Below are 72,089 nucleotides of genomic sequence, written 5' to 3'. Positions count from 1 at the left end.
GATCCTGCACCGCTGCCCGGGAGGGGGGCGGGAGAGGAGGAGGGCGGCGGTCCGTGCTAAGTTGCAATATGGGTCGTAACTAAGATTCGATAATGTTTTTCTAATAAAAAATAAGTTAACTCTCAATAGATCGAAATAGATCGAGATCTAGTTACATCCAATGTATATGCTCCTAAAGATTGTGCATTCGAGTTATCCGTTTCACTTTGCACTGTAGACTTACATATGATGTGGGTGTTTCTCGAAAATCCCTCCATGTGGTTAAAGTCAGGCAAAGTGCTTATCCCTGCCTTTCACATGCATCGAGATGTCCATCAATAGGGTCTGTCAGCCTGCCCACTCAATTTAAAAGATTCCCCTTTTCAAATACACTAATAATTTTAACACAAGTATAACTTCCGCATAATAAATGCAACCTAAGTTTTTGTTTGCATATTTGACTTCCTCACGACGAACTCTTCAAAATGAGTTGAATATTGGATATTTTAAAATTTATTTCAAAAAAATTAGTAAACTGTATATATAGAGTTCTTTATTGTTTGAGTATGTAGCCCTGCAATATATGGTACTAGAATTATAAAATTTTCTAAATTTTTTTAAATAGTACATGTAGTACTATCAAAAATATTGTTGCTTTTACACACATGACAGTTATAGATTTTCTTTTGACGTGGGGTACCACTGGACAAAATCTTGAGGAACGTGGATGGCAAGCAACAGATGTAATATCAATTATGGTGCTCCGGTGATGGCGCCAGACAATCTTGGTGGCGGTTGTTGTGAAAGCGGTTGGGAAACCCCAAGAGGAAGGTGTGATGAGCACAGCAGCAAGTTTTCTCTCAGTAAGAAACCAAGGTTTAATCGACCAGTAGGAGAAGGCGTGACTTTTGAAGGTGTTGCTAGCTGACTAGTGGCAGGACGCACTACCGACGTCAGCAACAATGTGGAACCTGCACACAACATAACCACAATACTTTGCCCCAACTTACGGTGAGGTTGTCAATCTCACCGGTTTGCTGAACACAAATGATTAGACGTATTGAGTGGAAAGAGATGTTTGCTGTAATTAAAGAGAACAGAGCTTACAGTAAGTAAACAGAACATGATTGCAGTGTTTGAATTTATCAGTGTAAAGGAAAGGACCGGAGTCCACAGTTCACTAGAGGTGTCTCTCCATAAAGATAAATAGCATGTTGGGTGAATAAATTACAGCTGGGCAATTGATAGATTATCGACCATACATGACAAGATGATTACTATGAGATTCGTTTGGATATTACAACATAATACATAGACTGTAATCCAACTGCGTCTATGACTAATAATCCACCTTCCGGTTATCGTCCGAACCCCTTCCAGTATTAAGTTGCAAGCAACAGATTATCGCATTAAGTAATGTGTGTAAAGTAAACAATAGAATTAACCTCGGATAAAATATTGTTCTTTCTCCCTAGTAGCAATAGCACATCTACAATCTTAGAAGTTACTGCCACTCTCCCAGATTATCGCATTAAGCAATGTGTTTAATGTAAACAATATAATTACCCTCGGATAAAACATTTTTGTTTTTTCTCTAGTAGCAACAGCACATCTACAATCTTAGAAGTTATTGTCACTCTCCTAGATTACTAGAGGCATGAACCTACTATCGAGCATAAATACCTGATACGTCTCAAACGTATCTATAATTTCTTATGTTCCATGCTACTTTTATGATGATACTCACATGTTTTATACATACTTTACATCATTTATATGCATTTTCCGGCACTAACCTATTAACGAGATGCCGAAGAGCCAGTTGCTGTTTTCTGCTGTTTTTGGTTTCAGAAATCCTACAAAGGAAATATTCTCGGAATCTGTCGTGGATATGACCACAGCAGATGCTACAGGGGGTAGCACTTCGTTGATGCGAGGGCAAGGGAACATCGCCATCTACGGGTCGAGGTGCAAGGGACGCAAGGGTTTTACCCAGGTTCAGCCCCTCCGGAGAGTAAAAGGCCTACGTCCTGCTAGATCTTATTGCTCAGTGGAGAATTACAATGGGGGGGGGGGGCTCAGTCGGCGAGAAGCCAAGAGCTTACAATGAGGAGATTGGATCTCAGATGGTGTGTCCTCTAAGGGTTAGCCCGGGGGTTTATATATCCACCCCCGGCCTAGGGTTACAAGGGGATAACTCCGAATCATATTAGTTACTATTAATCCGGGATACCACACCTTTCTTCAAGTAATCTCTATCCTGAACCGAGTAGATCATCTCCTCGAAACTTTGACCCAGTCGCCTTCGGGCCCAGTCGGCTAGGCGACTGGCGGCCCTTCCTGGACCTCCATCCTCGTGGCGAGTGGGACTGGCCACCCACCCCCTATGGGCATATCCCCATCAGAATCGGACGAAATAAAAGCCGTACTTCCTATTTTCCACGGAAGGTTCCAGAGCACCGAAGAGGGACCAGAGGGGAGCCAAGGGGGCCCCACCCCACATGGCGGCGCGGCCAAGGGGCGGGGCGCCCTCCTATGGTGTGGGTCCCCCAGGACCCCTCCGAGGCTGCCCTTCCGCCTATAAAGTCTCTCCGTCGCGAAAACCCTAAAAAGATAAGCCACGATACGGAAAACCTTCCAGAGCCGCCGTCATCGCGAAACTCCAATTCGGGGGACAGAAGTCTCTATTCCGGCACGCCGCCGGGACGGGGAATTGCCCCCGGAAGCCATCACCACCGCCATCTTCATCGCCGTTGCTGTCTCCCATGATGAGGAGGGAGTAGTTCTCCCCCGAGGCTGAGGGCTCTACCGGTAGCTATGTGGCTCATCTCTCTCTCCCATGTGATCTTTATGTGATCATGAGCTTTGTATCACTATTAATCTATGTGCTACTCTAGTGATGTTATTAAAGTAGTCTATTCCTCCTCCATGTCGTAATGTTGACAGTGTGTGCATCATGTAGTACTTGGCGTAGGTTATGATTGTAATCTCTTGTAGATTATGAAGTTAACTAGTACTATGATAGTATTGATGCGATCTATTCCCCCTTTCATAGCTATTGTTGACAGTGTGTATGCTATGTTAGTACTCGGTCTAAATTGCAACGGTCTATTATGCACTCTAGAGGTTACTTAAATATGAACTCCGAATGTTGTGGAGCTTGTTTACTCCGGCTTGAGGTGTGCTTTTATAGCCCTACACAATGAATGGTGTTTGTTATCCAACAAGAGAGTGTAGAGTAGTTTTATTATGTGATCATTGTTGAGAGTGTCCACTAGTGAAAGTAGGATCCCTAGGCCTTGTTTCCAAATATCGAATCACCGTTTATTTACTGTTCTACTGCATGTTACTTGTTGTCATATTTATTTCAGATTGTTATTACTACTCATATTCATCCATATCACTTGCATCTTACTATCTCTTCGCCGAACTAGTGCACCTATACATCTGACAAGTGTATTAGGTGTGTTGGGGACACAAGAGACTTCTTGTATTGTAATTGCAGGATTGCTTGAGAGGGATATCTTTGACCTCTACCTCCCTGAGTTCGATAAACCTTGAGTGATTCACTTAAGGGAAACTTGCTGCTGTTCTACAAACCTCTGCTCTTGGAGACCCAACACTGTCTACAGAAATAGAAGCGTGCGTAGACATCAATACCCCCTCTTGGAGTCACAAGCATCTACTTGGCCAGAGTATCTACTAGCAACGGATAGCATAAAAGATCACAAATAACATATGACATGAATATATAATCGACCTCAACATAGTATAAAATATTCACTGGATCCCAGAAAACACAACATGTAGAATTACATAAGGATGATTGTGATCATGTAGGGCAGCTCACAAGATCTAAACATGAGGCACAAATTGGAGAAGACAACCATCTAGATACTGCTATGGACCCATAGTCCAGGGATGAACTACTCACGCATCACTTCGGAGACGGGCATGGCGATGTAGATGCCTCCGGCGATGATTTCCTCCTCCGGCAGGGTGTCGGGAAGAGCTTCAGAACCCCCCGAGATGGGTTCTGCAATGGCGGCCGCGACAGAACTTTTTGTGTATGGAGGCTCGGGTATTCAGGGTTTTCCCGAGATCGTGATTAAATAGGCAGAGGGGCGATGTCGGTGGCCACCTAGGTGGGCCACACCATGCCTTGGCTCGGGCCTAGGCCTTGCCGCACCAAGGGGTGGTTTGACCCATAGTCCAGGGATGAACTACTCTTCGTCTCCGCTTTGGATATCGTCTTCTAAAGTAAAATATTGACTTCGGCGTTTATTTCATCCAATTCCAAAAATATTTCATGTACAACTTTTCTGAAATATAAACAACAGAAAACAGGGAATTGGCACTATAGCATCTTATTAATAGGTTAGTGCAAAAAAATGTATAAAAGTGCAACGAAGTATTAGCAAAACATATATGAATTGGTGTAAAACAAGCATGGAGCATCAAAAATTATAGATACGTTTGAGACATATCAAGCATCCCCAAGCTTAACTCCTGCTCATCCTCGAGTAGGTAAGTGATAACAAAATAATTTTTGAGGTGACATGCAACCAACACAATCTTAATCAAGCATTGTAAAGCATTGTGAGCTGGGATGAAAGTACTCTAAACATAGACATGATAGATATAATTCAATAGAATTTAGAAAGTATGTTATAACATGAAGAGTAACTCAAACAAAGGATCATGAATAATATTGCATTGAAATCAACTGTTTGTTTATGAGCATAGAGTAAACATAACAAAGTGGTACTCAACATGTCCTTTATGGAGTAGCCAAACATAAATGCTAGACACCTTTAAAGTTGAAAGGGTGACTAGATACAAGTAATTTAAGAACAAGCAATAGTCATAATCATGACTCAATTAATAATAATTTTCAGCTATGCACATTGAACTAAGAATGACAACTATGCTCTCTTAATTGGTGTGTAAAGTAGAAGTTAAAGACTCAACATAAAAGTAAAAGAGAGACTCCATGCAGAGTAAGCAAGATAAACAATTTTAATAAACATTTCAAAAAGTATGGTACTTATTAGCTTTGACCTCTCATTGCCCCTATCATAAGCTGTAAGGGTATATTGCCCCTATGTGTGGTTTTGGTAACTAATGACAACCTCTATGGACTAATGTTTTCATTGAGTTTATATGAAGGAATATTCCATAGGTACTACTTGTATTCCATGTGTTGGATTCAAGTATGGATGCCATGAAGATAAAGATACACCTTGTGTATTGGCATCAAGATCATCGTTTTAAAGATACATATGTGATATGATCAAGAAGAAGAAATGAAGATGGAGTTCTTATGTCGAACTCAATATTAGCCATACTCTATCTTATGTGATAAGCAATGGATGATCAAGATCTTGAGAGCTTGATTCTAAGTGAAGAATTGTTCATATACACCTCAAGATATTATGTTAGAGTATGAGAAGATACAAGGTTGAGTTGGGCAAGTTCAAGATGAGCATCTCAAGTGGATCACATGCTTGAAAGCTTGCCGTCCATTTGGTGATAATGAACATGTGAAGATGTGCATCAATGGAGCTTTCCCATCATGGAGTATGGGGGAGCATTTGTGAGTCTTCACGAAGCAACGATGACCAAGTGAGGCATTCCGGCTTGAGTGGAGCTTGAAGAGCTATCATCAAGATCAAGCGGGATGCGCAAGGCAAAGGTATGGCCTTTCTAGGTTTTCCTTTTACCGGTCTCAAGGTGGTTGATGGGAGACCGGATTATAGGATAGATAGCCGCACTATTAAAAGGGGCTTTCGGTTGGGTAACTTGATCGCATCGTCTTAGGGAGCTCAATCCTTTTCATACTTTGCATATCTCTATTGGTTCTTGGTATTCCTCTGTGTGAGGCTCTTGAGCTTGTTGCTAGCTTTACAACAAGCCCAAGTTCATCGAAAACGGAATTTGCATGCATCGTCTATTGCATTTTCAAGTTTGGGTGATTTTACCGGTTATTCATGATGTAATGTTCTACCTTTTATATTCAGGATAAAATCCCCTCCTACTTATTCTTGTGTTTTCACTTTCTATAGGATAGCATTTATTCTTATCTTTTAAACAAAACTGGTTTCATTCGAATCGGAGTTCGGGAGGATTCGCTATTAAAGAAAAGGGAAAAAGAAGAAAAGAATAAAAATAAAAGACAAAGAAAAGGGGAGGGGCAGCCGGCCGGCCGATCGGCCTGCCGGCCCACACGCCGGCCCACCCGGCCGAGACCGGCCCGGGCTGACGCCAGCCGGGCGTCTTCTGCGGCGCCCCGACCTGGTCCGGCCCGGGAGCCGGCCGCCGACCGGCCCACCGGCGCCACCCCCGGCCCAGCCGGACGCCCCGCCGGCCCGCTCACTGCCGCGTCCCAACGCGGCTGCTACCGCCCGCGTGTGGCTGGGCCACCTTGCCGCCTAGTGCCCGGTTGCTGGGCTGGCCCGACTGGGACCCATGCTTGCCTCCTCAGCGCCCAGTCCGGTCGGCTGGCCTGGCAGCCGGCTGGGCCGATTTTTCTGCCCGTTTTTCCTGCAGTTTTCTCTATCTTTTTCCCCCAACGGTTTTATTTGCTCTTGGGCTATAAATAGCCCTTCTTCCACCTTGAGCAAGTCATTTCTTCCATTCTCTCTCCTCCATTGTTGCCTTTGAAGAACTTGCTCTCTCTCTCTCTTGTCTCCCCCCATGATTCTTGCTCATTCTTGAGGGATCTAAGAGAGGAGATCTAGATCTACACTTCCACCAATCAATTTCTCCTCTAAGTGAGGGGAACTCTTGGGATCTAGATCTTGGAGTATTTTGTTGACTTTCCCCATTGTTCTTCCTCTCCAATCTCATCCTAGCATTTGTTGTTTGGGTGGGATTTGAGTGTGAAGGACTTGAACACCTCTAGTGTTCTTGCTTTGCATCATTGCATAGTGTTGAGCTCTCCACCACGATTAGTTCAAGTGAGAGACCGTGAGCTTGTTACTCTTGGAGGGAGACCTCCTAGTTGGCTTGGTTGGTGCCCCGGTGATCTCTTCGTGGAAGATTGTGAAGGGGCCCGGGCTTCTCCTTCATGGAGCTTGTGAAGTGGTTGTGGAGCTTGCCATCTCCGAAGCGGAGGAAAAGCTAACCATAAGGAAAGGGCCATTATCCTTCGTGGGTGTGGTTCAGAGAATAGGGTGAGCCTTCGTGGCGCGTGGAATCCTTCGTGGGACCTCCACTCCTCCAAACGTGACGTACCTTCTTGCAAAGGAAGGGAACACGGGAATACATCCTCGTCTCCGCGTGCCTCGGTTATTTGTATACCCGAGCTCTCTTTCCTTGTGATAGCCATCGTGCTTGAAGTACATATATCTTGCTATCACTTGTGCTACATATATCTTGTGCCTATCTTGCTTAGCTCTAGTTGAAATTGTTACACTTAGTTGAGCTTAGCATATTTAGGGTTTGTGCTTGTAAACTAAACGTTAGTTTAATTCCGCATTCTTACAAGACAAAATCCGCAAGAGTTTTTAATTGCCTATTCACCCCCCTCTAGGCGACATCTCGATCTTTCAATTGGTATCAGAGCTAGGTCTCTCCTTGTTTAAGGCTTCACCGCCTTGAGAGTAAAGATGTCGGCTAGTAATTTAGTGCACAATGACACAATTATCTTTGTTTGCACAATGTAAGAAAGTAAATGTGTCATTAAGTTCGTGAGAGTTTTACTGACTAATTTTCTCATGCCAAAATTTAATTTGGAAGATAAATAAAAACATGATGAATTACTTGGAATAGAAATAATGCTACTAGGTAGAATGGTGGACACAATTGGAAAACTTTGGTTTATGGAGGTTGGATGCACGAGTAGAGTTCATACTCAGTACAGGCGAAAGCTAGCAAAAGACTGGGAGCGATCAACTAAGAGAGCAGTAATTGCCATAATCATGCACAGCGACAAAACATTATCAATCAAAGCATAAAGTGATATTACAAGTCAAAAACTAAATAATCATAGAGGCTTTAGTTGACTGGTTATAGTCATAACATGGTATAAGCATGTTCCAAGTCAACCCAATAAAGCATCAAAGGAGAATACCACAATATTATGATTTTATGATGGAAACAACACATGATTCTTTCAATGACATGCACTCTCAGCTATTTGAGACAAGCCATGCTACAACACTAAATACTAAGCATATGACAATAATAACATCCAACATGACATGCCAATGTCTATACCACAGTCTAGCCAAGCTTCCTTTTGCATCACTATAGTCATGAAACATTTTACTCGTATACAACAACAATCAACTTATTTAAAATAACTCTCAGAGATAAAATATAATATGGACCAGAGAGCTAATCATACACAAATAAAGAATGCTAACGAGCTCTGAACAAAATTAGAATAAAAAACCAAGAGCTAAATGCAGTACTAGCAAACTAGAACACTCGCAGAACAATAACAGCGAAAACTAGACCGTTCTATGCAATTAAAACAGAGCGAGTCTTTCTCCAAAGCAAATGTGTCGGGATCCAACATATGCTATAGCAAACAAAACAAAAAACAAAAAACAAAAATAAAGACGCTCCAAAAACAACACATAGCGTATGAAGCAATAAAAATATAGCGCATAGAGAGATGACTTGTTGTTTTGTTGATGAAGAGGGGATGCCTTGGGCATCCCAAAGCTTTGACGCTTGTACTTCTTGGATATTTCTTGGGGTGCATAGGCATCCCCAAGCTTGAGGTTTTGTCCATTCTTCATCTCATTACATCATTCTTCTATTCCTACGCTTGAAAACTTCATTCATACAAAACTTCACAAAATTCTTTATTAGCATCATTAGTACAATCAAAATAAACAAATCCACTTGGGTTCAGTTCTAACATATATCAAACATCTATTAAAGCATTAGCTAATGTAGCAACCTTTTAAACAACTCGTTGATCAAAAGAACGAAAAAAGAAAGAGATTAAGAGGAAAATGCAAATAGTGCATACATCTGTCAAAACAGAACAACAGGTAAAGATCGATTTTTTCAAAAATCCTCTGTTGCTCATCTCTAAAAGTGGTCAACTAACGAAAGTTAGATAATAACCCGGGACATGTGCATAAACAATGACAGCTCAAAATACTGCACTAGCTATTTTTTGAATTTTTATGGTAATAGCACATAATCTGTTTTCAGGACAGCAACTTCCCCAAATCTTACTTTCTTCCTATTAGAGGCTATTCTTGGCACAAAAATGAAATAAAATGATAAGAAGAGGTTATTACAGAGGTAATAACTTCCAAGACTCAACAAAAAGAAAAATTACAGAAAATAAACATGGGTTATCTTCTAAGAGTGCTTTTTTAATGCCTTTCAGCTAGGGGCAGTAGTTTGAGAAGATGCTCACGTATTAAATATGAGTTGAAGTAAAAGAGAGCATCAAGAAGCAAATATGAAACCCCACTTAAGTCTAACCCACTTCCTATGCATAGGAATCTTGTACACAAATAAATTCACAAATAACAAAGTGACAAGCATAGGAAGATAAAGCAAGAGCAACTTCAAAACTTTCAGCATATATAGAGAGATGTTTTAGTAACATGAAACTTCTACAACAATATTTTACTCTCTCATAATAACTTTCAGTACCATCATGAATAATCTCAACAATATAACTATCACATAAAATATTCTTATCATGAACAACATGAATAAAATAATTATTACTCTCCACATAAGCATAGTCATTCTTATTAATTGTAGTGGGAGCAAACGCAACATAATAGCTATAATTATTATTCTCATCACCATAATCATCAGATATAGGAGACATATTGTAATCATAATTAATTTTCATCTCCATAGTAGGTGGACTGAAAATATCATATTCATCATTGTAATGAAAATAGCAAAAAATTTCCTCTAAAGCGGGGAAAGTAAAAAAAAGATTGTTTTCATGAAAACTAGCTTCCCCAAGCTTAGAATTTTACATAGCATTAGAAATAATGGTGTTCAAAGAATTCGTACTAATAACATTGCCATTAGCATGCAAATAAAGTTCCATAGGTTTTTTAATTTTCTCTTCGATCACTTCATGTCCTAACTCAAGATAAATTCTATAAAGTTCTCTAATTTTGCTGTTGTTTTCCATTAAGCCTAACTAGTGAAAATAAAAACAAGAAACATCAATATGGAAAGTGAGCATGGAATAAACTAAGCAACATAAATAATAGCTATAATAGAAACTAATTTTTTTGTGTTTTTATATAAAGACAACTATAAACGAAACTAATTTTTTGTGTTTTTGATATGATAAAGAAAACAAAACAAAATAAAGTAAACTAAGCAAAACAATAACAAAGTAAAAAAAGATTGGAGATGAGAGACTCCTCTTAGAGAAATCCTCTTTCTCCCCGGCAACAGCGCCAGAAAATCTTGATGGTGCTCCGGTGATGGCGCCAGACAATCTTGGTGGCGGTTGTTGTGGAAGCGGTTGGGAAACCCCAAGAGGAAGGTGTGATGACAATAGCAGCAAATTTTCCCCCAGTAAGAAACCAAGGTTTAATCGAGCAGTAGGAGAAATGCGTGACTTCTGAAGGTGTTGTTAGCTGACTAGTGGCAGGGCGCACTACCGGTGTCAGCAACAACGTGGAACCTGGACACAACACAACCACAATACTTTGCTCCAACTTACGGTGAGGTTGTAAATCTCACTCGTTTACTGAAAATAAAGGATTAGACGTATCGAGTGGAAAGAGATATTTGTAGTATTTAAAGAGAACAGAGCTTACAGTAAGTAAAAAGAACATGATTGCAGTATTTGAATTTATCAGTGTAAAGGAAAGGACCGAGGTCCACAGTTTACTAGAGGTGTTTCTCCATAAAGATAAATAGCATGTTGGGTGAACAAATTACAGCTGGGAAATTGATAGAATATCAACCATACATGATAACATAATTACTATGAGATTTGTTTGGGCATTACAACATAATACATAGACCGTAATCCAACTGCATCTATGACTAATAATCCACCTTCCGGTTATCATCTAAACCCCTTCCATTATTAAGTTGCAAGCAACAGATTATCGCATTAAGCAATGTGTTTAAAGTAAACAATATAATTACCCTCGGATAAAACATTTTTATTTTCTCTCTAGTAGCAACAACAAATCTACAATCTTAAAAGTTACTTTCACTCTCCTAGATTACTAGAGGCATGAACCTACTATCGAGCATAAATACCCCCTCTTGGAGTCACAGGCATCTACTTGGCCAGAGTATCTACTAGCAACGGAGAACCTGCAAGATCACAAATAACATATGACATGAATATATAATGAATCTCAACATAGTATACAGTATTCATCGGATCCCAGCAAACACAACATGCATGTAGGATTACATAAGGATGATCTTAATCATGTAGGAAAGCTCACAAGATCTAAATACGAGGCACAAATTGGAGAAGACAACCATTTAGCTACTGCTATGGATCCATAGTCCAGGGATGAACTACTCACCCATCACTTCGGAGGCGGGCATGGTGATGTAGATGCCTCCGGCGATGATTTCCCCCTCCGGTAGGGTGCCACACCATGCCTTCGCCCGGGCCTAGGCCTGGCCGCGCCAAGGAGTGGTTTGGTCCCCTATGGCTCCTCTTCATCTCCCTTCGGACTTCGTCTTCGTTACAGTAAAATATTGACTTCCGCTTTTTTTTCGTCCAATTCCGAGAATATTTCATATACAAATTTTCTGAAATACAAAACAGCTGAAAATATGGAACTGACACTGTGTCATCTTATTAATAGGTTAGTGCCAAAAAATGTATAAAAGTGCAACGATGTATGAGCAAAACATATCTGAATTAGTGTAAAACAAGCATGGAGCATAAAAAATTATAGATACGTTTTAGACGTATCGAGCAACTTGGCCCCATTTCAACTTCACAAACTGTATGTCCGACGCTTCTACGGTGCATGTTTTTCTACCATGAATTTAGTGCATGTTCTCATGTTTTATCAAGTTGGGTCGCGTTTCCGTAGATATACTTAGGTGATTTTTCATAGTTGAGATTTATGTGTAAACTTCCTCTTTGTTTCTCGGCAGCGGCCAATTCTCAGTCAGCTCTGTAGAAATCATAATTTCCTGTGTTGTATTGATTTGACCCTCATGGGGTATATATAGAGGTACAATGAGAGAAAAATATTTGGACTACAAGAATATCTAATTCTTATCTAATATCATTCGTACATGTATTCTAATATTCCCCTTTAATCATAGCAGGAGTGAAGCGAATGCTTGCGGCTGGAGAAGTCATGCGCATTTGTCGCCTTCTCCGGCATGTCATCATGATCGTTCCATTCTGGTTCCTTCTCTTCCTTCCCGCAGTCACAACGGGATTGTTGTGGACGCAAGTGACAATACAAATGTTGTTGACTGGAGTTCTTGACTTGTTGTAGATGTATTTTTGATGTCGATGTCAAGGTAGCTGAGCGTGATGTAGCCCTTGTCGAGGTTTTTGTGGTCGATGTAGCCGCTAGAGCTGGAGTCGCAAAAAAAAGCGATTTGTGTCATAGGGTTTAAGTTTTGTGCGGGATCTACGGCAGTGGCATGTTTTTGTGTCATAGCACGTTGGCGACCGAGATCTGCAACGGCGGCGGATTTTTGTGTCGTAGCGTGGCGGCGGCAAGAATCTTTTTCCGGTGACGGCTTTTTGTGTCATTATAATAGCGGATCTGTGGCAGCGGGTTTTTCTTTTGTCGTGGTTTTGTTGCTGAAGACCACAAATGTAGACCTTGGCGATGATTTATATCATTGGTATAGAGCTGGACGAAGATCTTGGTGTATTCCTACATCTCGATGTCGTAGTTTGGCTCGAGACGGCTTACATAAATCGTGTGAGCCTTGTTTCCTGGTGGTTTGTTGCCTCATGCAGCGTGTGGAGCCGTCGGGGCAGCTATCAGTTGAGATCGCATGGAGCGATTATATCTTCCATGGAATTGCTGGAGGTGACGTACTCCCCCTCTCCTAAATTAGGATGCATATTAGTTTTGATCAAATTCAAACTTTGTAAACGATAATTATATATATATAAAATTATAGCAACATCTACAATATTATCTCAATGTTATTAGAATCATCATGAAATATATTTTCATATTATATGCATTTGGTATTATAAAAGTTAATATATTCTTATATATGGTGGGACTAACTTTATAAAGTTTAACTTTAACCAAACCTAATATGAATCCTAAATTGGGAACGAGGGAGTATATTGTTGAGTGACCGGACGCCGGTAGTGCCGGACGAGGCCGAGGCAGATCCTTGGACACTTGACTTGAGCCGCTTCAGCCGGCTGCCGACAACAATCCCAATATTGCGGTCTGACGGTGGCAAGAAGGAGGCCGTGATCAAGGAAGTTTTGGCTGCCCTAGGTTTTTGCCCCACGTGCCACCCTCAGATCAACATGGGAGGCCCCTCTTCGATTATGTGTTCAATCCAACGTTTTCTCCTGATTTTGAATATCCCCCTTTTCCCATTCGATCTACCTCTTGGAGAGATCATGTAAAAAAAACATGTTGGAGAGCCCCGTACTCCCTCTCTCACAGTTTATTAGGTGTGCACGTATCTCTAGGTCGTAAATTTAATCAAGTTAGCATTAGTTATATGTTATAAAAAGTATATCATTAGAAAGTTTAGATGTTCTATTTTCTAATGATATATTTTTTATATTATATAATTTAAATTATATAGATCAAATTAATGATCTAGGGATACGGAGAAAACTAGTAAACTGAGACGGAGAGAGTATTACTATTCCTGATGCCCACTGGCTGGCCTACTTGAGTCAATCATACCGTCGCTCCATTAAACACCACCATATATACTCATAGATCCATCAACCCTCGACACCCGCCGCGCTTGCAACCTTTATTTAACACACCACCATCATATCATTGATCACGTCAAGGTAACGCATGGACGCACACATGATCCACATGCTAACAAGCTAAGTTCATCCTGGACACTAACATGCCCGCGATTCTTCTTCACTATGTGCGCATCTGTCACACTCCCGATTAGCTTTGTTTAACTCGTGCGTTTGCAACTAAACCACCGATCATAGCATACAATACCATACCCACTTGCACGCATACCATCTCTATATATACAACGCCTGGCTAACTCGATCAGCACAGTTCATGCATTGACCTAATTAACTAACCCAGTTGCAAACGAAGCCCTGCATACAGATCTACCAGACTTGTTTCATTAATCACCGATCAACCAACCAACCAGCCAGCCAGCTTGCTAGGAAATCGATCAAGATCAAAGATCAGCTCGCACTCGCCGATCCATCGAGATTCGAGATGGCGTTGGACCAGCTGGAGGCGCAGGCGCGGTTCGTCGGTGTGGCGGCCGGGAATGCCGGCTTGGAGCTGGACGACCACCAGTCCCGGTGGGTGAGCCTGGTGCGGCGGCGGATGGAGTCCGCCGCCGAGGAGCTGGGCGCCGTGGCCAAGGTCTTCGACGTGCCCAAGCTGCTCCGGGCGACGAAGCCCGAGGCGTACACACCGCAGCACTTCGCGATCGGGCCGTACCACTACCAGCGGCCCGAGCTAAAGGATATGGAGCGCTACAAGCTCGCCGCGGCCAAGCGCGCCGAGAAGCTCTTCGCTGGTGACCGCAAGTTCGACGACCTCGTGCAGAAGTTCGTCGGCTTCAAGGAGAGGATCCGGGCACCCTACCACAGGTACAACGTCGCGCGAATTCAGTATCATCCTCTCAAACATGTACGCACATTTTCATGCCTGGAAATTACAAATGCATATAATATTAGTACATAACTAAACACGTATTCCCATCCACCACATACGAATTGGCCGCGATGAATTCGCCCTTCGTTCTCTTATTATTGCCGTGTGGAAAGAGATATCCGGAACGAGTGGCAAGAATGGGTTAGATGTAGACGTGGAAGAGCGATAGAAATCATGTAATCTTTTCTTTCTCTCCTTCTTGTGGTTTTGCGACCAACGCAGCTGCGTTGAGATCTCGCAGTAGATGTTGCTCGGCGCAAGGATCTTGCCTTGTGGCCGGTTCGGTCTCATCTGTAACACTTCTAAACGGCTGTGTGCATCCTGGTTATGCAGAGGTTGAGTGTAATGCTTAAAACTTTTTTGAGTAATAAAGTTTAATTATCGAAAAAATCTGTAACACACTAACACTTCTCTAGCTTAATTAATATAATGACTCGCAGATCTCCTGCGATGTTATCTAAAAAAAGAGAGATATCATCTTAGTTGTTTCATCAGTCTATATTTTGTCTTGAGAGTTTCATAAAAGAGGGTAACAGTTGACGTCGCAGAGATGAGCACAGCAATTTGACATTTCTAGCCAACCGTCACTAGTTGATCTAACGTAGCTTTCACGAAATAGTTAACTTTGTCAAGATAATGTAATCTAGTAGCATCGTTTTGGGCATGCGAATATAAGCCAATGCAACTTGTGAGATACTACTGCATCAAATATTAAATCAATTGCGGTACTATATCTGTATTGAGTAATTCTCTGAACTCTATCAGCTCTGTAAAAATAACTTTAACCCATCGATCATGCACACATGACTGTAGGTTCCTTGAGCTGAACGAGCAGACGCTGGCATGGATGATGGCCATCGACACGTGCTTCCTCCTGGACTTCCTGGAGAGCTACCATGTCGAAGAGGCCACCGACATGGTGTCCTCGGCGACCAACTGGATCAACGTCATGGTTCGCGACGCCATGATGCTTGAGAACCAGATCCCGCTCTTCCTCTTCGCCGGAGCGCTCGAGCTCCGCCACGCCTCCGAGGAGGTCGTGGCTGACGCCATGCATTCCGTCCTTGATCGGTTCATCAGGGAGGTGTGCCCCATCAAGACCACCGCGCTTGCCATTGCCGGCGACGTCGCCAAGTACGCGCACCTGCTGGAGCTCCTCTACCACTTCCTGGTGCCAGCCTCGGAAGTCTTCGCAGAGGACACGGCGGCGGAGCTCCCGCCGCTGTTCCCGGAGGAGCTCCTCTCCATGGACGCGCTCGAGCAGCAAATCCCGGACTACGACAAGGTGAAGCAGGCGTGCATGCAGGTGTCCAGCCTCAACATCGCGCCCGTGCGGTTCATCAAGAAGAACCTTATCTCAAAGCCGTTGAGCGCGGCATCGAGCCTCCCGGGGAAGATCATGAGCAAGGTACCGCTACTGGCGGTGCTGGCGCCGATGCTCGGGAAGCTGATGGCCTCGACGGACGTGGAGGCGCGGTTGAAGGGCGTAAACCTGGGAAGCATCGTGAACTCGCCTCTGGTGCAGGAGATCATGATCCCGTCCGTAGAGCAGCTGGCGGGCTGCGGCGTGCGGTTCGTGCCGGCGCCGGAGGGGATGGCAGGGATCGCCTTCGACGCGGCCACCGCGACACTGACCCTCCCGGTCGTCCGCCTCGACGGCAACACGGAGGTGATCCTACGCAACCTGGTGGCGTACGAGACCGCCGCCGTGCGCGGGCCGCTGGTGCTGGCGCGGTACACGGAGCTGATGAACGGCATCATCGACTCGGACAAGGACGTGAAAATCCTGAGAGAAAGTGGGATAATCTTTAACGGCATGAAGAGCGACAAGGAGGCGGCGGACATGTGGAACGGGATGTGCCGCGCGGTGCGGCCGAGCAAGGTGCCGCTGATGGACGGGGTGATCAGGGAAGTGAACGCGTACCGGAACAGGAAGGCATCCGTGAAAGCGAAGAGGCTTCTCAAGCGGTATGTGTTCCAGTCGTGGAAGATTCTCACGCTGCTCGCCGCCATCGTGCTCCTGCTCATGACGGCGCTGCAGACCTTCTGCTCGCTCTATGATTGCAAACAATGGTTCGGCGGCATACTACAGCTGCCGCAGCTGCCGGCCGCAACCGGAGGAGGGCAGTAGCCTCACTAGCCTACTTTGGTCTGTTGCCGTGGTATGTGCAGATTAAATTATACTCCATCCGATCCATTGTAAATGTTAGAGTGTTTTAAATTTAAATTAATATTATGGATCGTAGTAGTTTATTTCTATCTCCCCCAGAGTGTCCCATCCAACTAATCTGAGCCTTTGAAACAATATATCCAACGCCTCAAATCCCACACATCTTTGAACGGAGCGGACGGACGGACCACAACCGTCTCCAGCTCCACGAAATAATAAGATCGATCGTGCTGATCAAAACCGTTCCAAACGCCCCGCAACAGGACTCTCGCTGTCCTCTCGCCCTCGCCAGCACGACTTCTCGCCGTCCTCTCGCACTCGCCAGCACGACTTCTTGCCGTCCTCTCGCCCTCGCCAGCACGACTTCTCGCCGCCATTGTCGCCCAGTAGCAGTTCTCAACGTCCAGCACGCTTTCCTCTTGCTGTGCTTGCCCGGCAGCACTATCGCCGTCCTCTCGCTGCCATCGCCCTGCCGCACTATCGCCGTCCACGACACAGTCCTCTCGCCGCCATTGTCGCCCAGCAGCAGTTCTCAACGTCCAGCACGCTTTCCTCTTGCTGTGCTCGCCCGGCAGCACTATCGCCGTCCTCTCGCTGCCGTCGCCCTGCCGCACTATCGCCGTCCACGACACAGTCCTCTCGCCGTCGTCACACTGCTGCCCAATCGCCGTCCTCTCGCCACCGTCGCCCTGTTGCACTATCGCCGTCTAGGACACAGTCCTCTCGCCGTCGTCACACTGCTGCCCAATCGCCGTCCTCTCGCCGTCGTCGTCCTGCTGCACTAGACGGATGCCAAACGAACTCCACATCTTTCTTCGGGTTTCTTCACAAAATCGGCCCTGCAAATAGAACAAGCATCAGGTATCATATGCAAGAATCTTTCAGGTTCATTTGAATGTCCAACAAACATTTATCATGGTAGCCCCTGGTTGCTTCATATCTCCCACAATTTTTATACATTTGTTTCATGCTCATGCTATAAATATGTGGATATTTACAACAAGTAGGGTTGATCACAAAGTGCAAGAACCTCAGTTCATACCTCAATTCATGACAACTCTAAACTTTCATGGAAATATCAATACACGTACATTAGATTATCACTATCCACCAAAATCCTCACATTCAGCATACCACAAGTAACCATTCAATAATTTGCAAATGAATGTAGGGGGCATTGATAGCATCAAAGATGTGAACAAAAATATGTGTACCATATCTTAACCGGGATATAGAACACTACGGGAGAAGAGGATATTGCCGTGCAAGCAAAATACACGGCAAAGGGCATAATTTGCACGGCAAAGCCTTCGCCATGCAACTCCGCCCGGCAAAGTTCAGACGGCAACGTTTGCCTCGGCAAAGCGGTCATTGTCGTGCGTCCCACCAAACTGCACGGCAAAGGCTTTGCCGTGCATCGTTCGCTTTGCCGTGCGCCGCTCTCCTTTGCCGTGCGCCGTTCACTTTGCCGTGCGGCATGCTCTTTGCTGTGCACATTTGACCCGCGGTGGCAAAGAAATTCAAGAACAGTAAAAAAAAGGGCAAGCGCCGGCGCCGGCGAGCAGCCGGTGGCGAGCCACCAGTGGTAAGCTGGCGGCAGAGGAGGGCGTCGAGGCGGTGGCTGGCCGCGGAGGAGGGCGTCGAGGCCGGCAGCGCGGCGTCGGGCGGAGTTGGGGTGGCTGGCCGCGGAGGAGGGCGTCGAGGCCGGCAGCGCGGCGTCGGGCGGAGTTGGGTTGGCTGGCCGCGGAGGAGGGCGTCGAGGCCGGCAGCGCGGCGTCGGGCAGAGTTGGGTTGGCTGGCGGCGGAGGAGGGCGTCGAGGCCGGCGGCGCTGCGTCGGGTGGAGTGGGGTTGGCTGGCGGCGGAGGAGGGCGTCGAGGCGGTGGCTGGCGGCGGCGGAGCTGGGCGTCGACACCGGCGGAGCATCGGGCGTCCAGGCCAGCGAGTCCTCCGGTGGCCGCGCGTGCGGAGAGCCACGCTCCTCGCCAGCGCCGCCCTCCATCTTCCCGTCTCCCTGAGAGCTCTGTGCGTGTGCCTTGGTGCTCTGTGCGTGTGTGGAGAGAAAGGGAGAGAAAATGAATGAGAGAGAGTGTCACGGGTGGGTGCTGGTGGTGGAGTGGTGGTGGTGGGCCAGGAATTGGGTGTGCCATGTCATCTATCCGTGTGACTATCTATCTCAGCCGTTCAACACAGACGTGATCCTACGGTCCGTATTACTGCAATCTTTGCCGTGCGTTTTTTCAAAAGTGCTCGGCAAAGACAATCTTTGCCGTGCGTGGTCTCTTTGCCGTGCGCTTCGATTTTCTTTGCCGTGCGAAATTTCTTTGCCGTGCGTCTCCCGTTCCTTTTGCCGTGCGTTTTTGGCGTCGTTTGCCGTGCAACCGTCTTTGCCGTGCGTTTACCTAAACTTTGCCGTGCGGCAAATATTTACCGTGCGTTTTACTATTCCCGGACGGCAAAGCCGGCTTTGCTGTGCAAGCCGCGCACGGCAATGACCCCGTGGACGGCAGTGGCATTTTTTCCGGTAGTGGAAGATTTCAATATAGTTTTTGCATCAAACTAAATCTCATCTTTTTTTTTTTGCATCATATTCTTGATTCCTCTACCTTTTCACAAAGGGAGTCAACTGGTAATCCAGTGTTAATAATTACTCTTGCCATTACTGGGATGGGTTAATACTCTTAATCTATCAAGTATATGTATAACATACTATAATCTGAAACCCTTTATATTGTGAAAGAATGTCTTTCTCATCCCTCTAGATGATGGGAAATAAAATTTTCAGATCTGGATAATGTGAACTCAGTGAGTACATTACCACTAAATATTACTTATCAATGTGTTACGTATCGATTACCTGATTGTCACCCATGTACTCACGCTGGGTTCTACAAGAATTTGATAGAACATTTGCAGGAAAGTCACCCAAATTACAGTCAAAACCACCTTTTAATTTCTGCAGTTCCCTGGATGTCCTGCAGTCGCGCAATGTGATTGAATTGAAGAAAGTTCTCATGCTATCACCGCTGAATTGACTGAATTATATGCATATATTTATTTGCCAAAAAAATCGAGAAAGCTGTCACCATTGAATTGATCTTTGGTAAGCATCAAAATTTCAGGTGAGGGAAATTACCTTTTTAATTTGTGCATCCTTCTCTCTCAAAGATGAGACATGACTTGTGCAGGAGGCTGACTCCGGCTCTTTCAGTTCATTTTCTAATCTTGCAAGCTCTCTGTCTACATGTTTCAGTACTGCCTTGTCAGACAACACTACATTGACCTTTGCATTTGTAACTACCTCCTTTGCGCAAGTAGCAAAAATGAGTGTATTCCTGGATTGTTAGGTTATATTCCTGGAAGAAATGATTACTATCATATAAAACAAAAGGTACTCTACCCCTGGAAGGTATATATGCAGTTTAGGTTTTGCAATAATCTAGATTTGCAGGTCACATTAACAAATATTAATCTATATGCCTCTGCTTAACAAATTCTAAATAAAAACTTAATGTCGCAACAATTGGAATCCTTTACAAAATGCCACGTAGCTTTCTTTCATGTTAATTCCTATCAAAATATATAATACCCAACAGTTGCTTGTCAAAGCTGACAATAAAATAGGCATCCAACTGAAGTTTTATTAGGCTAGGTGATTATATAAAATCTAGATATAGCCAGATCTAAATTTACAATAATACAAAAGGACACAAAGCTATCAGAATTAGATGACAGGTGTAATCCTCACCAATGAGGGGTAACCTAACAGCATTTCATGAAAATCAAGCTAAATACAGACTGAACTCACTCTTACCTGCTGAAAATATACTGGTAACGTGATATTTCCACAAAATCCTGGAACCCTAACTATATCCTTGTGGGGTGGCCAATTGATGTCATCTTACTGCGATCAAAACCACAGAGTATGTTCAAACTAAAGTTAACCATACTCGGGTGTCATTGCTTGTATCAATAAGCAGAAAGTGCCATATGGATATGTAATGGTGACTGATGTCAATCAGTTACCTATATATGCAAATATAAATTATAGCTAAAGATACAGTATTTCACAATTATTCATTGATACTATTACAATTTGCTGGCTGGCAGTTTTAATGCCTCTTAATTTTAAAGGGTAGAGGAACCTAAATTTGGTATGGCATCTTCCTCACGGGCTCCATTCCAAGATATAACCAACGGGCAAAGTCAAGGTAGCTGACAGAACGCGCAATATTTAGTAAGATCGTTATTATTTCACATTCGTTATTATCTGACATACTAACTTCTCATGTGTATGCAGATTCTAAAGAGGTCAAAAGGCAGAGGGATAGGGAGCGGTATGCAAATAAAAAATATGAGATTTTAAAACGCCGACATGAACTACGGGATCTTAAAAAACAGGCAACCGCCCCTGTTAATGATGAAAACATACCATGCTCTACACAGGCCACCAGAATATCTGGAGTCACCCAGGCTACTAAAGAAGGTCATGTGTTCTATGCTTCCAACATATATGTGCCATGTTAGAAATGCTAAATTTGTAGGTGCAACTACTTACAGGTATGGCGACACATGTTCACGAGTATGCATCTCAGGTGGGCGGTGACGATGAGTCCGCTTGGTTCCATACAAATGAAGCATGCCAGCTGCAACCAAAACCAGGAGCACAAATACATGTTGTTACCACTCAGTCCAATATTGCAGGGGCAGGTTCACACAACCGATTATCTGGTAATATATTTGTCTGCATCATGTTTTATTAAATTGAACAATTAAAAATGCTCTACAATCTAATCTCACAATGTTCATGTGTTCATATTTTGGGATGCAATCTCATCATTATTATGTCACATACTAAAGTGAGATGTGTATGCAGATTCTAAAGAGCTCAGAAGGCAGAGGGATAGGGAGCGGTATGCAAATAATAAAGATGAGATCTTAAAACGCCGACGTGAATTACGGGAGCTTAAAAAACAGCCATACGCCGCTAACAATGAGGAAAACATACCATGCTCTACACAGGTCACCACAATATCTAGAGTCACACAGATACTGAAGAAGGTCATGTCTTCTATACTTCCAACATATACGTGCCATGTTATTTCAAAGGCTGATTTCGCAGCTACAAATACTTACAGATATGGCGCCACATGTGCAGCACTATACATCTCAACTGGGCGATGACAATGAGTCCGATTGTTTGCACAGAAATGAAGCATGGCAAATGCAAGCAAAACCAGGAGGAAATACACCTATTCTTGTCGCCCAATCCAATATTACTGGGGCAGGTTCACTCAGCCAAATATCGGGTAATATATTCTTGGGCCTCTTGTTTAATTTATTTCAGCAAGTATATATGCTCTACATCACACTTGTGCGAGTGTGATGCGAGTGTGATGATGTGACAGTGTGTTTATGGAAATTCTCTGACAATTATGTTTTATTACTGGTCCTGTGACAGACCTAACAAACAATCGCGTATGCCCAAGCCAAGGCCGCCCAAAACGCACTAACATGTCATGGTATGCTCGAATGTCTGAAGAAAATAAAGCTGAGTATCAACAGAGACAGCGTATAGCCCACCAACAAAAGATAGATGCGGCAAGGAGTGGACTCGACGGGTCTCAACCACCAGCTACTTATATACCGAGTTCACCGCATACCCCAATGAGCAACGTGACTCAAAGGCCATGCTGCGAGTCAGCTATGGGGCATGTGTCCACATCTGCAAATTTTCATGGGCAAGAGAGTTTTGTAGCAAAAAGTGCAGATCCTCATAAGAGACGGTATCAACGCAGGGAAAAATACTCGCTCATGACGGATGAACAGAGGGAAGAATATTTGCGCAATAACCGCAAGTATAAGCATTGCAGAAGGGAAAGCGGGACACTGTTTGACCACAACGATACTATACATGTCAAAAATAGCTCCGCATCTAGCCCACGAACCAATGCTGCCATGCACGCACAATAATCTGAGCCAGGTATTGTTGCTGTACTAATGTTCATGTCCATACCAGTTAGTTCTCTCCATGTATTATTGTACAACGGAATTAATATTCAGAACTGCTTGTGCATATCATTCATTTATTGCGTTTGTAAACTGATATTTATCAATTGTTATGCTATTTAATACAGATCCAGGTGAGACAAACATTACTGATGAATCTGATCCTCCGGGGATTTTTGAACCAGTTGAACAAGATGCTAGGTTCGAAGGTAAAATAGCATAACGAATTGTGCACATTTTTATAAGGCCTCATATATACATTAAGCCAATTTAACTTGTTTTGCACACAGAAAACACGGAAACCATGCAAGAGGAAGAAACAGTGCTTGATGATGATGAAGAGTGCAGGATTTTTACTGGTCTAGGTAACTCATAACAATAATTAATTTTTTATAACTATTAAATTCTGGTCAGAATAAGTGCCGCATCTACTAAATTACTATTTGTTATGCTTGTGCAAGTGATGTATTTGATTCGTACCGATTGACAACTGATGTGCCTCAGAGTGAACAGAATGATGATTCTTATGACTTCATGTACCACAATCTGCCAAAGAAGCATCATGTTTTGAAAACAGTACCAGACTGCATCCATTGTGGAGCAATGAAGCTACAATATGAGGGCCCTGCTTTCTGTTGCAGAAAAGGAAAAGTCAAGATAGCTACCCCTGAAGTTCCTCAAGAGTTGCGCCGTTTGTTTACAAGTTAGGTTGATGCTGATGCGAAATATTTCAGAAAGCATATTCGATATTTCAACACCCACTTCTCCTTCACAAGCCTTGGAGTGACCCTCGACAAGACCATCAGCAGTGCGGCGAGAACCGGTGTGTATACATTTCGTGCACAAGGGGCACTATATTATAAAATGGATGATCTGGTGCCAGGTGATAAAGGACCTAGACATCTCCAGCTCTACTTCTATGATACAGATGTAACCTTGGAACATAGAGTGAAGCGGTCTCCAGATCTTGATATCAATATCATACGGGCCATTCTGGAGATACTAAAGGACAACCCCTATGTGAAGACCTTTAAAAGCTGTGGATCTGTTCCGAACCTGGAAGAATATAGAATATCCCTTAACACGGACATAAGACTGGACCAGAGAAGGTACAATGTCCCCATAGCTTCACAGGTGGCCGCGATGTGGGTTGAAGGTAGTGACCCGCAAAACACTTTTGATAGGCAGGTTGTCGTGCATGGCAAAGGGGACCGTCCTATATTTATTAGAGCTTACTATGGTTGCTATGATCCTTTGGCGTATCCATTATTCTTCCCGAGAGGGGAGACGGGGTGGAACCGTCGGATACCATATGAGATACCACGTAAAGTCACTTAGCAAGGGGACAAAGAGGATGACACAGAGCGTGAACCCTTGCAAGATCTAGACCAAAGTTCCAATGTACATCTGGAAGAAAACACGGATGAGGTAGCAGGTAATTATCCCCATGCTGACAAAACAAGTTTCACTTTTTAATGATTCTTAATAACGATCGACGATTAATCATTTTCTCATCCATGTTCCAGATGATGAAGATGACCAGGATGAAGAGGACCAGGATGATGGTGAAAACGGAGGTAAAAGAAAATTTGTTAGCGCCAGGGAGTACTATTGCTTCAAGCTACAAGTTAGGAAAGGACTTTTCAACATTATATTGTTCGGTGCACGCGAGCTCCAGCAATGGGCTGTCAACATGTACATAAAGTGTGAGACTATGAGACTTGATTTTTTCTCCAATCCTAAGAGTCAGAAGCGCATTCATGCTGATTTATACCAGGTATCATATCGTCTCCATGTTATATCACACACGCACCGCCTCCCCTACGCATGTCAATTAACAGGACAATGATGTTTTGATTGTTTTATTAATGAAGGGTGTTGTTGACGTCATGTATGCTGGCGAGACACGTGGTAAGCATGTTGGTAGGAGAATTGTGCTACCGCGGACTTTTCCAGGAGGTGATAGAGACATGCAGCGAAGATTCCTCAATGCGATGGCGTTAGTCCAGCGGTTTGGGAAGCCTGATTACTTTATCACAATCACTTGCAACCCACACTGGGAGGAGATTACATCCAAACTTGAACCCGGACAGACACCACAAGACCGTCCAGACCTTGTGGCGAGAGTATACAGGGCACCAGAGGTATATATTATTAAACATAAGGATACCATCATTTTCCTCGGACCGGATTAATCGGATTTTATTTATGGGAGAAGATTAGGAAGATACGCCTTACGCGTAATATGAGGGCACTGACAGATTAGTTTTACATGCATACCATGTTGATCCAACAAAAATATATTGTATTAGGATTTTTCCACACGTTAATCCAACAAAAATAAATGGCAAAGTTAATTAACATACCTAAAAATAAATGTCACATTTAGCCACACGTTAGAAGCGGTCAGACAGACTCAACATATAATTCTAACCGTGTGACTTGGCCAAGTCAGAGTTAGTTACAAGTTGCATGTATGCTTCTGGTAGCCGAGTAATGTGTGAGTGGACTGGGTTAGTGAATGTGTGGGTTAGCTGTTGCTCATGCATGCCTCTGTGGGTCTATTTAAGGGAGCCGTGAGAACATTCTTTCTGACAAGACAAACAGAAGGAGAAAAGCCGAGGCTGCTGAGAGGAAAAAGAAGAGGATCTGATTAGAAGCTCTAGGTATGACATATATTTCCAATGGTACTTTGTGATTTTGTTGATAGATCAAATCGAGGTAGCAAGTATCTTTTTAGAAGTAACAAGGAATTTAATTCTGAATATTGTCTTTTCTGGCCATTACACAAATTCCTAGATCTGTATAGCAATTGTCCTCATGCTACCATTACATTGTGCTGCGTTTTTCCTTTTTTACCACACCAGAATCATGAAAAATAATAGTATATGCGGCCAGCTTTTGAAGTCTATTTGGTTCGTTATTTCCTCCTAAATTGAATAGGTACAATTGTTTTTATTAATAATTATACACACTTTTCTAAATGAGCAGATATGGATGAGTATGACGTCTTCGTTTACCAAATGGATCAATCACCGGTATTCTTGTGTACACAAAATCTGCATACATGACTACATTATATCGACTAGGTGCTAGCTTCATGTTTTATGTACTAACAAATCTTATTATGTAGATATCGCGGGAGTTATCATGTATGTTGGCCCAATTGACCACGACACATATTTCCCTCTAGGAATGAGGGAATTAGCAGTGGTGGACTCCAATGATCGTACTGTGTTCCTCCGGTTTTTAGATGAACTAGCTGACAGCCATAGAGAACAACTATTTTTTGGGGAAAGGCATTATTCATTCCTAATGGCAACCTTTATGGAAGTTGACCAAGCGTCGAGTAAGTCTGAACTATAATAAGTGCTATATACCAAATCCATTTCTCACTTGTACTTACTCGATGTTTTCATAAATAGGAAGCCTTTTAAGTACAGCAGCAACAACAATCACATTTCATCGGTGCTTAGCATGTCATCAGTTTGACATGCTTGAAGGTGACTGTAGTTTTTCTATTACTATTTCACCAATCTCGATAACTATATGTCCTAATTAGTCATGTTGTAGGTGTGCGCAAACGAATTCATAATGATTCAGCTTACGGTGAAGCGGTAAAAAATGTTGTACTTCATAGGAGGGATGCTCAAAATCCAGCCAACGAGTACAACACAGTTCATCTACCTGCTGAAGCTTCTTCGATCAAATACATGTACAACTATCTGAAGCGCAGTACACCCGGCACATCGCCAGATAAAGTTGACAAGTAGGAAGTTGATTAGGCATGTATGTCCAGAATCAATAATTCTTTAGAAAGGGATGGTGTTTTAAGCGAGTTATTCTATCCTTTGTTGTAATAATAAATATAACATGTTGTTATATTCACAAGATGCTCCATTCCGTATCTACTATTTTCACATCTTGCAAACCATCCAGAACATCTCCACTAAATAAATGGATGCAAAAACTTTGTACCTGTAGTGCTTCTCTTGTACATGAATGCGCGTGTATGTATATGGAGAAGGGAAATAAGCCTTTAGAATGCTTGATTATTCCAACACGAAAAGGGTGCTGTTTTAAAGACTATTTGTTTCCTTTATTCAGAAGTTGGTACTGTGCTATCAGGTTGGTTTGGAGCCAACTGTTTTGTACCAACACATAGTGATTTTGTTTTGTAATGTAATAATTGGACTGTCCGTAATAAAAGGGTATGAAGTATCAAGAAACAAACAAAGTAGGTAGACAAGTGTGCATACCAATGCAGGCCGAATGCTGACAGGTCCGTTTAGTCCATGATATCAAAACTCCTCAAATCTAAAATCATGTAACATCGAAACACCACTTTCCCTTAATATGATGCAATAGTAGATATGATAATGCTTTCGAAAAGTAGATATGGTAACTTAAAAAACATGAAACTTTATACCTGACAATCCAAGGTAGACAAACCAGCCGTTACATGAAACTTCATATTCATTTCCTTCTCCAACGGTTGCAATTCGTGATGCCAAAACAAATCTCTAACCTAATAAGAAATCAAGGACATAAATAAATTGATATTTACCGTCAAAAACCTTGGAAAAAAATAAATATATATGTGGAACCGAGAGATCGATAAACTAAAAAAGTAGAATGCCCAATTTAATCATTTAATATATTATAACGGCATTTGTGTACATGGGGTATAAGAAAAGGCAAATAAGAAAGGCAATGTCTACAACTACGTGGGGTATAAAAAAAAGGCAAAAATAAAAACGAGGGGCCAGAGATAAATCAGCCGGATAGAGCAATAAAAATAGTGTACGCTAGAGATATGGACAGTTTGTTATACAAGTACGATTCCCTAGGAGAAAAAAAAACCCAGTTGCCTCACGATCTGGCTGTAGCTATTGCCGCATCCCCACTCTCCTCCACCTCCACCTCGATCGATAAGGGACTCCAGACTCCCACCAACGTGGGCAACTACAACTCTACAGCAACCGCCAGAAGTCGTCACCACGATACTCTTCCCTACCACAATCGCCGCATCCACAGTCTCCTCCACCTCGCCGGCCTCCTCCACCTCAAGATTGTCCACTCGCCCTACGAATCTGGCCGTGTTGCATCATTCTCAATGTCTGGGGCGACATCCCCGATGTCCTCTGCGGATCAATCTCCACCCAGATTCGGTGCTATTGTCCATGCTATCAATGCGGTAATAATATATATCTCTGTAACTTCATAGTTTGCAAGGCTTCGTAATTAAATACTTTGCAAGATTTCGTAATTAAAAGTGCTATATGCTTGGTTTTCAGGAAAACATCGACATGGGATCAATGGGTGAGGACACAGATAATATGAAGACTGAAGAAGTGATAACCAAATACAATGATACAAACCCCGAGTCGACAAAGGCAATACAAGAAAAAGCATTATATGTCTGGAAGATTTTTCACTCTTCGGTTGTTTAGTAGTCCTGGTTCTCCACTAATGTAAGAGTTTTGTGTGCATGTACAGGAAACCATCAACGATGGAGCAAAGGAGCAAGCATTACCAACTTCGAAACCTGAGAATCTTGAACTAGAAGAAGAAGAAATATTTAGAGAGGGCCAAACAGATATGCAAATTGAAGAGGGGCTGACCAAATCTGAGACCAACGAGCTAGAAAATAAAACCGGCAAAGAGGCTACTTACTCCGAATTGACAAATGTGAGTTTCTTGGTCCTAAAAACTCCCCAATAATTCCAAATCTCCACAAGGAAGCGAACAAACAAGGAAAGATTGGATCTAAAACTACTGTAAACTTAGTCGTCCTCGGTTAGGACCCTTGAGACCTGGCCTCCTATATAAAGGCCAGGAGAGGGGCTGCCGAGGGACACGAGCAACCTTAGCCAAGAAAAGCTTAGAGCTAGGTAACCCTAGCAACATCAATCTCGACTAGATCTCAGCCGAAGTATTCGGCACCCCATTGTAACCTGTTTTCATCATAATCAAAGAACAGACAGGCAGGACGTAAGGGTTTTACCTCATCGAGGGCCCCGAACCTGGGTAAATCGCTCTCCCCGCTTGTCTGTGTACCGATGTCTCGTGTCAGCTTGCAGGATTCCATCAACCCTAAGCCCCTATCGGAGGGCATTGCCGAGGAGCACCCTCGACAATTGGCGCCGTCTATGGGAAACCTGTCGGTACAAGGCAGGGCATCGGCAGTACCAGTCACATCCGCAGCGTTCGTGCTTGAGTCGCCAACACCTCCAAATCCAAAGGATTCGATCCGCTGCGGATCTTTCGAGTTCGTACCTCACCCCAAAACGTCGCACTCAATTCCTGCGGAATCGTGTGACGACATGACCACTACCTTTGGAGGCGTCCACTTTATCGTCGACTCCGGAGGCTTTCTCCTCCTCCCAAGGACGGATGCGTCTGATTTCAGGCCCTCGGTTTCGGCAGAGGATACCTTGGCAGCAACTTTGGGAATTCCACCCAGGAGCACGCATGGAAGCAGCCAAGGAAGTTTTGACTCCGCGACAGGGCGGAAGAAAAGGCGAAGGGACTTATGCTATAAAGAAGAAGAACGTGCAGCGCCTAACCCTCGCCAGTCCGAACGGGAACAGGAGGGCATGCAATCGATCCATGGCCGCGCTCGTTCACCACACCTGTCGGCCACGGAGCAACTCGATGCACCGTGCTACCTCCACTCCTATATCGACCCAAAGGACGGTCGAGAGAAATCCAGTCACCTATTGAGGAACTGCCGACACTTCTTGGAGATTCGACAGTTCTGTGATGACCTCAGGAGTGAAGCTATATCAAGAGTCCACATGATGGAGAAGAGGGCGAGATCCTATAGCTATCGGGCAGAGCCGTACGTACCAGAGCCATACGTGCCGAAGCCATACGAACCAATGGAGAAGGACGAATATGTACCAGCCAAGGTATTCCCAGAACCGCGCGGGCAGGTCAGCATGATTCATAAAACCAGCTTTTCAAAAAGGGAAATTCAGAAATTCTCGCGAGAAGTGAAGTACGCGGAAGTCGCTATGATCGACACACCCGAATTCATCGATTGGTCAGAGCAAAGTATCTCCTTCGACAGGACAGATCACCTGAAAGCCGTCCCTAGACCCGGCCATGCAGCTCTAGTCCTTGAGGCGCAGATTGGAGGGTACAACATGAGCAAAGTATTCATGGACGGAGGAAGCGGCCTAAACCTACTATTCGCCAACACAATGAAAGCAATGGGTTTAACAGTCGATATGCTGAGGGAATCCGACACAGGATTCCATGGCATTATACCGACTCGACCCGCTTACTCTCTTGGGAAAACGTCGTTGGACGTAGTCTTCGGCACGCCCACCAATTTCAGGAAAGAGAAGATCGAGTTCGAAGTCGTCGACTGGGAGTCCCAGTACCACGCCATCCTCGCCAGGCCAGCGTTTGCCAAGTTTATGGCCGTGCCTCATTATGCGTACCTAAAACTAAAGATGCCAGGCAACAACGGGACCCCAATAACCGTTCACGGGAGTTTTGCTCGATCAGACACCTGTGACAGGGAGTTTCAGAAGATCGCTTCGAAATTCGGCGCTAAGGAGGAACTCAACGCGATCGACGCAGCTGTGGATCATACGCACCCACCAGCCGACAACCGAAACGTAAGATCCGACGAGTTCGATGCTACAAAGGAAGCCAAGAAGCTACAGGTGCATCCCACTGACCCGAAGAAAACGGTCAATATATCGGCTGACCTCACGGTCGCATAGGAAGGCGCGCTCATCGAGTTCCTCCGTGAGCGCTGGGAGATATTTGCATGGGAACCATCCGACATGCCAGGTATCCCCAGGGAACTCGCTGAGCACGCCCTTAATGTTGACCCGACAGCCAAACCAGTGCAGCAGTCGATGCGTCGATTCTCTGAACCCAAGAGGAGAGCAATTGGTGAGGAAATCAATCGACTTCGCAAAGCAGGATTCATCCGAGAGCTCAAGGAATCAGAATGGGTGGCTAACCCTGTCATGGTACCCAAGAAGGACACCACCGCTCTGCGTATGTGTATCGACTACACTGGCCTCAACAAGCATTGTCCGAAAGATCACTTCCCGCTGCCCCGGATTGATCAGATAGTCGATTCCATAGCCGGATGCGATCGCCTCTCCTTTCTCGATGCCTACTCTGGGTATAACCAGATCAAATTGAAGAAGGAAGATCAGGAGCTAACCGCGTTCATCACCCCACACGGCGTTTTCTGTTACAACGTCATGACCTTCGGGCTGAAAAATGCGGGAGCAACTTACCAACGTTGCATGCAAGCTTGCCTTGGAGAGCAGATCGGGCGAAACATCGAAGTCTACATCGACGATATCGTGGTAAAAACGAAGCACACTGCCACCCTCGTCGACGATTTGCGGGAGACTTTCGATAACCTAGACAGGTACAAGATCAAGCTAAATCCAAAAAAATGCTTCTTCGGAGTACCAGGGGGGCAAGTACTAGGGTACTTCATCTCGGCCAGGGGAATCGAAGCTAATCCTTTGAAAATCAAAGCTATTCTCGACATGGAGCCGCCAAAGAATCTGCATCAAGTGCAGCAGTTGGCAGGACGTTTGGCAGCACTCAGCAGGTTCATCGCCAAGTTAGGAGAAAAAGCTCTGCCTTTCTACAATTTGATGAAAAAATCGGAAAAGTTCGAGTGGACAAAGGAGGCACAGGAATCCTTCGACAATCTGAAGAAGATCTTGTCGACGTCTCTAGTCCTTGTAACCCCCCGCGAGAAGGAAACACTGCTCATGTACATAGCTGCGACAGCCCAAGTCTTCAGCAGCGTCTTGGTCGTCGAACGAGAAGAGGCAGGAAGAGTTCATGGCGTACAAAGGCCCGTTTACTATCTCAGCGAAGTACTCACACCCGCAAGACAGAGGTACCCTCATCATCAGAAGCTGGCATATGCAGTATGGAGGTCAGCCCGCAAGCTACGCCACTACTTCACAGAGCATCCGATCGTCGTCGTGAGTGAAGCGCCGTTGAAAAATATAATGACCAATCCAGAGGCCACAGGTCGAGTGTCTCAATGGGCTATCGAGATAGCACCTCACGACATAACTTACGTTAACCGGACGGCCATAAAATCCCAAATCCTCCCAGACTTTGTGGCATTGGATCCAATCCCGGACACCGGCGGCACCCGACATGTCGGGATCATGGATAATGTATTTCGACGGGTCAAAGCGAAGCACTGGCGGCTGCAGAGTAGTAATTGATATCACCACAAGGAGATAAGATGAAATACATACTACGTATGAACTTCTCTCTGCCGACAAATAATGAAGCAGAATACGAAGCACTGCTGCACGGAATGAAGATGGCAAAGGCGTGTGGAGCGACTCGCCTGGAAATCTACGGGGACTCAAACTTGGTAGTACAACAGTCGATGAATCTGTGCGACGCAGTTAGCGACAACATGATCGCCTATCGGCAACTGTATCAAGATATGGAAGCCAAGTTCGAGGGGTGTGAGCTCAAACATATCGGCAGAGCCAGCAACGAGGAAGCCGACACCTTAGCAAACATCGGCTCCATGTGCTCTCCCATCCCAGACAGGGTATTTTACGAAGTAATTACTCAGCGATCAATAAAAGAGAAGACGCCGGCGCCCTTGAAACCATCGACTGAGGATGCAGAGGCAAACCTGCAGCAAGTTATCAACGAAGCTCCAGCTCTCTCAGCCGAACAAGTCCTCCTCCTTGAACCGTTATGGACTAAACCGTTCCTGGCGTATCTTACAAGGCAGGAACTGCCGGCGGATCCAGTAGAAGCAAAACGAATCGTCAGGCGATCGAAAGCTTTCACCATAGTAAACGGTGAACTCTACAAGCGTAGCATATCCGGTATCTTCCAAAGGTGCATTGCCATCGACGACGGAAGGGCACTGCTGCGCGAGATACACGAGGGAACCTGTGGGCATCATGCAGGAAGTAGGGCTCTTGTCGCAAAAGCCTTCAGGGCAGGATTTTACTGGCCAACGGCGGCAGCAGACGCTCAAGATCTGGTCATGAGGTGCGACCCTTGCCAACGGTTTTCCCCAAAACCACACGCTCCTGCAACAGATCTAATGATGATACCCTTGGCGTGGCCGTTCGCCCAATGGGGACTCGATCAAGTTGGGCCACTGCCGAGATCATCGCCTGGGGGACACACGTACTTATTAGTCGCAGTCGGTAAATTCACAAAGTGGATCGAGGCAGTGCCAGTACGAAACCAGAAGGCAAAAACAGCAATCCAATTCTTCAAGGAAATAACATGTCGATTCAGCGTACCTCACAGTATCGTCACAGATAATGGGACTAACTTCGATTCCAAAGAGTTCCGAGAATTTTGTGACGACAGAGGAATAAAATTGAAATTTGCATCAGTGGCTCACCCGCAAACAAACGGTCAGGTGGAAAGGATCAACGGTCTAATAGGGGACGGCCTCAAGAAACGCCTTACAGGCGCAGAAGGAGCTTGGGTCGAAGAGTTACCATCAGTACTTTGGAGTTTGCGTACCACGCCGAACAGGTCGACTCAGTACACCCCATTCTTTCTGGTACATGGGGCCGAGGCAGTCCTGCCGGTGACGTTCAATTCGAAGCACCTCGAGTGACGGCATACACAGAACCCTCTTCCAACATCGCACTGCAGGATGCTGTAGCCCTCCGAGATGTAGCCCGAGACATTGCTTTAGCCAGAACCACGGTATACCAGCAGGCGCTGAGGAACTACCACAGTCGATGAATACGCAACCGATGCTTTAGCGTTGGAGATATGGTACTTCGGCTAAAGCAAAAAAGACCCTCGAAACTCGAGTCTCCATGGGAGGGACCCTACATCATCACCGAAGTGATACCAGGAGGAGCGTACAGACTCAAAAATCCAACTTCAGGAAAAGATGTCGGAAATCCATGGAATGTCGCACACCTGCGACGGTTCTATACATAGGGCGCGATTGTTTTTACTTTTTACAGCCCTTAAGGTTGCTTTTCCTTATAAATAAAGTTTTAATCAGGTTTTCTGCCTCCTTTCTTCAATTTAGGCCCCACCACTTGAACAGGTCGACTGAGGCCCCTACCTTCGGCTCTTACTCCCATCGGGAGCGTTGGCCCAGGAAACACGCAGTGTCATTAATTAAATACTCTCAACGAGAGCTAAGATTAGTGACACACAAAAAGAAAACAACCAATCCAAGCCTCAAGAAAATACACGAGTGCTGCAGTCGATGGTTACATTATCACAAAACAAGGCTCAAACCGGTGCACCGCGTGACGATGCCAAGCGTCTAATTCCCTCGACTAAGTTGATGGGTCTCGCTCTTACAAAACATACACAGAGGCTTCGCAATAACATTGCATAATCCAACGAAGTCGTCGGGAGAGCAGGTTGAACTGATCACTCAGCCGCCCCCGACAAATAAAATATCAATTGAATTAACATAGCATACTATGCAATAAATTTACACAAAGTAATCTTATGCAGGAAATAAGGCTATTACATTCATAGTCGAGCTCCCCGGTCCCAATGCGACTTCAAATCCTTCTCAAGGCACGACTCCATCCGAGAAACAATGGTGTAAGCAGGACCTCTAGCAGCATCATAATACTGGCCTAAGCTCCTCTCAGTGTTCGCCACGGCTCGTCGAGAGTCTTGTCCAGCTTCGCCTTAGGGAAGATCATTGAATATAACTTCGACAGTGCTCCCTTGGACTTCTGCAGCAACCTGAGGATCTGGACATTTGATTCAGCAGCAAGTGACAAGGCGTCGGCTGTAGAATCCTCCCGAAGCTGATGACGTCGACTGACAGTTAAATTGGCGGCCTCTGAAAAAGAGATGTATCAGTAATCAATGGAGAAAGCATCAAGAAAGGAGCGGAACACCATAAGGATTTTCTACCCAGTAAATCCTTGACGGATTCGCGGAGGACACCTTCCTTCTTGTCAATTGCAGCCGCCGCTGCACGCCTGGCATCTTGATCATCTTTTATCTGACGTTTCAGCCTCGTTACCTCCTCCTTCAACAAGGCGTTCTCACTCTTGGCATCGGCAGTGATCCTGCTGGCTTCGATCGCTTGATCAGCCGAAGACTTGACAGCCTTCCGAAGTTGGGCATTTTCGGCCTCTAGGCGAGTAAATTGTTCAGCAAAATCCGCCACAGCATCGACTGTAGCGTAAATCGGCTGCAGCCAGGAAAAAACAAGAGGAGTCAGGTGATGGAGATTCAGCAAAGCCAGACAGTTTAAGTACTTACATGATCGCGGCCAGTCGGCGGGGTGGGAGCATCATCAGAAGGAATAACTCTCGATAATGGGACCTTCCCTACACCCGTTCGGGATGGAGGTGTCGACTTGGCAGGAGAAGGGTTCGATTCCTTAGCCGATGCTACTCTTTCAGAGGCCAGTTTAGCCCTCTTTGCGAGAGGAACATCGTCATCATCATCGGCAGAGCTGTTCAAGTACGGCGAGCAGTTAGCATACAAGGTGACAAGAAATAAAAGTAACAAAGAGTATAAATGCTCACAGGTCCAGATCATCTTCGTCCACAAAGAAACTTGTTGAACCCTTCTTAGCAGGAGGAGGCGAAGCAGCTTCGTCGGCATCATTATCTCCTCCTGTAGAACTTGATTCAGCCGAAGCGATAAGATCATCATGTACCTGCTTGCGACGTCTGCTCTTGAGGAAGGCATCATCTTCAGCAGTTTCCTCTTCTTGGACATCGCTGTCCTCAAGGGCGTGCTGAGCATCTTCGGTTCCCTCAGAATCGTCATCGTCGTCCTCTAATACCACTCCGCTCTCGGGTGAGGGAGGATAACATTGGGCGACAGCGGGGACCTGCGGAAGGATGGAAAACACGTAAGGCACAAACAAGAAAAAAGAAGTAATGACAGTGAACGAAGAACGATAAGGTTACCTCAGACGGAAGATGCTTGAAATCATAAGGAGGGCGCGCCGATGTCAAAATAATGGTGTCCTTGCTGCTGAGGCATGTCAGGCGACGAACTTCGTTCTGGAGTTCTTCTGCCGACAGGTCGGCAGAGTTGACCCTCGACTTGTCGTTTTTGCCAGTGAAAAGCCACAGCTGGTGAGGGCGAGACATCAGCGGCTGCACTCGACGTTGTAGGAAAACTGAAACTACTTCAGTACCACGCATCGTCATGCCTCCTGAATTCTTCAAAGTGACAATTTGCTTGAAAAGCTCGTCGGCTGTCGCCTTTTCTTCGGGAGAAAGGGCGTTGTTCCAAGACTTCTTCTTGTGAGCCACCAAGACATCGTCAAAAGGAGGGAGATTTGAACGCCGCCTAGAAACAGCGGGATCTCGCAGGTAGAACCACTTGTTGCGCCAGCCTTGGATGGATTCCTTCATCGGATAGTCGAAGTAGTCGACCTCCTTCCTGACGACAAAGCCGACGCCACCGACGACAGGGGGGCCATTGCTGTCATTGTGACGCTTCACATAAAAGATCTTCCTCCAAAGGCCCCAGTGAGGTTCAATGCCGAGGAAGGCCTCGCAGACGGTGATAAATATGGAAAGGTGAAGGATAGAATTTGGGGTCAGCTGCCAGAGCTGAATCCCATAGAAGAAAAGGAGGGAGCGAAGAAACTCGTGAGCCGGAAGAGAAAGACCACGAAACAGGAAAGCAGCAAACATGACGGTGAAACCCTTCGGGGGCTTTGGGCGAGTAACCGAACCTGGGAGACAAATGTCTTCCTCAGATGCGGAGATGAAGCCGAGGGCGCGAAGCTTGTTGATATCGCGATTGGAAATGGCGGAGGCGCTCCAATCACGGCTAACTTTGACCGCCTCCGAGGTGCTGCCACTCTTCTTCTTGCCCATGGTGAGCGGAGCTTCTGCTGAAGAGGTGGAGGAACAAGGAGGCTTGAGGAAGAAGATGAGCAGTAAGCGGGGTAAAAGATAAAAAAGAGAGGAGGCTCCCTATTTATCCCGTAAGAATTTGTGCCCAATCGTGGTCATAACTCCACAAAGCGTCGTGGGAGGTGAGGCAGATCTGACTGTACACGTGGCGCTTGAAGAAGGAGTGGAACCGGCGGCCCATTATTCCCACGTCATGCGAAAATCGAGGAGGCGCCTTGATCGCCACGCGTGTATTGGTCAAGCCCTAAAAACTGCCTGCGCAGAGCTAGGGTGGGCCCGTCAGGTCAAGTCTTGTCAATCAGGCCACAGAAGTTACACGTCAACAGTGACGTCATAAAAAAAACTTGAAGCATTCGAAGGAAAAAAGAAGAGTTATCGGATGAGGGATTTGAGTCTACGCCCGGCTGCAGACATCCGTACCTAGACTCGGGGGCTACTCCCATCGGGAGCGCTGACGCGCACCCGATAAAATAAAGACTCGACAGAATGAGCAGTCGAAGGAAGAAGGTTTGAGTCAGCACTCGGTTGCAAAGCGCTCGCACTCAGACACTCGGGGGCTACACTCCCATCGGGAGCTCGTGATGCATACCTGATAGAAGTTTTTTGCACTCCAGGATCATGCCCGGGGACTTGATTCTGTGTAGGGTAACGGTGTTTTGCCATCGGCAGTTAACCAAACAGCAGTTGGGCACGTTACTCATTATCCTTTGCATAAAGAAAATGTATCGGATGATTTATGAAGATCTCGGCAGAGGAAAGTATTCGAGTAGTACAACTTGAGTCTATGCACGGATTGCAAGCATCCGTACCTAGACTCGGGGGCTACTCCCATCGGGAGCGCTGACGCGCACCCGATAAAAAGAAGGTGAAGCATAATCAAGATGAACAAAAGCAATGAAGGAGAAGAATGTCAGGAGTAAACATGCATTAGTCTCTACCCGAATTATCTTCGGCTAGACACTCGGGGGCTACTGACGTGGGCATTACCCTTCGGGTAACCAGTATTGCCCTATCTGGTATTGACAAATTGGAGGCCCATGAAGATACCTGAAGGCGAGATGGGCCACTAGGTCGGCGCATCAGAAGATTCCTTGACAGGCAAGACAAGGAAGCGAACGAACAAGGAAAGATTGGATCTAAAACTACTGTAAACTTAGTCGTCCTCGGTTAGGACCCTTGAGACCTGGCCTCCTATATAAAGGCCAGGAGAGGGGCTGCCGAGGGACACGAGCAACCTTAGCCAAGAAAAGCTTAGAGCTAGGTAACCCTAGCAACATCAATCTCGACTAGATCTCAGCCGAAGTATTCGGCACCCCATTGTAACCTGTTTTCATCATAATCAAAGAATAGACAGGCAGGACGTAAGGGTTTTACCTCATCGAGGGCCCCGAACCTGGGTAAATCGCTCTCCCCGCTTGTCTGTGTACCGATGTCTCGTGTCAGCTTGCAGGATTCCATCAACCCTAAGCCCCTATCGGAGGGCATTGCCGAGGAGCACCCTCGACACCACATATTACCAAGTCCATTCTCTCCAAGAGGAAAACAAATTATCGGATTTAGATAAGGACCCAGGTTTAGTTTTTCATAGTTATGATCTATTGAATCATATTTGCCTCAATGCAGTAGGTAATTCTATATAATTTGAAACTTTATTACACTTCGTTTCATGTTATAGGCAAAATAACTACAGGGACAATGATGTCCATCGCTTTAATTTCAAGCTAGCTACAATGCAACAACACAATATATATCTGATGATGAGTACATACTGTTCTATCATGCAGAAATAAATATGTACATTGGTTATCTATGTATTTTTTCTACAGGGACAATGATGTGTATAATTATACATAATGATTACTTTGTGTTAAAACACCAGTAAGTAATAGGGAAAGAATACAAATATTCAGTGGTGATGGATGTTTAGCTCTGCCTTTTCATGTTGGACCATCGAGCCACAATAATTCCGTCCTGCTTTGGGCCTGGCTTGTGTGCACACAATTCCTAGCGCCTATGGCGAGGAAGGAAATGGTGAAGGCACTGGCGGAGCTCCTTTAGGGACTAACTTGGCCATGGCCTGTCCATGTTTTTTGCTAAAAAATTATTAACTCCTATGCATGTATGGCCCAGTCCATCAACACGCATTGGCCTAGCTTACGTTGCTTCCTGTCATCGGTTCCCTATTGGCCTGTTCCTTCCTCTCAGCCTCTCGACAAAAATCATGGAGTTGCCTCGCTAGGTTATAGGAGGTGGTGGAGCATAGGAGGACAGCTGCATTGCGCCGCCGCCAGCAATCGGGGCTCGGCCAGACGGTCGCCGCACAGGCATCCCGTAGGCACGGCGCCACGGCCGCATGTGCCGGGCACGGAGCCGGCAGCCGACGCTGTGATTGCCGTGCGTGGAATCGATCCCCTTATCTTCTCCACTCCCCCTGCCTACGGACTCTTCTTTCTTCCCCCAAATTTTTTTTGTTAGCAATTTATAGTATCTGTTGTTCATTCACTGAATTGGGAATATGTTTTTCAATTTTGCGAATTGCAACAGCCAAAATCAATAGGCAGCGATGAAAAATGCTACTTAGAGAAGAATTAATCTTGTCTTGAAAAAAAAGAGCTGAGACACGTGAAATCAAATATCCTTCAGCAAACAATGAAAACCAAATTAAAAAAAGATCTGAGCAATGACTAACGTCTAAGGATATGCGGTCTGCAACAAAATGTGTGTTTGTTGCTTGGCCCGCCCATGAATATTTTTCAAGCTCCCCCACTGGGTGAAGGGGATACCTGGCGCCGGCGATGGCCTTCTGCCGCCCCCGATTCAGCGCCCCCACGTCGACCTCCAGCACCCTCATCCCCCGCTCGGATTCCGCCGAGTGAACATAGCCCATGGTTAATAGAAGGACGGGGAGGCCTGGCGAAGGCAGGTGGCCGCGTCTGCGGATCCAGTGGAGACGGGGACCGCCCATCCACCTCCTTTTGCCCCTCCCGCTGGGTGCCCTGGCCTACCGTTGGCTTCCGGCCGCCTGTACGAAGAGGACGGAGGAGGTTGTCGTCCACGCCATCGGCGGCGAGGCAGGACACCGGGGGGCCGGTCGACGGCGGTGGGTGGGGGGCGTCGGGAGAGCCAGAGTACTGTGAGTGCGACTTTTGTTTAGGGCGATGAGACATGGAGTGAGGACGACATGGAGTACGGTCAGCGAGTTAATCTCGGGCCTGTCGGCCGTCGGGTGTGCGTGGGCCGTGGGCCGTGGGCCGTGGACTGCTCTTGTCTCTGCTACAATTCAGAAAAACAAATTGCCCTCAAATATTCATTTTTAATGATTTTGAAGGTCTTTTTTGGTGAGGAATGATTATCCTTATTGAATCAATACTAATTTATGTATCATTAAGAAATTATAATCATGCAGGTTATCCTGTGGTCTATGGATGTTAAATTTCATGGAATATTTCACGGGGGATATTTTATCCGACATTCCTGAACAGGTATATTTGCTCCATATCGCGATACTTATTCCAGGTTGTATCATTATTACTTGAAAACTAACTTTAGTTACTGCTTGATTAATAGGTTAATATGACAGATTTTAGAAACAAATTAGCCGTAATTTTGGTGGATTCACATTTGAATGATGATAATATAAGGAATCGAGACTTGAAAGATGATGAAGAACAAACATTTGATCCTACTGATTGTGTCATTGTGGATGGACCTCCTAAAAACATCAAAACAACGAAGCTAGCGTCAGAAATTGGGTTCATCTCGCAATCATTGCTTCTGTTACCATCTGCCAATCCAACAGACCAGGAATTAATAGATGAACTTTGCCTATACATCATCACAGTTGATGATATCCCTTCACTAGAGTAAGGAACATTTTTTTCATTTTATTGTATTGTTCTAATAAATTGCGATAGCATACTTGTAATTGTAATTGACATAATTCTAATTTTACAGGACCGAATGGGTTAAAAGTTCGAGTCCTTATCATATTAGTCTTAATTTAAGACAAATAAGTAGCATACTAAAAATGAATGAAAATATGGACGTTAGTTGCTTTAATATGGCTGTACGGATACTGGCGTGGCACCACGACATCCAGCTTGCTAGGGATGTCCCAGTCCACTACATGGATTTGAGCTTCTGTGTAAGTTACTTTAACTACATATTAAATATATTTATATGTGACTCATTTGTGGCATATACTAATGTTTTTATTATTATTTTAGTTGATGTCTCAATATGCACGAGATCCAAGTCGTAGTGACTATCCTGACGTTGCTCGGTTTGCTCAGTTGTTTCTTAGCTGGCCTGACAGCAATGAGTATCATATATCTGAATGCAATATGGTAAGAATTCAATCCTTCATTCTTAAGAGTCAATTATCTGTTATAATGATTACTATATTTTTAAATGTATCGGTGCAGATTTTATTGCCTTGGGATATTGTTGGGTTATTCCAGTTGTTCGTCTTGGATCGGCACAAAAAAAGTTATCTCTTTTTTGGACCCGCTTCCAATACCATATTTGGCGAAGACTATACTTAAAAATGTGGCCGATAATTTTAATCTTGCCCTCGAAGTTTCAAACCCTGCATCAAAGGATGACATAACTAAATGGGGTTGCAAGGCTCCCAAAGTTCCAACAAATCTAGACGAGTAAGAATCTTAACAATGTGTTACAATCTTAATATATTTATTTGACCCGCAATGTAACATAATATGCATGCAGTGCTCTGTCGGGTTATTTGGTTTTTGAGTTCATGCATTCATGGTACGATGGATTGCTACATTTTCCAGTACCCACGGTGAGTATTTACACATGTTCATTTGCATACACTTTGCACATGTATTTTTATAACAATGTTGTATAATGCATATATAGGACGGTTTTCAACTAAGGAAGCGATTTTTGGTTCACATCCTGAAGTATGAAGCAAATGAAGCTTTAAGCAATATCCCAGCCATTGCATGAAGCCTTATTGATCGCATAAAAAAGTGGACCTTCAAGAAAGAACCGTCATCGGCGAATAAATAGAAGATACAATGTTGCTTAGTTATTTTCGAAAGAAGCCTGGTGACCGGGTGTATACGTGAGCACGCGGTCTTTACTCGACACGTGTCTAACGTCTGTGTGTTCTGCCGTTTGTTGATGATGAGGTAGGAACGAGTCGTGTGGTCCTAAATAAATCTCGCCTCTCCCTCGCACTCGTCGCCGGCGGCCTCTCCCTCGCGCGCATCGTAGTCCCCAGTGGAAATCCAAGCAGAAGCGACGGCCATGGCGAGCGCCTCGTCGCCTTCACCGGTGGAAGCGGCCGAGTGCCCGGCCTCCCCATTAATTGCTCGCTGGAAATTTCCGATTGGAGTGCCCGGGCGTGGCACTACCCGTCCCCCAACCCAATGCTTATCCTCTCGTGGATCAGGCTCAAAATCAAAAGCGAGGCTCAAAATCGATTCAGTGGAGTCGCTCTATAGGGGAAGCAATGGAGCTGCGACGAATCGAACCGCCGTGCCGCCCTTTGACTTCCATGCGACCGCCGTGTCGAGGTTGGGAAGGCAGCCGTGTCGGGAGAGAGGCAGGGGCGCGTCGGCCGGGTCAACGGGAGACCCATGGAGCGGCCATGGCAGGGGCGCGGCGGGGCTGATGGGCGAGACGAGGCCTGGGAGCGGCGCCGCCGGTGCCGGCCTGGGGGACGGCGGCGACGTAGGCCACGGCGGGGCTGATGGGCGAGACGAGACCCATGGAGAGATGAAGGGCGCGGCGGGGCTGATGGGCGAGACGAGGCCTGGGAGCGGCGCCGCTGGTGCCGGCCTGGGGGACGGCGGCGACGTAGGCCACGATGGGAAGCTCCCCTGGCCGACGCACCGACCCAACCGCGAGGCGCGCGCGCGGTGATGGGCTTCCAGCGACGGGAGTGATTTTGGAAGGATGATGGGCAGCGCCTGTGTCCTGCCTGCAGATCGATGCACTCCATCCAACGCCTCCATCCTACCTCCTGCGAAGCAATCGGCAGACCAGATCGATGCACTCAGAAGAGAGGGATTAGAAAAAGGAGGTTTGACGCCGTTTGGCTCTGTTTGTGAGGCTAGTATCTTAAAGCAGATCCAACGGTAAAGACCGCGTGCTCACGTATACACCCGGTCACCAAATCCACTCTCATTTTCGAAAGCATGCACCTTCAAGAAGAAACATAATACATATTGTTGCTTAGTTTGATTTTTTAAGTATTTTTACAACTAATTCTAAATACTTTTATGTGATTGTAAATTTTATGTAAGTGTTGATTGTGTGTTTTAGGCGCTCTCACACCTCTTAGGCATAAATGGCTCGGTAAAATAAATGATAGAAGATCACAATATATGTTTTTATGACATAGGACAAGACGTGCATTGCACGTGCACGCTTACTAGTATATATATAGGTGTTAAACATACTGTAGTTAATCTCTCGTGTATGTTGGACTCGTACCTGTATAGGATATGGATACCGACTTTCCCCTCATGTATGTTGTATATGTAATATAAATATTACCCCCGTCGGCCTGTGTAAGGCATCGACGAAGCCAAACACTTTTCATGGTCTCAAAGCTGACATTGCCGTTCTGCACGGAGGAAACGATTGACGATCAGGAGTGCGTAACTAGAAGGCTATGGCCGGCCTTGGCCTGTACGATGCTTCCGGGGCGCTTGTTAGCCGACGTCCTTCCAGAGCAAAGCCGGTTGTTGTACCTGTACGGCTGTACGCACTCTTCGTGGAGCTGGCGGAGCTCGGCCACGCCGGCAGGATCGATGTGAGCGACTGGCGAGCGATGTGAGGTTCCAGGCAGCCCAGCCAAAGGTATCGATCAATGATCGATCGATTTGTGCAACAGTTCGCCACTACGCAACACTGATTCGTCAAGTCGCCGCTGTTGTATATACCGCGCAAGAAGAATACATCGATGAGCAACTGCCGATCCCGTCGGCGCCATCGGTTTCGGAGAAGAACGACAGCGTCGCCAGCCTTTCCTTTCTGCCATCTAGAGCACGCCGCTGCTGGTCGCCGGCACGGGCCAACGACACGGTGCTGGACGAATCAGGAAGCTGGGCGGAGTGTCTACGGCTCGGACCTAGAGCACGTCGCCGCTGGTCGCCGGCACGGGCCAACGACGCGGTGCTGGACGAATCGGGAAGCTGGGCGGAGTGTCCACGGCTTGGACCTAGAGCACGCCGCCGCTGGTCGCCGGCGTGGTGCCGGACGAATCGGGGGGCTGGCTGGCGCTGGCGCTGGAGTCCACGGTGGCCGCCTGGCCGGGGTAGCATGGAACACGGTGCTGGGCTCCCGTTCGGATGCGTTGTCCTCTTCATATCAACTCGCCGGATGATCTCCAACCGACCTCCTCAGCCTCTTCCTCCGCGTCCTCTGGGAGTCTGGGAAGCTGACGAGGACAAGGTCCATGCCAATGGAATTTTCCAGCGCTTCCTTGAAGCCATCCCCGAATATCCAATCACTGGTGCGCGTATGGCTGTGGTCAGCGACCCCTCACTGGTCACTGCCTTTTTCGTCCAGCGCTGCTCCGGCCTGTTACTGTAATACTGTCCCGCAAGATCGATAGTCCAGACATGACAAGGTAAGATTTATCAAGGTGACTGCTGCCTGCGCAGCTCAGCCATTGCTCCGCTTGTTGCGCTCTGTGAGAGCCGCCGACCGGATAGCGTATTCTTCAGGCGATGCCCATGGTGCGCAACTAGCCTACTCTTCTGGCAGTGCTGGACAGCTCTTTACTCCGTAGAATTGCAGGTCTTGGAATACTAATATGGGAGGAAGTAGGAAGTAAGAAGGTGTGTTGGTCCGTATCTATCATCATCGATCAACGAAAACACTGGCCTGATTGTACGAAAGAGAAATAATGTGCACACGAAGAGGTTTGAGCCACAATGTGAACCGGGTGTATACATGTCAAGAATCTGAGATTCAGGTGACTCTAAAGTCTGAACCTTCACAGGACTACACGGGGCTGTACCAGCAAGCGTAATGTACAACCTTGGATTAGGAGTAGCAACCGACCTTTCGCTGAGATGTGATCACTTGTTGTTTTCCTTGGAGTGCATCTATGGGTAAAATTAAGAACTTAACCTATGGTTTCGGATAGATAATAATTATGTTTATAAAATTATTATACTTCAATTTGTTTGATGAATCTGTTCTTGTCACTTTATAAGCAAATAAACTGTGGCAACTGATTCAGATTCTTAGAATTATTTTTAGTTGGCCAATTGTGCACATAATAACACTTCTCTGCATTGTAATCTCTCATCTGAAATCACTAACAGTTAGCTTATGATATTGATTGTTACCTGAACTCACAAAGTAGCTGATTGTACGGTAGTAGCACATAAGGTTCAGGTGTAACCATAGCAAGTGTTGCTCATCATGGTGACGGCCTAAGGATGTTCTCAAAACAAAAAAGTTGAACCTTCACAATTCCATGTATGTATTGGATTTAGTGATCAATAGTATTTTTACTCCGTACCTTTGACAGATGTAAGCTCTAAAAAGACAACTGTTTTGCTAGCCTCACAGGGTCATATTTTCTTCTTAGTGTGTACAACTAGATTATTTTCTAAACTAAAAACTATGATATGGGTAATGCGAAAGGCTAAGTAGGATGAGAATTGAAAAAGAAACACACTGTTTCTTGATAGGTTCAAAACAATACAAATACTGTCTCCTACTTATAATCTTCACTAAAAAGAATGTGATACATCAGTTAGTGTAGATGGACTTTTGTTCATATTTCTACTCGGGTAAATCCAACTGATAGGTAGATGTGTCCATGTCAAAGATCTTTTTTCTAATGAATAAGAAAAAATGCAGCAGTGAAATTCTTTCGTAGACTAAAAATAACAAGTACAAATCAAAACCCGTCGCAACACACGGGCACATTTACTAGTATTTGTTAAAAAAGATCCACATGCAAAAGTACAGATATTTCTCTCATCACTATTGATGTCATGAAATGTTGAACTACTCCTGTAACATATTATTGTCAAGACATGATATTTTTTGCTTAATGTGCAGGTTCTCGAGCTGATAGACTTATTTGTCGTTCTGTCATAGAGTCCACGGAAGATTCAACAGTTTGTAAAACTTGTCTCCATATATCTTGGGAAATTCATATCCGTTGTAGTTGGAGTAGCTGACAAGTGGTTGGTCATATACCGGTTATTTTTTTTCGAGGGCACGCCAAAGGCGTGCCGAAGCTTTATAGAAGGAGAGAAAAATTCTTTACAAGAACCGGCACTTGGATGCGAACATCTAAGGCGGTAACTCCACACGCACGCACGCACGCACGCACACACACACACACGCGCGCGCGCGCGCGCACGCTAGCCTACTCTTGCGGCATTACAAGGCTCCCTCCAACTCTCGCCAACTTCCATAAGGTGAACTCTTCCTTGATTTGCATCACAATCTGTTGCATATTGCGTTGCTGATTAGTGTTGTTGAAAGCTCTGGGTTCCTTTGTTTCCATAGAGTCCAAGATGTGAGAATACGAGGGTATCGAACCTCCTATCCTTCTTGTGCAGTAACTCCCTTGCTGCGTCCCACCATGTTTGAAGGGTGTTGTCTCTGCCCGACTCCACAATGTTTAAACCTGCCGCCATCAAACACTCAAACCAGACCTGACGCGAGTATGTGCATTGCATAAGGATGATCCACCGTGTCTTCTTCCTGCAGACAGGTAAAACAGACCTCCATGCTCTCCTGAAGGCCGTGCCGTTGTCGTCTGTCCGAAGTCAAGCCTGTATCTGAGAGCCAGCCAGCAGAAAATTTTGCATTTAAGCGGGGCGAGCGATCTCCAAAGAGGGGTATGCATACTGAACTCCTCCTCCCCTGACATAGCATCCGATAACTGTCCTTTGCTGAATAAGCACCATTGGCGGTGCAAATCCAGTTGAAAGTATCTTGCTGTAGATTGTCCCTGTGTACCATATCTTGTAGATTGGAGTCGAAGTCTGAAAGCCAAGGCATTGTTAGTCAGCGCCTCCGACACCAGCCTGTTGTTTCTCCTCCTCGTTGGCACTGCTCCAGCCACCAACGGCGCAATCTCCTCTGCACATCTACCATCTATCCATCTATCGATCCAGAATAGGACCCTTGTGCCATTTCCCATAGTGATTTTATTCATAGTAAATAGAATAGGGAAGTTGATTTCAAGCTCAATTGAAAAGTTAACTGAAAGGACACGTCAACTGCTCTTGCAATGTATCCACACTGTCTTATGGTTTCTTTTCCTTGCCTCCTCTCAAATCTGTAATACAATTCCTGTTTTCTTAGATAACAGCCAACTGTGTTCTTTAAAGAAATGCTCATATCACCTATGTACGGTCGTTTGTAAGTGATATTTTGGCATCATTCACATGATAAAGACTGAGTCTATCTCTTCTTTTTCAGCTCTGATTTTTTTCTATTCTACCAATTATTCAAATCACTCTTTGAATTGTTTGGCATGCCAATGTCCCCAGACGGTGGACTTCCTCATGTTTGCTGCAAGTATTCCTCAGAAAATCTTACCATAAATCCCTGTAGCAACGGGCATAGAATTTTCTAGTATTACCAGTTTAACCTAACCTTTCTTTGAAGAACTTTTAGATAAAACTGGCCACGCCAGCATGTTTGAAGTGAGAAATTCCATTTACTTGTCGAGGAGACAGGCAATGTGATTCATTCTTTTTTTTTTTTTGAGAAACACAGTACAAACGCAGATGCTCACATATACGCGCATAGACTCACCCTTATTAAGGCACACATGCACGCCCTACCCCCTATGAGCACCTCTAGAAGACTAAGCTGGCGGATTGGATCTTGAAATTGACGAAGTCACCACAGACGCCTCGTTGTCGACGGGAACGTCGCCTCACACTGATTGAATATTCCACCTTTATGAGACACGCAGATGTCAAACCTGGTGTTTGAACTCTGGTGGGCTGGGGGTAAAATCACCCAACTAGTGTCGGAGCGTGACCAAAAGCAAAGAGGGGGCTAAATTCGAAAACTCTGAAGTCCGCCCGAGCTGGGTTGCTCCGGTTATCATTACCGCAGCGAGCCGTCCGTTCCTTTGACTACGGTGTGTATCTAATTTGTATACATCTCTGTAATTTGCTGGCTAAATACGGAGCTCTGCCAACTACCCCAGCCGCATATGCAACCTACACAGAGTTTATTTTGAGCCAGGAACAGCACTGTGCCACATACCTATGGTACGTGTTGAAGTTATGGACCCAGCGGTCCAACGCCCATCTCTATAAACTCGGCCATTAATCTGAGAATTAGGATAGCCTTCTTCTTTATGAATCTCTTGTTCCTTGGCTGTATCCAAATTTAAAATTTGAATCAGCTGTCACTCAATTTATTTCTCTTTCTACTAGCATGAACAAATGCAAAAAAATTAAAAAAATGCTGGAGGAAGGTGGTGTTTCGGATCATAGGTTCATATGAACCTAGTGTGAATCTTTTCTCAAAAATGTCAAAAATACAATATAAGATTTCGCATGCACATTTAGACATTCTATATTCGTGAAAAAGTTTCAGGAACATGGTATGTGTAAAATGGATAAAAATATGTCTCGTGAATTGTCACGTCGGAGAATCAAAATTAATCTTTTTACACGGGACACAAAAATTATTCTTTTTCTCAAAAACTTGCGTGCGAACATAGAATATCTGCATGTAATTGCAAATTTTATTTTCAGTATTTTTTAATATTTTAAAATATAATTTTCATACAATAGGTTTGTATGCACCCATGAGCCAAATTAGATTTTCAGAAGTTGATGGCCTTAATGTTACCCTACATGATGAGGTGAACCTTAATTACGATTTCATAATCACGGCCCGTACAGTAAAGATATGGCACATGATGTGCCATCGAAAGAGAATTCTCCCCCCGGTACAGGTCTGAATTGATCACCCAACTGGTGAAATTTAATGCGCTACCACCTGCCAAGAAGAGTCATTAAGTTTCATACGAAATTCTTATACATCATACACTAGTATTGCATTGTATAGTCATTTTCTCCCAGTGGAAATATTGGTTCATTAAATGCACTAGGATCAACCTCAGCCACACATACATCTCCATGATTCCGAGTGTGAACCAGCTCGGGAGTGAATCGTCCGCGTTGGGGCTAAATTTTCTTTGCCCCCAAATCAAGTCTTCATGCCGGACAGATATAGGGCGAATGTCACGACGCTCCTAGGAGTAACACAATCTACCGACCGCGAGGATTTTTTACAAAATAAAAATAAAAAAATCAAAGTTGACAGGGCCTATCTAGATTTTCTGGAGCAAACTTTTCCCCAACATAATAGTTTTACGGGTTCACGCTAATTTTGCTGTTATTTCATTCATAACATTCATAGATTATTTTCAAGCTTAAAATGCACTTAATTTTTTGATTTACATGGAAATTTACATACCAAGCAAGAGAGGGAAAATATTTTTTTGGCAAAGATCCACCGATGCCAAGCAGCGATATGCTGATATGTTAATTTTCTATGGAATCGGCATACTAATAATGACTTGTAGTTTTATTTGTAATAGAAGTGGATTATCTAACCCCAATGACGGGCAAGGAAAAAATGACGGGTAACAGGGAACATACGATGCAGACTATGTGTAGTTGAACTTTTGGAAGGGGGGCTGCCGCCCAGTTTCGCCTCCAAGGCGCTCCGCCTATGCACCCAACCTTAGGTTAGTTCTCAATGTGATTCATTCTATTTTGATTAGTGTCAGGAGAATAGAGGGATTTATATAGAATTCTAATATCCAATAGAGACCCACTTAAGCTTTCCCCACTTGTATCCATGTTATCATTTGTCTATTTCTTTTTCCAAAGCTGTTTGTTGAGTTCCGAATTGCAATTTTGACAAACATCTCATTTTGGTTGACCCGTGCTTACGAAATGTTCAATTTAGCTTCTCTTTATATAATCCCCCGCCAACTCTGTCGTCAACTCTTTCGAATTCCTTGAAAGAGGTCATTCTAACTTTCTAAGCATAGCAGAGTAGTTAAATAGAGTACTTAATACTGTCAGCACTAGATAAACAAACAAATCACAAACCAACCAGCAATATAGTACTAAACACTATCAGCAGCTGTCAACGACTTCACACGGGCCCAAAACGTCAACAGCTGCTCGGTCCGTTTCTTGCCCCCCACGGCCGTTTCGTCTCTGCGTTCAAGCAACGCAACCATTGAAAAAAGTCAGAAGCAGCACCCGCATATATGCAGCTTCACACATGACCGGACAGGACGCCAGACAAAGCTCGAGCCAGCAGTTTCTTTGTCATCGATTAACGATCAACCCGTCGCGCAAGGAATCAGGGGCGTCGCGATCGAGACCACGTCGTCTTCTCCCCCCTGTCGCAAATTGGACGGACGAACGCAAACGTCATTCATTTGTTTCAACAAACTTCCAGTCAGAAACAGTTAAAACTCAAATTAAACAATACCATTCCTCAGCTGGCCCCAATGGCGCCGAGCTGAGCTACGTTCTACAAAATATCTGGTGAGCAATAGATCTTCCGGCGATGGATGGAATGGAGCCGCTACAAATCCTCCGGCGATGGATAGCAACAGAGCAAGACAACAATTGGACACGAATGAACTGGACGAGTTGTTACACGGACGGAGGGGACAACACCAAAACTGTGGCGGCGAGCCGCCCGAATCACACAGTTCGAGGAGAGGACTCATTGCGGTGGCGATGGGGAGGCGCTAGTGGTGGACACTGCGGACAGGCGGCTGGGCAGGGCGCGGAAGGCGGTGCGGCGGCGCTGGTGGTGCGAGGACGGGCGGACGAGGGAAGCCAGCGCGCGCCTGATGTGGTCTCCGCCCTCCACCGACGCGATGCGCACCAGCGAGTTGGCCATCGCGGAGCGCCTCGGGTCGTGCAGCTGTAGCCCGCCGCCGGCGCTGCCCCTGTGGAGCGCGCAGCGGAACGAGCCCGGATGCGTCGTCGGCGAGCACGAGCAGGCCCTTCTCGCCCGGCCGCCGCCGCGGGAAACCAGGGCCGCCGGCGCGAGGCGGGCGGGTGGCAGGTGGCTGTTGCTGGGGCGTGGCTGCGAGAAGATGCCGCCGCCGGCGTTGGAGAGCGAGACCCGGCGGGCGGAGAGCGGCGGCGCGGCGGAGGACCCTATGGCGGCGCCGCGCGCCGGCCGCCGGGTCGGCGTGGCCATCCAATTCCAAGCTGGGTCGGCGCGGCGGTGTTGGTCACTTTGGCTGGCAAATTATTGCGGCCGGCTGCCTAAACCTAAGTCGCTGCCGCGGTGCGTAGATTTATAACTGGGAAGTCGAGAAGAGTGACCCGGTCCAAGCGCAACTGGAAGTGGAGGAGTTAGTTGGGCTGACGAGAGACGACTGTCTGGTTGGGCCTACCCGCTAATACGCCGGAAAAGCCTATTTCCCGCCTATTAGCTGGACGCACTGCACCCCGACCATGCGGGCGGATTTAAAAGACCGCCGGCCCAAGTACCTTCCCGCGTTTATTTTTTCTGCGGCGTTTTGTTCTTCGTGTCGAGTTTCCTATGGTTTTCCTGGTTTTTTGCTGTGTTCCTCTGAGGTCTCTGGGTTTCTTTGGTTTTCTTCTGTTTTTCAAGTTCATCCGATTTCCTTGCTTTGCTGGTCTTTTTTTCAATTTTTCAAATTCGAACTTTTTCAAGTTTGAGCATATATTAAATCTGAAATTTTTTCAAGTGTGAACTTTCTTTAGATTTGATTTTTTCTTAGATTTGAACAATATTTGAATTCAAACAATTTTTTTAATATGCACATTTTCCAAGTTTGCACATCTTTTTAGATTTGAACATTTTTTAATTTAAACATAATGGGAAAAAAGAAAAAAAATTGTACATGTTGTCGGGTTGTTTTTTGTGTGGCCTATGACCGACACGCTTCAGGCGGGGCGCTAACCGACCCACCTGCGACCGAGGTATAGGGACGCCCCTATAGGGTGCCATAAGCGGCCCCACGGGGAGATGATGGTGGTCCTCCCATGATGGATGGTGGCGGGGTCGCGTTTCCCTGCCAGGACGTGGCGCTAAGCGAGGGGAGCAACGGTGTGGTCCTACGGTGTTGGGGCTGATGCGCGGCCCCGCATTGACGGTGTGGTGGACTGGTGTGCTCGAAGTTGTGAGTCCATCTCGCGTAGGCTTCGGGCGGCGCGGGATGCCTTCTTCACTGCCGGCCGAGCCTTCGGGCTGCCGGTGAGGATTGAGGCAGTCATTCCCGAATGAAATCGGTGGGCGGCGTGATGGATGCTACTGGCTTGGACCTAATATGGTGTTTCGGCCGTAATTTGCACAGAGTCTCTGCATTGCTTGATGTTGGTCTCCTCGATCTGGCCACCAACGAGTTCCGACCTTTGATGTGTGAGATCTCCGTTGATGAGCGAATGTGGCCCTGGATATCTAGATCATAAATGATCCGATAATGCATGCCTATATTTTTAGCCACTTGATGCATCTAAAATGCATCTATGTTCTTAGTAGTTTATTGTACCCATATTCCACCAAAACACATTCATATAAGTGGTTATAACTATGATATAGAATGATTTTGGGGATTTTCCTAAAGGATCCTGATGGCGTGTAACTCACACGTTCGTTGGGAACCCCAAGAGGAAGGTATGATGCGCACAGCAGCAAGTTTTCCCTCAGAAAGAAACCAAGGTTTATCGAACCAGGAGGAGCCAAGAAGCACGTTGAAGGTTGATGGCGGCGGGATGTAGTGCGGCGCAACACCAGGGATTCCGGCGCCAACGTGGAACCTGCACAACACAACCAAAGTACTTTGCCCCAACGAAACAGTGAGGTTGTCAATCTCACCGGCTTGCTGTAACAAAGGATTAACCGTATTGTGTGGAAGATGATTGTTTGCGAAAAACAAGAGAACAAGTATTGCAGTAGATTGTATTTCAGTATAGAGAATTGGACCGGGGTCCACAGTTCACTAGAGGTGTCTCTCCCATAAGATAAACAGCATGTTGGGTGAACAAATTACAGTTGGGCAATTGACAAATAAAGAGGGCATGACCATGCACATACATATTATGATGAGTATAGTGAGATTTAATTGGGCATTACGACAAAGTACATAGACCGCCATCCAACTGCATCTATGCCTAAAAAGTCCACCTTCAGGTTATCATCCGAACCCCCTCCAGTATTAAGTTGCTAACAACAGACAATTGCATTAAGTATTGCGCGTAATGTAACTAGTAACTACATCTTTGAACATAGCACTAATGTTTTATCCCTAGTGGCAACAGCACATCCACAACCTTAGAACTTTCATCGTCCCCGAGATATCAATGGAGGCATGAACCCACTATCGAGCATAAATACTCCCTCTTGGAGTTACAAGCATCTACTTGGCCAGAGCATCTACTAGTAACGGAGAGCATGCAAGATCATAAACAACACATATATATAACTTTGATAATCAACATAACAAGTATTCTCTATTCATCGGATCCCAACAAACGCAACATATAGAATTACAGATAGATGATCTTGATCATGTTAGACAGCTCACAAGATCCGACAATGAAGCACAATGGGGAGAAGACAACCATCTAGCTACTGCTATGGACCCATAGTCCAGGGGTAGACTACTCACTCATCACTCCGGAGGCGACCATGGCGGCGTAGAGTCCTCAGGAGATGATTCCCCTCTCCCGGCAGGGTGCCGGAGAAGCGATCTCTCTGGATCCCCCGAGATGGGATCGGCGGCGGCGGCGTCTCCGGAAGGTTTTCCGTATCGTGGCTCTCGGTGCGGGGGTTTCGCAACGGAAGCTTTAAGTAGGCGGAAGGGCAGGTCGGGAGGCGGCACGAGGGCCCCACACCACGGGGCCGCGTGGCCAAGGGGGGCCGCGCCGCCACAGGGTGTGGCCCCTCGTGGCCCCTCTTCGTCTCCTCTTCGGACTTCTGGAAGCTTCGTGGCAAAATAGGACCCCGGGCGTTGATTTCGTCCAATTCCGAGAATATTTCGTTACTAGGATTTACGAAACCAAAAACAGCAGAAAAAAGCAAACGGCACTTCGGCATCTTGTTAATAGGTTAGTTCCGGAAAATGCACGAATATGACATAAAGTGTGCATAAAACATGTAGATAACATCAATAATGTGGCATGGAACATAAGAAATTATCGATACGTCGGAGACGTATCAGCATCCCCAAGCTTAGTTCTGCTCGTCCCGAGCAGGTAAAACGATAACACAGATAATTTCCGGAGTGACATGCCATCATAACCTTGATCATACTATTTGTAAAGCATATGTAGTGAATGCAGCGATCAAAACAATGTATATGACATGAGTAAACAAGTGAATCATATAGCAAAGACTTTTCATGAATAGCACTTCAAGACAAGCATCAATAAGTCTTGCATAAGAGTTAACTCATAAAGCAATAATTCAAAGTAAAGGTATTGAAGCAACACAAAGGAAGATTAAGTTTCAGCGGTTGCTTTCAACTTGTAACATGTATATCTCATGGATATTGTCAACATAGAGTAATATAATAAGTGCAATAAGCAAGTATGTAGGAATCAATGCACAGTTCACACAAGTGTTTGCTTCTTGAGGTGGAGAGAGATAGGTGAACTGACTCAACATTGAAAGTAAAAGAATTGTCCTCCATAGAGGAAAAGCATCGATTGCTATATTTGTGCTAGAGCTTTGATTTTGAAAACATGAAACAATTTTGTCAACGGTAGTAATAAAGCATATGTATCATGTAAATTATATCTTACAAGTTGCAAGCCTCATGCATAGTATACTAATAGTGCCCGCACCTTGTCCTAATTAGCTTGGACTACCGGATCATCACAATGCACATGTTTTAACCAAGTGTCACAAAGGGGTACCTCTATGCTTTGTACAAAGGTCTAAGGAGAAAGCTCGCATTGGATTTCTCGCTATTGATTATTCTCAACTTAGACATCCATACCGGGACAACATAGACAACAGATAATGGACTCCTCTTTTATGCATAAGCATGTAACAACAATTAATAATTTTCTCATATGAGATTGAGGATATTTGTCCAAAACTGAAACTTCCACCATGGATCATGGCTTTAGTTAGCGGCCCAATGTTCTTCTCTAACTATATGCATGCTTAACCATAAGGTGGTAGATCTCTCTTACTTCAGACAAGACGAACATGCATAGCAACTCACATGAAATTCAACAAAGAGTAGTTGATGGCGTCCCCAGGGAACAAGGTTATCGCACAACAAGCAACTTAATAAGAGATAAAGTGCATAAGTACATATTCAATACCACAATAGTTTTTAAGCTATTTGTCCCATGAGCTATATATTGCAAAGGTGAATGATGGAATTTTAAAGGTAGCACTCAAGAAATTTACTTTGGAATGGCGGAAAATACCATGTAGTAGGTAGGTATGGTGGACACAAATGGCATAGTAGTTGGCTCAAGTATTTTGGATGCATGAGAAGTATTCCCTCTCGATACAAGGTTTAGGCTAGCAAGGCTTATTTGAAACAAACACAAGGACGAACCGGTGCAGCAAAACTCACATAAAAGACATATTGAAAACATTATAAGACTCTACACCGTCTTCCTTGTTGTTCAAACTCAATACTAGAAATTATCTAGACCTTAGAGAAACCAAATATGCAAACCAAATTTTAGCATGCTCTATGTATTTCTTCATTAATGGGTGCAAAGCATATGATGCAAGAACTTAAACATGAGCACAACAATTGCCAAGTATCACATTACCCAAGACATTAATAGCAATTACTACATGTATCATTTTCCAATTCCAACCATATAACAATTTAACGAAGAAGAAACTTCGCCATGAATACTATGAGTAGAAACTAAGGACATACTTGTCCATATGCTACAGTGGAGCGTGTCTCTCTCCCATAAAGTGAATGCTAGGATCCATTTTATTCAAACAAAACAAAAACAAAAAACAAACCGACGCTCCAAGAAAAGCACATAAGATGTGATGGAATAAAAATATAGTTTCAGGGGAGGAACCTGATAATGTTGTCGATGAAGAAGGGGATGCCTTGGGCATCCCCAAGCTTAGACGCTTGAGTCTTCTTAGTATATGCAGGGGTGAACCACCGGGGCATCCCCAAGCTTAGAGCTTTCACTCTCCTTGATCATGTTGCATCATACTCCTCTCTTGATCCTTGAAAACTTCCTCCACACCAAACTTAGAACAACTCATTAGAGGGTTAGTGACAATAAAAATTAACATGTTCAGAGGTGACACAATCATTCTTAACACTTCTGGACATTGCATAAAGCTACTGGACATTAATGGATCAAAGAAATTCATCCAACATAGCAAAAGAGGCAATGCGAAATGAAAGGCAGAATCTGTCAAAAACAGAACAGTTCGTATTGACGAATTTTATCGAGGCACCAGACTTGCTCAAATGAAAATGCTCAAATTGAATGAAAGTTGCGTACATATCTGAGGATCATGCACGTAAATTGGCTTAATTTTCTGAGCTACCTACAGGGAGGTAGACCCAGATTCGTGACAGCAAAGAAATCTGGAACTGCGCAGTAATCCAAATCTAGTACTTACTTTTCTATCAACGGCTTTACTTGGCACAACAAAACATAAAACTAAGATAGGGAGAGGTTGCTACAGTAGTAAACAACTTCCAAGACACAAAATAAAAACAAAGTACTGTAGGTAAAAACATGGGTTGTCTCCCATAAGCGCTTTTCTTTAACGCCTTTCAGCTAGGCGCAGAAAGTGTGTATCAAGTATTATCAAGAGACGAAGTGTCAACATCATAATTTTTTCTAATAATAGAATCAAAAGGTAACTTCATTCTCTTTCTAGGGAAGTGTTCCATACCTTTCTTGAGAGGAAATTGATATTTAATATTACCTTCCTTCATATCAATGATAGCACCAACGGTTCGAAGAAAAGGTCTTCCCAATATGATGGGACAAGATGCATTGCATTCAATATCCAAGACAACAAAATCAACGGGGACAAGGTTATTGTTAACGGTAATGTGAACATTATCAACTTTCCTCAAAGGTTTCTTTTTATCATTATCAGCGAGATTAACATCCAAATAACAATTTTTCAATGGTGGCAAGTCAAGCATATCATAGACTTTCTTAGGCATAACAGAAATACTTGCACCAAGATCACATAAAGCATTACAATCAAAATCTTTAACCTTCATCTTAATGATGGGCTCCCAACCATCCTCTAGCTTTCTAGGAATAGAGGCTTCGCGTTCTAGTTTCTCTTCTCTAGCTTTTATGAGAGCATTTGTAATATGTTGCGTGAAAGCCAAATTTATAGCACTAGCATTAGGACTTTTAGCAAGTTTTTGTAAGAACTTTATAACTTCAGAGATGTGGCAATCATCAAAATTCAAACCATTATAATCTAAATCAATGGGATCATCATCCCCAATGTTGGAAAACATTTCAGCAGTTTTATCACGTGCGATTCAATGATTTCATGATTTAGCAGTTTCTCGCGCTTTGCATTAGAAGTGGAAACATTGCTAACACCAATTCTTTTATTATTAATAGTGGGAGGTGCAGCAACATGTGTAGCATTAGCATTACTAGTCGTGGTAATAGTCCAAACTTTAGCTACATTCTTCTCTTTAGCTAGTTTTTCATTTTCTTCTCTATCCCACCTAGCACGCAATTCAGCCATTAATCTTATATTCTCATTAATTCTAACTTGGATGGCATTTGCTGTAGTAACAATTTTATTTTCAATATCCCTATTAGGCATAACTTTCGATTTCAAAAGATCAACATCCGAAGCAAGACTATCAACCTTAGAAGCGAGAATATCAATTTTATTGAGTTTTTCCTCAACAGATTTGTTAAAGGCAGTTTGTGTACTAATAAATTCTTTAAGCATAGCTTCAAGTCCAGGGGGTGTGTTCCTATTATTATTGTAAGAATTCCCATAAGAATTAGCATAACCGTTACCATTATTATAAGGATATGGCCTATAGTTATTACTAGAATTGTTCCGATAAGCATTGTTGTTGAAATTATTATTTTTAATGAAGTTTACATCAACATGTTCTTCTTGTGCAACCAATGAAGCTAACGGAACATTATTAGGATTAACATTAGTCCTATCATTCACAAGCATAGACATAATAGCATCAATCTTATCACTCAAGGAAGAGGTTTCTTCGACAGAATTTACCTTCTTACCTTGTGGAGCTCTTTCCGTGTGCCATTCAGAGTAATTAATCATCATATCATCAAGAAGCTTTGTAGCCGCCCCCAAAGTGATGGACATAAAGGTACCTCCAGCAGCTGAATCCAATAAATTCCGCGAAGAAAAATTTAGTCCTGCATAGAAGGTTTGGATGATCATCCAAGTAGTCAGTCCATGGGTTGGGCAATTTTTAACCAGAGATTTCATTCTTTCCCAAGCTTGAGCAACATGTTCAGTATCTAATTGTTTAAAATTCATTATGCTACTCCTCAAAGATATAATTTTAGCAGGGGGATAATATCTACCAATAAAAGCATCCTTGCATTTAGTCCATGAATCAATACTATTCTTAGGCAGAGATAGCAACCAATCTTTAGCTCTTCCTCTTAATGAGAAAGGGAACAATTTTAATTTTATAATGTCACCATCTACATCTTTATATTTTTGCATTTCACATAGTTCAACAAAATTATTAAGATGGGCAGCAGCATCATCAGAACTAACACCAGAAAATTGCTCTCGCATAACAAAGATTGATAAAGCAGTGTTTAATTTCAAAGAATTCTCTTGTAGTAGCGAGTGGAGCAATAGGTGTGCATAAGAAATCATTATTATTTGTGGTTGTGAAGTCACACAACTTAGTATTTTCAGGGTTGGCCATTTTAGCAACAGTAAATAAAGCAAACTAGATAAAGTAAATGCAAGTAACTAATTTTTTTGTGTTTTTGATATAGCAAACAAGATAGCAAATAAAGTAAAACTAGCAACTAATTTTTTTGTATTTTGATTTAGTGCAGCAAACAAAGTAGTAAATAAAACTAAGCAAGACAAAAACAAAGTAAAGAGGTTGAGAAGTGGAGACTCCCCTTGCAGCGTGTCTTGATTTCCCGGCAACGAGCGCCGAGAAAAAGAGCTTGATGGCGTGTAACTCACACGTTCGTTGGGAACCCCAAGAGGAAGGTATGATGCGCACGGCAGCAAGTTTTCCCTCAGAAAGAAACCAAGGTTTATCGAACCAGGAGGAGCCAAGAAGCACGTTGAAGGTTGATGGCGGCGGGATGTAGTGCAGCGCAACACCAGGGATTCCGGCGCCAACGTGGAACCTGCACAACACAACCAAAGTACTTTGCCCCAACGAAACAGTGAGGTTGTCAATCTCACCGGCTTGCTGTAACAAAGGATTAACCGTATTGTGTGGAAGATGATTGTTTGCAGAAAATAGTAGAACAAGTATTACGATAGATTGTATTTCAGTATAGAGAATTGGACCGGGGTCCACAGTTCACTAGAGGTGTCTCTCCCATAAGATAAACAGCATGTTGGGTGAACAAATTACAGTTGGGCAATTGACAAATAAAGAGGGCATGACCATGCACATACATATTATGATGAGTATAGTGAGATTTAATTGGGCATTACGACAAAGTACATAGACCGCCATCCAACTGCATCTATGCCTAAAAAGTCCACCTTCGAGTTATCATCCGAACCCCCTCCAGTGTTAAGTTGCTAACAACGAGACAATTGCATTAAGTATTGCGCGTAATGTAACTAGTAACTACATCCTTGAACATAGCACTAATGTTTTATCCCTAGTGGCAACAGCACATCCACAACCTTAGAACTTTCTGTCCTTGTCCCCAGATATCAATGGAGGCATGAACCCACTATCGAGCATAAATACTCCCTCTTGGAGTTACAAGCATCTACTTGGCCAGAGCATCTACTAGTAACGGAGAGCATGCAAGATCATAAACAACACATAGACATAACTTTGATAATCAACATAACAAGTATTCTCTATTCATCGGATCCCAACAAACGCAACATATAGAATTACAGATAGATGATCTTGATCATGTTAGGAAGCTCACAAGATCCGACAATGAAGCACAATGGGGAGAAGACAACCATCTAGCTACTGCTATGGACCCATAGTCCAGGGGTAGACTACTCACTCATCACTCCGGAGGCGACCATGGTGGCGTAGAGTCCTCCGGGAGATGATTCCCCTCTCCGGCAGGGTGCCGGAGGCGATCTCCTGGATCCCCCGAGATGGGATCGGCGGCGGCGGCGTCTCTGGAAGGTTTTCCGTATCGTGGCTCTCGGTACTGGGGGTTTCACGGAGGCTTTAAGTAGGCGGAAGGGCAGGTCAGGAGGCGGCACGAGGGCCCCACACCACAGGGCCGCGCGGCCAAGGGGGGGGGCGCGCCGCCCTAGGGTGTGGCCCCCTCGTGGCCCCTCTTCGTCTCCTCTTCGGACTTCTGGAAGCTTCGTGGCAAAATAGGACCCTGGGCGTTGATTTCATCCAATTCCGAGAATATTTCGTTACTAGGATTTCTGAAACCAAAAACAGCAGAAAACTTGACAATCGGCACTTCGGCATCTTGTTAATAGGTTAGTTCCAGAAAATGCACGAATATGACATAAAGTGTGCATAAAACATGTAGATAACATCAATAATGTGGCATGGAACATAAGAAATTATCGATACGTCGGAGACGTATCAGATCCCTTTTATTTGTATTATATATAACCATGTAGGGATGAAAATCCAGTATAATTTGACTTTCAAGGACCTTCGTAAACTCAAAAGGCCCTGAGATTTTCCCTACGCATGTTTTTATGGAAATTGAAGACCTGGTGCACTTGTGCCTCAGCTGGAGCCGAGGGAGGGCCCACCATGATGCCAGGTAACCTGGCTACGTGGGTGGGGCCCACTCCCCTTCGTAGATTTGGTGTTGTCGATCTTTGCGCCCATGTACACATGTTCACCTAAAAAATTCCTATATATATGGTCGTCTGCGATCTCGAAGCACGGCGAACCACGAAATAGCAACATGAAACAAAGGTTGTACCAACGAAGATTGGAGGGGGAAATAACGTCGAAGCATCGTCGACTCACATCTCCAACCTCTCCAACGACATCCCCATCTCAATAATTCATAATAAGTTTCATGCCATGCTATAAATGTATTAATCGAAAACATTTACACGCCTGTGGTATGTAAACAAATCAGGGTCTCTAGCGAGTCTTTATGCAAACTACCTCATTTGGTCATTCGATGATCGAGGTTTCCCGATAATGGACATTTATGTCAATTGACAATGGGATCATATCATTAGATGAATGATATGATGGACATACCCAACATAAGTATTGCAACACGATCAAATCACAAAGTTCATCGTTGCGATAATTATGAAAGCGTATTAACCTAATCCTTCGACCGTGAGAACATATCTAATCGCTATCACCGGAGGCTGCTTTGACTGCATCAACCGTCACATCGTAACAGGGTGATCATAAAGGTGTTATCAGGTATTCTGAAGGTGTAGGCTGAGGGTATGTATGAAGATTGAGATTTATTCATCCGTGTGATGTAAAGATACCCTGGACCCACTCGGTGAGATTACATCCATGAAGCTACACAACGTATGACTAGATCAAAAAGATGGAATTTCACGGGAACGAGTTAATAGTCTTGTCTGTAAGGAGATTGAACTAGGTATGATCATACCGACGACCAGATCTCTGACAAGTTTGGTATCGAAGTAACAAAGGGAATATGACTCAATGTTCATGGTTTAACTGTTGGAGATATGTCCAAGAGCAATAATAAAAGTGTTTATTGTTATATCTTAATGTTCATGATAAATGGTTACATCCCATGCTATCATTGTATTAACCGGAAACATTAATACATGTGTGTTATGTAAACAACCAGAATCCCTAGTAAGCCTCTTGTTAAGCTAGCTTTTTAATTAATAGATGATCATGGTTTCTTGATCATGAACATTATATATTATTAATAACAAGATCATATCATTAGGTGAATGATGTGATGGACACACACCCATAGTAAGCATAGCATAAGATCAAGTCATTAAGTTCAACTTGCTATAAGCTTTCGATACATAGTAACCTAGTCCTTCGACTATGAGATCGTGTAAATCACTTACACCGGATGGGTACTTTGATTACATCAAACGCCACTATGTAAATGGGTGGTTATAAAGATGGGATTAAGTATTCAGAAAGTATGAGTTGAGGCATATGGATCAAGAGTGGAATTTTTCCATCCTAATGACAGATAGATATGCTCTGGGCCCTCTCAGTGGAATGTCATCTAATTAGGTTGCAAGCATGTGACAAGGTCACAAGAGATGACATACCATGGTATGAGTAAAGAGTACTTGTCGGTAACGAGGTTGAACTAGGTATAGAGATACCGATGATCAAACCTCGGATAAGTAAAGTATTGCGTGACAAAGGGAATTGGTAACGTGTGTTAATGGTTAATTCGATCACTAAGTTATCATTGAATATGTGGGAGATATTATGGATCTCCATGTCCCGCTATTGGTTATTGATCGGAGAGGAATCTCGATTATATCCGCATAGTTCACGAATCGTAGGGTGACACACTTAAGGTTCGATGTCGTATAGTAGATTTCGAATATCAGATGGAGTCCGATTGTTTTTCGGAGTCTCAGATGGGATCCAGGACATCACGAGGAGGTCCGGAATAGTCCGGAGAATAAGATTCATATATGGGAAGTCATTTTCAGGGTTACCAGAAAAGTTCAGAATTTTTCGGTATTGTACGGGAGGTTCTAGAAGGTTCCGGAGGGTACCATAGTGGGGCCCACCTATACCAGACGACCAACATGGACCGGAGGGGGTCGCATAGGCCCAGATGGGCCACGTACACCAGCCCCCCAAGGCCCATACGCCTGGATCAAATGGATAAGATCAAATCCCTTGAAAATAGGGACTTAACTTGGGGGGAAGTTTCCCCCTTGTTTTGGCCAACCATAGGGCTTGGATGAGGGGCCAAAGAAGCCCCCCCACGCGTATATAAGAGGGAGGGGAGGGTTGGGGCGCAGCAGATCATTCCCCAAACCCTAGCCGCCCCTCTCCCCCTCCTTTTTCCTGCGCAGGCTTGGCGAAGCCCGGCAGGAATTTCTCCTCCACCACCACTGATGACCCACAAGTATAGGGGGTGTATCGTAGTACTTTTGATAAATAAGAGTGTCGAACCCAACGAGGAGCAGAAGGTGTTGACAAGCAGTTTCGATGAAGGATTCACTGTAAATGCTCACAGACAAGTATTCAGGGGGTTTTGATATAGCAGATAAATAAAGTACAAGTAAATAAAATGCGAGAGTAATAGTTGCAGCAAGTGGCCCAATCCTTTTTAGCACAAAGGACAAGCCGGTTTGTTTACTTATAATGACCAAACGTTCTTGAGGACACACGGGAATTTAGTCTAGTGCTTTCGCTTCATGTAGCTGATTAATCTTCATTGTTTTGATAAGTGTTGTGTGGGTGAACCTATGCTAATGCATCGCCCTTCCTAGGACTAATACATACTTGTGATTATACCCCTTGCAAGCATCCGCAAATACAAGAAAGTAATTAAGATAAATCTAACCACAGCCTTAAACTCTGAGATTCTGTTATCCCTCCTGCATCGATATACCAACGGGGGTTCAGGTTGATGTCACTCCGGCAACCCCACAATTAGAAAACGAATACAGATGTATTCCCCTAGGCCCATAAAGGTGAAGTATCATGTAGTCGACGTTCACATGACACCACTAGAAGAATAACACCACAACTTAAATATCAAACCATTGAATATTAATCAACATAGTTCACTACTAACATTTAGACTTCACCCATGTCCTCAAGAACTAAACGAACTACTCACGAGACATCATATGGAACATGATCAGAGGTGATATGATGATGAATAACAATCTGAACATAAACCTTGGTTCAATGGTTTCACTCAATAGCATCAATAACAAGGAGTAATCAATACCGGGAGAGTTTCCCCTATCAAACAATCAAGATTCAACCCTAGATGTTACAGCGGTGATGAGGTGCAGCGGTGGAGATGGCGGTGTCGATGGTGGAGATGATGGTGATGATGATCCCAATGAATTCCAGCTCGATGACGATGACGATGGCATCGATTTCCCCCTCCGGGAGGGAATTTCCCCGGCGGATTCCTGCCTGCCGGAGAGCTCTTTTCTCTCTGGTGTTTTCCACCCCGCAGAGGCGGCTGTGTCTCCTCGCGATTATTCCCCGGAGCTTAGGTTTTCGGGGCGAAGAAATACGCGAAGGAGAGGCAGCCGAAGGGGGCTGTGGGCCCCCTCCCCACAAGGCGGCGCGGCCAGGCCAGGGCCCGCGCCGGCCTATGGGGGGGCCATGGCGGCCCTCCTCGGCTCCTCCTTTTGGCTGGCTCATTCTTCTGGAAGAATAAGATCTTCGGTGTAATTTCCGTCAATTGTTGATCTCCAGAAATATTGCATTCTGACGGTGCTTTTTCCAGCAGAATCCTGACTCCGGTGAATGATCCTCCAATAATCATGAAACATGAAAAATAGATGAAATAACATAAGTATCATCTCTAAATATGAAATATATCAATGAATAACAGTAAATTATGATATAAAATAGTGATGCAAAATGGACGTATCAACTCCCCCCAAGCTTAGACTTCGCTTGTCCCCAAGCAAAACTGAACTCAGTAAACAAGACCACATGTTTATGGAGTGAAGAGTCGATAAATAAAATACGGACAAGAAGCATCATATTAATTCACACAAGACATTCTAGTGAACAACTTCCTCATATAATTCAACTTGAAACAAGTAGAAGGAAATCACAAATAAAGGTGCATAGGAAATCATAATTGGTGATGGCAAACTTCGTTCTTGGTCAGAGAACATTTAACAGATTGTACTTATTTATCGAGCAGCGCTCTTATATTAAAGCTTATAGCAAAATTTGCATACTCAATCATAATCATCGATAACCTTCAAAGCTATATTCATTCAGATAAAACTTGTACTAAACAAGGAAGAATAAAAGGCATGATTAAATAAATCACAATATAGATGGTTGGATCATGATACGCGTAAAGCACACGTCCGTTGGGAACCCCAAGTGGAAGGTATGATGCGTATAGAAGCAAGTTTCCCTCAGTAAGAAACCAAGGTTTATCGAACCAGTAGGAGTCAAGGATCACGTGAAGGTCGTTGGTGACGGAGTGTAGTGCGGCGCAACACCAGGGATTCCAGCGCCAACGTGGAACCTGCACAACACAATCAAAGTACTTTGCCCCAACGTAACAGTGAGGTTGTCAATCTCACCGGCTTGCTGTAAACAAAGGATTAGATGTATAGTGTGGATTATGATGTTTGTTTGCGAAGAACAGTAAAGAACAAGTATTGCAGTAGATTGTATTTCAGATGTAAAGAATGGACCGGGGTCCACAGTTCACTAGTGGTGTCTCTCCCATAAGATAAATAGCATGTTGGGTGAACAAATTACAGTTGGGCAATTGACAAATAAAGAAGGCATAACAATGCACATACATATATCATGATGAGTACTATGAGATTTAATCAGGGCATTACGACAAAGTACATAGACCGCTATCCAGCATGCATCTATGCCTAAAAAGTCCACTTTCAGGTTATCATCCGAACCCCTTCCGGTATTAAGTTGCAAACAACATACAATTGCATTAAGTATGGTGCGTAATGTAATCAACACAAATATCCTTAGACAAAGCATTGATGTTTTATCCCTAGTGGCAACAGCACATCCACAACCTTAGAACTTTTTGTCACTGTCCCAGATTCAATGGAGGCATGAACCCACTATCGAGCATAAATACTCCCTCTTGGAGTTACAAGTATCAACTTGGCCAGAGCCTCTACTAGCAACGGAGAGCATGTAAGAACATAAACAACATATATGATAGATTGATAATCAACTTGACATAGTATTCAATATTCATCGGATCCTAACAAACACAACATGTAGCATTACAAATAGATGATCTTGATCATGATAGGCAGCTCACAAGATCTAACATGATAGCACAATGAGGAGAAGACAACCATCTAGCTACTGCTATGGACCCATAGTCCAGGGGTGAACTACTCACACATCGATCCGGAGGCGATCATGGCGATGAAGAGACCTCCGGGAGATGATTCCCCTCTCCGGCAGGGTGCCGGAGGCGATCTCCTGAATCCCCCGAGATGGGATTGGCGGCGGCTGCGTCTCTGGAAGGTTTTCCGTATCGTGGCTCTCGGTACAGAGGGTTTCGCGACGAAGGCTTTAAGTAGGCGGAAGGGCGGAGTCGGAGGAGTCACGGGGGCCCCACACGCTAGGGCCGCGCGGGCCCCACTTAGGCCGTGCCGCCCTAGTGTGGCGGCGCCCCGTGGCCCCACTTCGTTTCTCCCTCAGTCTTCTGGAAGCTTCGTGGAAAAATAAGCCCCTGGGCGTTGATTTCGTCCAATTCCGAGAATATTTCCTTTGTAGGATTTCTGAAACCAAAAACAGCAGAAAACAAAGAATCGGCTCTTCGGCATCTCGTCAATAGGTTAGTGCCGGAAAATGCATAATAATGACATATAATGTGTATAAAACATGTGAGTATTATCATAAAAGTAGCATGGAACATAAGAAATTATAGATACGTTTGAGACGTATCAGATCACAACAACTCAATTTCTTGCTTAAGATGGAGGGAAATAGGTTTACTGACTCAACATGAAAGTAAAAGATAGGCCCTTCGCAGAGGGAAGCAGGGATTAAATCATGTGCTAGAGCTTTTGAAGTTTTGAAATCATATAGAGAGCATAAAAGTAAAGTTTTGAGAGGTGTTTGTTGTTGTCAACGAATGGTAGTGGGCACTCTAACCCCCTTGCCAAACAGACTTCCAAAGAGCGGCTCCCATGAAGGACGTTATTTCTACCAGCAAGGTAGATCATCCCTCTTCTCTTTTGTTTACACATGTATTTTAGTTTATTTAAAGATGACACTCCTCCCAACCTTTGCTTTCTCAAGCCATGGCTAACCGAATCCTCGGGTGCCTTCCAACATTTCACATACCATGGAGGAGTGTCTATTGCAAAATTAAGTTGCTTACTGATGAATCAGAGCAAAACATGTGAAGAGGATTATTAATGAGAGTTAATTAATTGGGGCTAGGAACCCCGTTGCCAGCTCTTTTTGCAAAATTATAGGATAAGTGGATGAAGCCACTAGTCCATTAGTGAAAGCTGCCCAACAAGATTGAAAGATGAAACACCACATACTTCCTCATGAGCTATAAAACATTGACACAAATAAGGAATAATAACTTTTGAATTGTTTAAAGGTAGCACATGAAATATTTACTTGGAGTGGCGCAGAATACCACATAGTAGGTAGTTATGGTGGACACTGATGGCATAGGTTTGGTTTAAAGGATTGGATGCACGAGAAGCATTCCCACTCAGTACAGTTATTTGGCTAGCAAGGTTGATTAGCAAGCATAAGAGTTGAGGGAAACAAACAAATATACATGTGATAGAACCAATCATGCATCTTCCTTGTAAGCACAAACAATTTTAACTTCAGAATACTAAGCTCATAGCTAACAAGAAAGAAAGATAATGAAACAACATATCTACATGTATTTTCTCTTTTCTACTTAAACCCAAAGTGTTGTTACTATTGACCAATGCTAAGTTTGCCAAAACCGAATAGATTTACTCAATGCTCCCAAAGTGATACCAATACTAACAACAAGATCAATCACATAATAGAGATTGCAAACTAAAATAAGATGTGCAATATGTAAATGATAAAACTTCTCATTAATATTCCATAACGATAACTCACACCAAGGGATACATAGATAACTAACTAAAGAGAGATACTTCCATAATGCAAACTATCTTATATGATAACTTCCCTACTCATGATATGACACTACTTGATAGTAAAAAGGTAAAAGATAGTGACGATGTGATACCGCGGCACTCCCCCAAGCTTGGAACAAACCAAGGGGATGCCAATACCGATGATGAATTACTCCTTCGGCGGTGGTGAATTCTTCCCATCATCAGACTTCCAAGGAAGGGGCTCTCCATCAACAAACGACATCTTGGTCTCCGGAATCCTGAAACTAGAAGCATAACTTATGCGTTTAAACCTGTTTTCATACTCACAATTTTGATTATGAACATCATAGAGTTGAGCTTGGAGTTTGTTGGTAGTGTCGTGAAGCGAGAAGATATCATCCCACAGCTTTGCAGTCTCCTTCTTGTGTCCATCAATAAGTTCAGACACAATTCTGTGGAAGATGTCCACTTCACGCTCAGCCATCTTCTTGTAGTTGAAGACCTCTTGTTCTAATTTCTCCATCCTGTCCTCCAAACTTCCTTCTCCTTTAGGGCCCCGGACATCTTCAATCTGCAACTCTCCATCTACGAGCAGCAATTCCTTGGGGTGCATCTTCAGCTCGTTCATGTACGGGTTGACGACGTCCTCAAAGAAGCTGTCCTTCGGAGTTCCCGACGAAGACATGCTGGCTCTAGATCCAACACAGATCCTGGCAGAAAACAGCTCGAGACAAAACACGACGAGAAAGCGATATACGGACCTCCAGGGGTCCGGGGGATTATATAGCAGAAATTTTCACGACAGAAGGAAAGTACCAGGTTGAACCAGAGTCGGAGAGGGACACCGAGGGGCCGTCCTCATAGGGTGGCGCGGCCAGGCTGGGGCCCGCACCGGCCTATGGGGGCACGCCCTCGTGCGTCTCCTCCTTTCCGTTTCGATCTCGTAATTTTTCATATTTTCCGAAAATAGCAAAAACATTGTTCGTAAAGTTAAACGCGAACTTTTTATTACCAGAACTGTTACCTATTCAAAGTCGAACTCTGCAGAACTGTCAATTTGACCTTTGATGAAAGCTTCCGGAGTCACCACTTGGATAACATCAACATCTTCATTATAAGAATCTCCAAAAATATAGTGCTTGAGCCTTTGTCCATACACTACTTGTGTGGAAACACCTTGTAGAGAACTAATTTTAATTGCCCCTGAACGATACACCTCCACAATGACATATGGTCCTTCCCATTTTGAGAGCAATTTCCCTGCAAAAAATCTGAGACGAGACCGATACAATAGGACTTTATCTCCAACATTAAATTCTCTTTTGATAATTCTTCTATCATGCCATTTCTTAACTTTCTCTTTAAAGAGTTTAGCATTTTCATATGCTTCACTTCTCCATTCATCTAAAGAACTCAATTGTAGCAACCTTTTCTTACCGGCAAGTTTAGGATCTTTATTAAGTTCTCTTACAGCCCAATAAGCTTTGTGCTCTAGTTCTAAAGGTAAATGACAAGCTTTCCCATAAACCATTTTATAAGGTGACATACCCATAGGATTTTTATAAGCAGTTCTATAAGCCCATAGTGCTTCCTTTAATTTACTAGCCCAGTTCTTTCTAGATTTATTAACAGTCTTTCCCATGATAGATTTAATTTCTCTATTTGATAATTCTACTTGCCCACTAGTTTGAGGATGATAAGCCGAAGCAATCCTATGATTAATACCATACTTAGCAAGAGTTTTTCTAAAACCACCATGAATAAAATGAGAACCTCCATCGGTCATAATATATCTAGGAACTCCAAATCTAGGAAAAATAATATCTAAAAGCATTCTTAAAGAGGTCTCACCATCAGCACTTTTTGTGGGTATGGCTTCCACCCATTTAGTAACATAATCAACAGCGACAAGTATATGAGTGTTACCTTCTGAAGAAGGGAAAGGACCCATGAAGTCAAATCCCCAACAATCGAATGGTTCAATAACAAGAGTATAATTCATAGACATTTCATTGCGTCTGGAGATATTACCTACCCTTTGACATTCATCACAAGATAAAATAAACTTCCTTGCATCTTTGAAGAGAGTTGGCCAATAGAAACCTGATTGTAGAACTTTTTACGCAGTTCTATCTCCGGCGTGATGTCCTCCATAAGCACTACCATGACACTTACTCAATATCTCTTATTGTTCATATTCGGGAACACATCTTCGCATAATACCATCTACTCCTTCTTTATATAAGTGTGGGTCATCCCAAAAATAATGCCTCAAATCATAAAAGAATTTCCTCCTTTGCTGAGCTGAAAAGGTTGGAGGCAAGTACTTGGAAACAATAAAGTTAGCATAATCAGCATACCAAGGACTATCTCGCGAGCTCACCTTTATTACAGCCAATTGTTCATTTGGAAAACTATCATTAACAGGAACAGGATCATAAGCAATATTTTCCAATCTAGATAAGTTATTAGCAACAGGATTATCAGCACCTTTCCTATCTATAATATGTAAATCAAATTCTTGCAAAAGAAGTACCCATCTAATAAACCTAGGCTTAGCATCTTTCTTTTCCATAAGGTACCTAATTGCAGCATGATCAGTATGAATGGTGACTTTTGAATCAACAATATAAGATCTAAACTTGTCACAAGCAAAAACTACAGCTAATGATTCTTTTTCAGTTGTAGCATAATTTCTTTGAGCAGCATCAAGAGTTTTACTAGCATAATGAATAACATTTAATTTTTTATCTACTCGCTGTCCAAGAACAGCGCCTACAGCAAAATCACTAGCATCACACATAATTTCAAAAGGTAAATTCCAATCAGGAGGTTCAACTACAGGAGCGGTTGTTAAGGCTTTCTTTAGAGTTTCAAAAGCTTCCTTACAATCATCATCAAAAACAAAAGGTACATCTTTTTGAAGAAGATTAGTAAGAGGCTTTGAAATCTTGGAGAAATCTTTAATAAATCTCCTATAAAACCCAGCATGACCAAGAACGCTACGAATACCTTTAACATCCCTCGGATAGGGCATCTTCTCAATTGCTTCAACTTTAGCTCTATCAACTTCAATACCTCTCTCGGAAATTTTATGTCCCAATACAATTCCTTCATTAACCATAAAGTGGCATTTCTCCCAATTAAGAACAAGGTTAGTTTATTCACATCTCTGCAAAACTTTATCAAGGTTTTGCAAGCAATTATCAAAAGAATTCCCATAGACAGAAAAATCATCCATGAACACCTCTACGATATTCTCACAAAAGCCATGAAAAATAGCAGACATGCATCTTTGAAAAGTAGCAGGAGCATTACATAAACCAAAAGGCATACGTATATAAGCATAAGTTCCATAGGGACAAGTGAAAGTGGTTTTCTCTTGATCTTTGGTTTTAACAGCAGTTTGTGAGAACCCAGAATATCCATCAAGAAAGCAAAAATGAGTATTTTTAGACAACCTTTCTAACATTTGATCAATAAAGGGTAAAGGGTAATGATCTTTCTTAGTAACCTTATTAACTTTTCGATAATCAATGCACATTCTATACCCTACAACTACTCTTTGAGGGATGAGCTCATCATTATCATTAGGCACAACAGTCATTCCTCCTTTCTTAGGAACACAATGCACATGACTGACCCATCTACTATCAGCAATAGGATATATAATTCCAGCTTCAAGAAGTTTTAATACCTCATTCCTTACCACATCCTTCATCTTAGGAATTAAACGACGCTGATGTTCAACAACAGGCTTTGCATCATCTTCCATGTTGATAGCATGTTGGCAAATAGAGGGGGAAATCCCCTTCAAGTCATCAAGAGTGTAGCTAATAGCTCCTCGGTGTTTCTTCAATATTTCCAATAACCTTTCTTCCTCAAAATCTGAAAGCTTAGAACTAATAATAACATGATATATTTTCTTATCATCAATATGAGCATACTTAAGATTATCAGGCAACGGTTTTAAATCAAAAACAGGATCTTCCTTTGGTGGTGGTGTTGTACCTAAATCTTCAACCGGCAAGTCATGTTTAAGAATAGGTTGACGAAGGAAAATTTCATCAAGCTCATTCCTTTCTTCCCTAAAGACTTCACTCTGACTATCCTCCAAATATTGCTGCAAAGGATTATTAGGAGCAAGAGCAATAGACGCACACTGTTCAACTCTAAAATCATTATTAGGCAAATCAGCTTTATAAGGAGTTTTGGCAAATTTAGAGAAATTAAACTCATAAGATTCACCAGCAAATTTAGTCACAATTTTTTCCTTCTTGCAATCTATAACAGCTCCACAAGTATTT

The 72,089-nt window shown here is 44.1% G+C and overlaps 2 protein-coding genes and 2 long non-coding RNA genes across 4 annotated transcripts; 3 read left to right on the top strand and 1 right to left on the bottom strand.

Moving 5' to 3' along the window:
• The first annotated feature begins 14,333 nt into the window (after positions 1-14,333).
• Positions 14,334-17,039, top strand: LOC127314703 (putative UPF0481 protein At3g02645). Its single transcript, XM_051345221.2, has 2 exons — positions 14,334-14,716; positions 15,594-17,039. Exons 1-2 carry the CDS (start codon positions 14,334-14,336, stop codon positions 16,909-16,911), a joined length of 1,701 nt encoding a protein of 566 aa, XP_051201181.1. The 3' UTR covers positions 16,912-17,039.
• Positions 17,040-26,038: 8,999 nt separating this feature from the next.
• LOC127315695 (uncharacterized) lies at positions 26,039-26,577 on the top strand. Its single transcript, XR_011747921.1, has 3 exons — positions 26,039-26,306; positions 26,383-26,460; positions 26,531-26,577. It is a non-coding gene; the product is annotated as an uncharacterized lncRNA (long non-coding RNA).
• Positions 26,578-41,305: 14,728 nt separating this feature from the next.
• Positions 41,306-41,817, top strand: LOC127312515 (uncharacterized). Its single transcript, XR_007858407.2, has 3 exons — positions 41,306-41,486; positions 41,560-41,635; positions 41,713-41,817. It is a non-coding gene; the product is annotated as an uncharacterized lncRNA (long non-coding RNA).
• Positions 41,818-49,912: 8,095 nt separating this feature from the next.
• Positions 49,913-51,115, bottom strand: LOC127314705 (uncharacterized). The gene is made up of 2 exons (XM_051345223.2): positions 50,326-51,115; positions 49,913-50,233 (listed from the first exon to the last, which is right to left on the bottom strand). Exon 1 carries the CDS (start codon positions 51,049-51,051, stop codon positions 50,566-50,568), a length of 486 nt encoding a protein of 161 aa, XP_051201183.1. The 5' UTR covers positions 51,052-51,115; the 3' UTR covers positions 49,913-50,233; positions 50,326-50,565.
• Between the last annotated feature and the right edge of the window lie 20,974 nt (positions 51,116-72,089).

The sequence above is a fragment of the Lolium perenne genome, chromosome 7 (genome assembly GCF_019359855.2).
Source record: "Lolium perenne isolate Kyuss_39 chromosome 7, Kyuss_2.0, whole genome shotgun sequence".
In the NCBI taxonomy this organism is placed as follows: Eukaryota; Viridiplantae; Streptophyta; class Magnoliopsida; order Poales; family Poaceae; genus Lolium; species Lolium perenne.
Note: the sequence above shows the minus strand (reverse complement) of the source record. Positions and strands in the feature narration are given on the sequence as shown.

What these genes read in the sequence shown, in the direction of transcription:
- LOC127314703 (XM_051345221.2), top strand. Translation starts at nt 14,334, where the DNA reads ATGGCGTTGGACCAGCTGGAGGCGCAGGCGCGGTTCGTCGGTGTGGCG. An exon ending in ATCCGGGCACCCTACCACAG is followed by an intron (nt 14,717 to 15,593) that starts GTACAACGTCGC and finishes ACATGACTGTAG; the next exon opens with GTTCCTTGAGCTGAACGAGC.
- LOC127314705 (XM_051345223.2), bottom strand. Translation starts at nt 51,051, where the DNA reads ATGGCCACGCCGACCCGGCGGCCGGCGCGCGGCGCCGCCATAGGGTCC.